Genomic DNA, 72,089 nt, shown 5'->3' on the forward strand with positions numbered 1-72,089 from the left:
GATTTGGGAAGATAATAGATGTATGAACTAGACATCTTTTGGGAGATATTCAAGATAGTTGATCTAAAGTCCTTAATATAACACCCAATATGAAATATTAAGGCTAGGACCCAACACAATACTTTTATAACTTGGAAGAGGGATGCTGTAATCCAAGATATAAAATATTTGAAGGTAGGTGAATGATGATTCATCAATTTCCACCATGAAAACGAAATAATTTAATTAGGTTTTACTTGGATTTGAAACTCCTAGATCTTTTAAGATTCATTGAACTATTCAATGACATGTTTTAATCTCGAGTGTGCCCTTCAGGTTTTGTAACTAGGATGCCGAGGATCACAAAATAAGGTGTGAAGTAACCATGCAAATTACTTGGTACTATTGAGTGTTTACCCCTCAATCGATGTGCCGGTTGACCACACACGCTCCATCGATACTATGATAAACATTAGTTACCCTTTGCCTACCTTGTTAAATATGAGTTAGTGTGTCGGTTAACCACACACGCTCCACTAACCGACTTAAACAAAGTGCAAAGAGTAATTTCATGGATTAGCACCTTATTCACATTTTTTCCTAAAGTAATTAAGATTGAGTATTATAAAAAAAAATAAGTTACTTTATATTTATCATTAATACTTTTAATGAATGGAGAATTATAATCCTTGTCCTACCTGTTCGGATAACAACCTTGCACCAGTCAAGGAAACGGTGGGTGAGAGTGGACACCCATTAAACTGCCATTTTATAGGCAGTGACCTTATACCCTCCTTATAGACCGGCTTCGTGAATGAGGCCTACTAATGGTAAGATGAGTTGCTCTTATATATATATATATATATATATATATATATATATATATATATATATATATATATATATATATATATATATATATATTATTAACTTATAATATTATAAAGTATAAGGGTTGAATTTTAACTTTTAAAATTCTAGGGGCTTAAATGTAACAACCCGGAATTTCAGGTATTGCTTTAAAATTATTTTTGGGGCATTTTTGGAAGGGACTCGGCGAGTTGGAGCCAGAATCGCCGAGTAGGACCACAGACTTGGTCGCGGGTTCGCGACTGGACTCGGCGAGTCGACGCTGTTCAGCAGAAACCCTAGCCATTTGGTTTTGGATCGTATATAACGCATTTTAGGCCGTCATTGTCCGTCTTTTGGCCGATTGAGAAGAACCTAAGCGTCTGTGGACATCTAGAGCAGGAGTGAAGGCTATTGGAACCTTGAAGAATTTGTTAGGCAAGAAGAGGAAGGGTTTTGGCCAAAGGAAGATCAAGGGGATCGAGTTCTGAGGTTTGGGGACACAGAGAGTACGTTTTTCAGGTAATACTTCGGATCATTCCTGTTATTTTGATGTGTACACGGATTTAGGGTTTATGAAACCCATTTGGTGATTAGATGGATTATTATGTTGTTACCCAAACGTTTATACCCCAGTAATAGGATGTTTAGAGGTCCAGAAAGTCCCATGATTGTGTATTTCGGGACCATACGTATTTCAGGAAGCAGTTGATCGACTGCATGGCATGGACTCGCCGAGTCCAATGAACAGACTCGGCGAGTAGCTTGAAGATTCACTGGGACTCGCCGAGTTGTTCTTCAGACTTGGCGAGTGGAGTCGAGGTGGCCCCGCGATTCTTCCACGTGGATCTTGTCGAGTCAAGGGGGATACTCGACGAGTAGAAAGGGAACATCAGGGAAAGTTGGAGAGGACGTCTCGACTCGTCGAGTCACCTTTGCACTCGACGAGTCCGGTCCAGTTGACCGTTGACCTGCATATAATTTCTTAGGGTCAGTTGTCTTGAATGATAAGAGTATTAATAAGGGTATATGGTATTATAGGGAGTCTGCAGATCGGCGGATCGAGTGCGAGTGATTTCAAGAGTTGATAGTTTCATCACCACGAGGTGAGTCTTCTCACTATACTATACCCGGAAGGGTTTGACTGTGTGACTGGAAGGTCGGATATGATTTGTGTTATACGTGCTATAAATGGTAAGGTATTTGCTATGCGTGCTTTGTATGTTTATACGGGTCGGAAGGCAATATGTTATGTGACTGAAAGGTCGGATATGATATATGATATATGTGCTATATGTGTTAAGATTAATGTATAAATTGCTGTGTATGTTTATGGGCCGGAAGGCAATATGTTATGGGCCGGAAGGCAATATGTTATGGGCTAGAAGGCGTTATGTTATGGGCCGGAAGGCAATATGTTATGGGCCGGAAGGCGATTATCTCAAGGCCTGGAAAGGTGTATATGCGTAAGTAGTATACTGGGGAACTCACTAAGCATTTATGCTTACAAGTTGTTATGTATGTGTTTCAGGTACTAGCGAGGACCGTGGGAAGGCGCCGGCATGATGCATACACACTGCTGCTATTTGAGATCTTGGGGATTTTATATATGTATTTGATATGAAACATGGAATAAATACTATCGGTTGAATGAAATCACTTTATTTTAAATGAAAAATTTATTTGAAAATTTGCGTTGTTACAATTGGTATCAGAGCCTTGGTTTGAGGGATTCGGGTGTACCTTCGGGTGTAACTGAACTCAAACCGAGGATTTGAGGAAAAATCTTTTAAAAATAATAAAGACATAAATTTTTATAAATGGTAAAGTGGTAAACAAGAACGGAGCAGTGTGTACGATCAGCCAGCGCCCGAACGGTAAAGATCCCCAGAATACCTTACAACGTTATGTTATGCACTGAATTATGTATTATTATGCATGCTAGAAGACTAGGTATTCATGATAGGACTAGAATGGCCTGTTTTGTGATGCCTTAGTCTAGGGAGTTTGCTTATATGAGATATTCGATAGCGTGCAGGTAGATAGTGCATACTAGAGGTAGAGTACTCACTATTCGGGGTTTGGGGAGGAAGATTTGGGACGAATACTGACACGGTGTGGTCGGTAGTATTGGGCCCGTACTACCGAAGACACCGGGTCAGTGGAAGACCCAAGTAAGAATCCCTGGATATCGGAGACTGAGTAGGGTTGTGTTATCGAGTACAATTGTACTTGATGGAGTCTCTGATAATTTTATGTTGTATTTCAGAGACATCATGGTTACCACACGTCATGGGGCGAGTTCGAGCAGTGTGAGCGACGAGGATATTCGTCAGATGATTCAGGAGGAGGTAGCTGCAGCGATCCGGGCTGAGATCCCGGAGATGTTTGGGTCTATTAAGACCACACTGATGGAGACGTTTGAGGAGCGGTACGCCGCACTGACTGAGGCTGCAGCCGCTGCCGCTACCGCAGCTGTGGCCGCTGCCAGGCCGCAAGGGGGCGATTCGTTGCTGTTCCGGGAATTCAGCAACACGAAACCCCCTGAGTTCGATGGGCCGCAGGATCCGATTGCTGCGATGAGGTGGATCGTCGACATTGAGGGGTGCTTCTACACTTGCTCATGCCCGGAGCACCTGAGGGTACGGTTCGCCTTGAACCAGCTCCGTCTGGGAGCGAAGGATTGGTGGAAGTTCATGACGGCGAACTTCACTCTGGCGGAGATTACAGCGGTGACATGGGAGAGGTTTACTGAGATGTTCAGGGACGAGTACGTTCCCCCAGTGGAGAGGGAACGATTGATTCAGGAGTTCTTGACCCTTAAGCAGGGTACTGATTCCGTTGCGGTGGTCACACGGAAGTTTCACGAGAGGGCGATGTTCTGCCCCGAGCTGGTGTCTACAGAGCAGTCACGGATGAGCCGGTATTTAGGCGTTTTGAGGAGGGATATCCGGGAGTTTGTGTCAAACTCCACCTATCGTACTTTCACTGAGCTTCAGGCGAATGCCAGGAAGCGCGAGATCGAGTTGGAGACCCAGGCCAGGGAGGAGGCCGAGTCTCGGCAGGTGGACCGGCGGCCGGCTCAGTCTCAGTCGGCAGCCAAGCGGATCAAGTCCGCTGATTCGAGGATGGGAGGTTAGAAGGGCCGCACTTGCGGGAAGTGCGACAAAAGTCATGAGGGGGCGTGCCGAGCTGGTGGTTGCTACAAGTGTGGCAAGGAAGGACACATTGCCAGGGATTGTCCTAAGGGGTTCATGGTTTGCTTTCACTGCAACCAGACAGGCCATCGGAAGGCCGAGTGCCCGCAGCTTCGTCAGGGATCTACACCTACTACCAGGACTACTGAAACCCGACCGGCGAAGGTCGAGGCCCAGAGGGCTCGCGGGAGAGCCTTTCAGCTGACTGCGGAGGAGGTCCGCGCTGCGCCTGATGTTGTGGCAGGTATGCTATAATTCACGTATTTACTTTAAAGTCGAAATGTTATGCTTATGTTAATGTATGTGTAGGTACTTTTCTTGTGAACTCTATGCCTGCTCTAGTGTTATTTGATTCGGGTGCGAGTAGATCCTTTGTATCTTTAGCTTTTAGTCAGCATATCAGCATTAGTCGTGAGCCGTTAAGTCGGCCTCTGAGCGTTTCTATAGCGGCCGAGAGGGTGGTTTGTGCCACGGAGGTTCTTCGGGGATGCGTACTAGAGATTTTTGGGGTTGCGTTTCCGATTGACCTGATTCCTATTGCGATGGGGGATGTCTGTGTCATCGTGGGCATGGACTGGTTGAGCCGATTCAGCGCTGTCATCGACTGTGAGCGCCAGCTGGTGACTATACGAGACCCTAGTGGGGGAGTTCTTACGGTATACGGCGAGGGTACCCGTTCGGGATCAGCTTTTTGTTCGGCCGCTAGGGCGAGGCAATGCCTACAGCAGGGATGTAGAGGTTTTGTGGCGTATGTGATGGATACGCGGGAGGCTTCCGAGAGACCGAGGACAGTGGAGGAGGTTCCAGTGGTGCGCGAGTTTCCAGATGTTTTTCCTGAGGAGTTGCCGGGAGTACCTCCTGCGAGGCAAGTAGAGTTTGGTATCGATCTGATTCCGGGGGCTGCGCCTATTGCGAAGGTGCCTTATCGTCTTGCACCTCCAGAGATGCAAGAGTTGTCCTCGCAACTCCAGGAGTTGCTGGGGAAGGGATTTATTCGGCCGAGTAGCTCGCCGTGGGGAGCACCGATTCTGTTCGTCAAGAAGAAGGATGGTTCACACCGGATGTGCATTGACTACCGGGAGTTAAACAAGGTGACGGTCAAGAACCGCTATCAGTTACCGAGGATCGATGATTTATTCGATCAGTTGCAAGGGGCATCTTGGTTTTCCAAGATCGATATGAGATCAGGGTACCATCAGGTAAGAGTGCGGGATGAGGACGTCCAGAAGACAACATTTAGGACGCGATATGGGCATTATGAGTTCGTGGTGATGCCTTTCGGGCTCACCAATGCCCCGGCAGTGTTCATTGACCTCATGAACAGGGTATGCAGGCCGATGCTGGATCGGTCTGTGATTGTATTTATCGACGACATCCTGGTGTATTCGCGATCTAGAGAGCAGCATGAGGGACATTTGAGGGAGGTCCTTGGGGTACTGAGGTCGGAGAAGCTATATGCAAAATTCTCCAAATGTGACTTCTGGTTGCGGGAGGTCCAATTTCTTGGACATGTTGTTAATCAGGCAGGGATATTGGTCGATCCGGCCTAGGTCGCGGCAGTGATGAGTTGGGAGGTACCGAAGTCACCTTCCGAGATCAGGAGTTTCCTTGGGTTGGCGGGGTACTATCGGAGGTTTATTAGAGACTTCTCCAAGATCGCAGTACCGCTCACCAGACTGACCCGGAAGGGTGTTGCATTCTCATGGGGACCCGAGCAACAGACTTCTTTCGAGACACTTCGCCAGAGATTGTGCGAAGCCCCGGTATTAGCTCTCCCGGAAGGGATGGAAGATTTTGTCGTATATTGCGACGCATCGATTTCAGGACTGGGTGCAGTGTTGATGCAGAGAGGTCATGTGATAGCTTATGCATCGAGGCAGCTAAAGCCTCACGAGGCGAGATATCCCACGCATGACTTAGAGTTGGGGGTAGTAGTGTTCGCTCTCAAGATTTGGCGTCACTACCTGTACGGGGTTCGTTGTACTATATACACGGACCATAAGAGTTTGAAGTATTTGATGGATCAACCCAACCTAAATATGCGTCAGAGGAGATGGTTGGACGTGGTTAAGGATTATGACTGTGAGATCTTATACCACCCAGGCAAGGCTAACGTGGTAGCCGATGCATTGAGTCGTAGGGCGGAGAGCACTCCATTGCGAGACGTATGTCTGAGACTGACGGTGATGTCTCCAGTATTAGATGCTATTCGTGGGGCACAGGCCGAGGTTGTGAGATCCGAGATGCAGAAGAAAGAGCGGGTCGTTGGGTTAATTTCAGAGTTCGTTAAGGATGGACGAGGACTTCTGACGTTTCAGGGTTGGATTTGGGTACCATTCGTGGGCAGTACGCGTGCTACTTTGATGGAGGAGGCTCATAGATTGAAATTCTCGATCCATCCCGGTGCTACGAAGATGTATTTGGACTTGAGGAAGGAATATTGGTGGCCTTGTATGAAGAGAGACATCGCATGGTTCGTTGAGAGGTGTTTGACCTGCCGTAGGGTTAAGGCCGAGCACCAGAGACCGCATGGTAAGTTGCAGCCCTTGGAGATTCCTGAGTGGAAGTGGGAACAGATTACTATGGATTTCATCACCAAATTGCCGAGAACTGCCAGGGGAGTCGATGAAATTTGGGTGATTGTGGATAGATTGACGAAGAGTGCACACTTCCTTGCCATTAGCGAGAGTTCATCAGCGGAGAAGTTGGCGGAGTTATACGTGAGAGAGGTAGTATCTCGGCATGGAGTGCCGATCTCGATTGTTTCAGACCTTGATGTACGCTTCACTTCCAGGTTCTGGAAGAAATTCCATGAGGAGCTGGGTACTAAACTGCATTTTAGTACCGCATACCATCCCCAGACAGACGGTCAGAGCGAGCGGACGATTCAGACATTGGAAGACATGCTTAGAGCGTGTGTGTTAGACTTCGGGGGTAGCTGGGATGCGCATTTGCCTTTGGCTGAGTTTTCCTACAACAACAGCCATCATTCGAGCATTGGTATGCCACCTTTTGAGTTGTTGTATGGTAGGAGGTGTCGGACCCCCATTTGCTGGGGAGAGGTGGGACAGAGAGTGATGGGCAGTACAGAGATCGTACTCCAGACGACAGAACAGATTCAGCAGGTTAGATAGAGGTTATTGACCGCCCAGAGCCGACAGAAGAGTTATGCGGACAGACGACGGTCCGAGCTTGAATTTCAGGTTGGCGACTTCGTCCTCTTGAAGGTTTCTCCTTGGAAAGGAGTGATCCGGTTCAGGAAGAGGGGCAAGTTGGGGCCCCGGTTCATAGGTCCATTTCGTGTGATTGCAAGGGTAGGTCGGGTAGCTTATCGGTTGGAGTTGCCAGCAGAGTTGGGACAGATCCACAATACCTTTCACGTATCGCAGTTGAGGAAGTGTATAGCCGATGAATCGGCGGTGGTTCCACTAGAGGATATTCAGGTGGATGTGAGCCTGAATTACGCCGAGAGACCAGTAGCTATCAGGGATCGGAAGATCAAGGTTCTGAGGAACAAGGAGGTACCTCTGGTGTTGGTTCAGTGGCAACACCGGAAAGGATCGGAGATGACTTGGGAGCCGGAGCGTGAGATGCGGGAGCAACATCCGGAGTTATTTGCAGAGTGAGACTTCGAGGGCGAAGTTTAGTCCTAGTGGGGGAGAGTTGTAACAGCCCGGAATTTCAGGTATTGCTTTAAAACTATTTTTGGGGCATTTTTGGAAGGGACTCGGCGAGTTGGAGCCAGACTCGCCGAGTAGGACCACAGACTTGGTCGCGGGTTCGCGACTGGACTCGACGAGTCCAGATATGGACTCGGCGAGTCGACGCTGTTCAGCAGAAACCCTAGCCGTTTGGTTTTGGATCATATATAACGCATTTTAGGCCGTCATTGTCCGTCTTTTGGCCGATTGAGAAGAACCTAAGCGTCTGTGGACATCTAGAGCAGGAGTGAAGGCTATTGGAACCTTGAAGAATTTGTTAGGCAAGAAGAGGAAGGGTTTTGGCCAAAGGAAGATCAAGGGGATCGAGTTCTGAGGTTTGGGGACACAGAGAGTACGTTTTTCAGGTAATACTTCGGATCATTCCTGTTATTTTGATGTGTACACGGATTTAGGGTTTATGAAACCCATTTTGTGATTAGATGGATTATTATGTTGTTACCCAAACGTTTATACCCCAGTAATAGGATGTTTAGAGGTCCAGAAAGTCCCATGATTGTGTATTTCGGGACCATACGTATTTCAGGAAGCAGTTGATCGACTGCATGGCATGGACTCGCCGAGTCCAATGAACAGACTCGGCGAGTAGCTTGAAGATTCACTGGGACTCGCCGAGTTGTTCTTCAGACTCGGCGAGTGGATTCGGGGTGGCCCCGCGATTCTTCCACGTGGATCTCATCGAGTCATGGGAAAACTTTACAAATTCCAAAACTTGAGGGAAACTTTTGAAACTATTCAAAACTTTTCATTTCATAACTTATGAGTTTAATGGTTCATTAAAATGAAGACTCTTCATTTTTTATGTAACCCCTTATTCTTTAATAACACTTTTAAAGAAGTGACTCTTAAACATCCATAACTTGAGGACAAGTTATGAAGTCATATTACTATTTAATGAAAAAGACTCTTCATTTTTATGTAACATATGACACTTTTATGAGTTTTAAGATTCATAAAGGTGACCTTTTATGTAACTTGAGGATAAGTTACAAAAACACATTTTATGAAGTACCTCTAGATTAATTAGGATTGAAAACAACTAAAACACAATTTTTTTCCCATTAATCTAAACTAACTCATAAGTCAAGGAAACATAAAACTTTTGGTAATCCATAACTTGAGGAAAAATTATGGACTCCATTAAAATACATTTAGATCAAGAATTAACTAACAAACACTTTTGTAAATAATTCCTATGATCTAACAAAACTCATAAGCATGAACAATCCATATCAATAATTTCAAGAATTACATCAACATAAATAAAAGTTGAAATTTTGTTTTTAACCTTCAAATTTGTTTACTATAACCATTACCACTTTAAAAACATGTTTTATAAGCCTAAAACAGCTTAAGGTAATGACTCTAGACCAATTCCAGCTTTAAAACTCGAAGATAAGCTGTCTGGGAGTCCAACTCGTCGAGTGAATGAACCAACTGGGCGAGTTGTATGATTTTTGTCTTGGAATCGTCGAGTCCCTTAATGGACTCATCGAGTCCCCAGTCTAGACAGCACAAATCTTCGATTTTCAGTCAATTTTGCAAGTATAACAAGAAAACAAGCCTTGACATTAATACCACTGTTGGCTTATGAGTATTTTAACACTCCTATGGTGTACATGTAACCCTGAATACCTTGGATCTATGTTTTCTCTATTATACATGCAAATATGAATATTCCAAGGTATTACCCTATCTAGCATACACTCTTTTGATACTTGAGTAATATAACAAGTTAGAACACATATCTCTTGATGTAGCTTGACTCCATGATGCTCGAGAGCCTAGTTCCCCAAGTGTGACACCTCAAATGGTTCACACAACATCATCAACACTTGGAATAACCATGAGACGAAGACACTTCATGCTCAAATCGGCTATCCCTCATATATGTATCACTACTTCCAATTTCTTGAGCTAAAGGGGTCCTTATATAGTGTGTACATTAGGGTTATATCATGTAACCTATGAGTTTACCCATTCCTTATACTCCATGGGTTTTAACCTCCATGGAGTATCCATGGGTTAAACCCAACATAAGGAATCTTGGAACATAAGCCTACATATATAAGAATGAATGATTTACACAATTAATCCCCATATATTTAATTAGTCTCTTTTGATCACTAAATTAAGTCCAAATTAATTCTTGATCAATACTAATTAAATAACATGATTTCATATTAATATATTAGAACTTATAATATATTAATATGTCACAAATGTCCTCTTCTCACAAACGGTCTATCCAGATGTTACGAGGCCATGCAACCCAAATGGACCATGCCGAGTCAGGTCAAGTACATACCAAATATAGTTATGGATGTAAACAAATTTTCCAACAAAACCAAGGCTATGATACCAACTTGTAACACCGTAAATTTTCAAAACAAAATTTTCATTTATAAATCGCATAATTCTCATAACACATTTCTCAAAATACCCATTTATTTAATATAAAAAACACATATCTTTAATTATTTAATTAATAATCTAGGATCCTCGAACATAACTCATTCTATGGTGTGTACAATCAAGCCGGTGCCTTCCCGCGATCCCGGTAAAAACCTGAAACACATAACTCATAACACGGTAAGCACGAAGCTTAGTGATTTCCCCAAAATACCACACATAACACATTATCCACTCGAGGATATAAATCAATAAGACCCTACGGTCAATGTGTCTCAGTGGGACCCTCCGGTCCCACAACTCAGATGGACCCTCTGATCCTAACTCTGTGGACCCTCTGGTCCTAACTCTATAAACTCTGAATAATATACAACATAAATCACAAAGAAATAATGCAGGATATCACGATACCCATATAAGCACATAAGACATCTCTATCACACAAAATATCACTCATGGTAAAGTATCGTGAGAAGACTCACCTCGGATGATGAACAACCTCTATAAATGCTGATGCTACACACCGGCCTCTAACTCTATGCCAAGCCCACAATTATCCCAATTAGGAACTAAGCCCAAACTCTCACTCATTAGGTCTAAAGGTAGCCCACTAACCAGCCCATCAGTGACCTAAACCCATTGGGCCCACCAAGGCCCAATAATAAATAGGCTCTCTAGAGGCCCAACTCTCACATCTAATGGAAAGCCCAACACAAGGGACCAAAGCATATATATATATATATATATATATATATATATATATATATATATATATATATGTATAATCCTCTGGTCCAAGACTCTATTGCAACAAGCCCAAACTCTAGGCCCAAAATGATACTTTATCCAAAGGCCCACAGTGAGGTTACGCGGGGCGTACCTCTCTTGGTATACTCGGCGTACTCGCGCATGCATGAACTGATCGGGGACACCAACCCAGTACACGGGGCGTACTGGATCTTAAGCTGGGCGTACACTCAGTTTTGATTAAGTCCACTCCCTTGTTCTTAACCCGTTAAGACCTTAGCTCATTTCTCATATCTGGACTCCCTAATATCTCTTACTCTATAAAGTCAATGACTTTAAGCCTTTGAATGGCTGATTTGGTCACAACACATAAAACTCTTACTCTCTTAACTCAAAATGGTCATATCTAATGCATGGGTTGATTCTCACATTCAAGACCTCATCTTTATGGATTCTCTCCACTAGAAACACTTAAAAGGACAAATATTAAACTCTATAGTGCAACAACTCATAAACCCTCAAGCTTTGGGGATCAAAAACCCTAAAATGGACCATATCATGCACAAAACAAAAAGGATGGGAAAAGCTTTGAGCTTTATACCTTCAAATGAAGCTTCCAACTCAGACATGCTCGGATCCAAGCCAAGGCTCCTTCTTTACTCTAAGATCACACAAAATCACTTAAGGCTCTCAAATGCACTCACAAGCTTCATGAACGAAGGGTTAGGGTTTTAGAGGGTTTATTGACTGAGGATGGTGGCCAGGAATGAGGCCATCTCATTCTTTATATATGTACACATCCAAAGTTAGGGTTTCCACTCTATGCCTACTACACCCACCGTACTAGGTGGCTCCGCTTAAAAATCACGCTCATGTGTACGCTAAGAGTGCACATATGTATGCCCAACGTACTCAGCTGCCACCTTTCTCAAATAAGGGACTTATCCTACCACAACTTCAAACTTCCAACGCTTCCTCGATGTAACCTCGATTCCCATGAACCTCATACCTACGGAAAGGTGACGAGATACCCTACGCTTCTAGCAACTCGTCACAACCCCGAGGCCTCCTCATGCCCGATCTGCAGCCCCCAAAGCCTAATCACGGACAATCCAAAACAGGATGTTACAAACGTACCACTTACTAAAAGGTTTTTTTGTTTTCTTTTACAATATCATCGGCCCAAGGGATGAGTGTTGTTGTTGCTTCCGCTTAAAAAACAGACAAAATGAAGAAGTTAAGATCAATAACATTTAATAAAACAATAATACTAAAAATTAACTTAATACTTGCAAAGTTACGTCTTTAAAACCACCACTGTTGCATTGTTGCACGGAAAAAATCGATCAACATAAGTATCGACACCGTACGTGCGTGTCTAGATAATGCATTTATAGACTCCGCACTATTGGACGACATAAGATTGTATCGGTTCCCTTTAAAATGTGCCCTAGACCAAGTTTCTAGATTTATACTTTTTAATTACTCCCACACTGGTTCTTTTTTCTTTTTTATAAGTTCCATGGCAACGCAAAAGCATCAACTGTGAACGCCCTAAAAGCCTCCCAAAAAATTCCTTTAACTGTGTTACTCTTCCTGAATCTAGATACTATGTTGAAATACAAATGGAAACCACATATTCCGTGATGAGCATGAGGAAAAATGTTGGCAACGGATGTCACTATAGATGGAGACCTATCATACATAATTGTAAGCTCCTGCATATTGCCTATGCAATCACGTAGTTTTTGAAAAAACCATGTCCAAGTATCTGTACACTCATTTTTTCATATACCATATGCAACCGGTAATATTTGGTTTTGTTCGTCCTTATTAACTACAAGTAACATTGTACCTTTAAACTCGCTCTTTAGGTGGGCTCCATTTACTACAAGGGCCGGTTTACAAAAATTGACAAAATTGCGTACCTACAATACATTGTATATCTATTCAAATACACCAAAATAAAAATAAAAAAAATTAAAAAATATTAAAATACTAACCGAACAACCAAGTGCGACGTACAAAAACTCAAAACGATCATCACCATCTGTTTTAATGTGTCATCATACCCGGATTATGTTTGACCAAATTGTGGAAATAAGTCGGAAGTTTGGTAAAAGAATCCTCTTTCGTACCCGTTAACAACAACAATGCATATTGTTTCGCACGCCATGCCTGATGGTATGAAATATTGATATTTAATTGATCATTCATATCATTAATAATATCTTTTCCCCAATAAACTCTACTATAATCTTCAGCCAAAATATCAACAAGATATTCACCTAAAACATATTTGTTTGCTTGTCGATGATTAGGTTGCAAAATTGTTGAAGAACATGTGTGTACATCAACATATTTATTCACATGGAAAAGTCCATCAGAATTTTTAATTGCTTTTGCTCTTAATAACCAAGAACAATTTTTCGAAACACACACAACCTCATACCTTGATTTGGTGGATCTACTTGTCCTCGTCTGAAAACCTTCTCGAAGACATTTTTTTTACCAATAGCCCACTTTAAAAGTTATTTGTTCTTAAACACTACTAGAAAACAACCCTTTAATGATGCGCAAACAATGACACTCGCTAATAGAGAACGTGCATTGGTGTGTGCCCTAAAAGATAATGTCAATTTTGCAAAATTTGAAGGATAGTGGACACGCATTTGTGTGTGCCCTAAAATTAGTGTCTGAAAAGAAAAAAAAGAAATGCGGAGGGCGCCTTTCGTAAAATGTGCGTCCTCTAAATGTGTCGCTTTATATTTTTTTCTTAAACGCGCGTTTTTGAAGGGGGGAAACAAAATCGTTGAAATTCTAAAATTTTGAAGAACCCCGCTTCTACCCTCTCTACTCAGTATCTCCCTTCATTCACTCCTTCTCTCTGTAAACCCTAAGCCATCGCCACTGCCACCGCCATTGAACCTTAAAAACTCAATCGACACTTCATGCTTTTGTGATTCTCTCTTCTTCGGCTCTCTAATAATAGAACGTGCATTCCATCCTAGGGGGAAAATGAAATCCCCAAAAATTAAAACCCCCGCCTTGTACTGAAAACCCTCGTCTCCTTTACATGGCTGAAAACCCCCTTCTCATCAGATTTCCAAGCTATCTCTCCGTTTTGTCTGAGATTGTTGTAAACTGCAACATTCTTAAACTTGGGGATTCAACTAAATACCATAACCCAAACCTATTCTGGTAATTGGGAGCCAATTAGGGAAAATGCAACCCTCATACAACATTTGCTCTCAAGAAACCTCAGGTACGTATGCTTTTTCTCCCATCTCTCGGTCTCTCCGATCTTCTCTTTGTTTATGATCCTACCTACCCTGCATGGTTAGGGCATCCACGACTGCTGCAAGCCCTAAAAGATCTTAATCACTGCCGCTCATGTTACCTTCCACGAATTCAACGTTGACCTCAATCAATAGGTTAGGATTTCTTTTTCTGTTTTCATTTTGATTTATTTAGCTTTTTTGAAATGATTCGTATGTGAAACGACACTAGAACGATGGTAACGGTAGCTATGAACATTAGTCAAAATTGAGTTTGACTTTAAGAACGATTCGATCCCGATTCTGTTTCCAATACTCGAACACATCAATCAAAATAAGATTCGACTCCATAAGTATTTAAGTCCAAACCGATCCATCGAAATCGGTTTTGACTCCATGAATCCATCAAAGTCGATATCGTATTTTGATATCGCATTTTCCAAAATCGATACATCAACACTCGATTCTAAATCAAATCTTTTATGTTCGACCGCAAACTTCAAAATACTATCGATACTGTAAAGCTTTATCTATCGAAATTCAATCTTAATCGTCGAAAATCATTACTTGACCATAACTTTCGATCCTCAAATGCACATTCAACTGGCGACTTCATAATCAAATTAAAACTCCAAACTTACAACTCTGCCTTTGACCCAATCGATACGAAGTGTCTCCATTCAAACTACATCAACCGTTATCAACATGAACAAAATTTGAGTCAAAATTTACTGAATTGACAAATAAAACTTCGATTTTGACTTTTTGTTTGACTTTCGATTTCAAGCAATCACCGTCGATTCCAACTCTTTTTTCAAGACTCTTGATTCATACACAAAAATACGATACCTAGATTTATATCGCGATATACTCCTATGGGATCTAATGAAATTGATGGTTCGGTTGACTTTTCTCTTATTGGACAATGATTTTACGACTTTTCCACTATTATATATTGTAAATCTCGAATCTCAATTGGAAGCCATGAAATTCTAAAACATGTCCTTCTTTTATGGTTGACCCAGGCTTTAGGAATCAAGGGTAAGATGTTTGCTAAGAAACGATATGTAGAAAAGGCTCAAATGAAGAAGACGTTAGTATCTATGCTCTACTTTTATCATTCATTATAATCTTATGGCATCAATTTCTTTTTATTTGCTCCTTCTAAGCTGTAAGTGTGTTAACATAATAGATTGGCCATGCATGAAGAATCATCAAGTACACGCAAGGTGGATGATGATGTTCAGGAAGGTGTTCTTCCTGCCTATCTTCTTGATCGTGAAACCACAACACGTGCAAAGGTTTGTTTCCTTTAAATTAATAAACAAAAACACTTCTTCTCTTCTCCTATATAATATAATTAACAAACATTCAGATTCTTAGCAACCCAGTAAAACAAAAAAGAAAGGAGAAAGCAGGAAAGTGGGACGTGCCTTTACCCAAGGTAAGACCTGTGGCTGAAGATGAGATGTTCAAAGTGATCAGAACTGGGAAAAGAAAAAGTGAGTATTTTGAATATATTACCCTTCTTCTTCTTCTTCATCTGTTTTGTTTGTAAGCAAATAAGTTACGTTGATTGATTGAAGCGAAACAATGGAAGAGGATGATCACAAAAGTGACATTTGTTGGACAAGGTTTCACAAGAAAACCTCCAAAATATGAGAGATTTATTCATCCAACTGGTTTAAGGAGAAAGATAAAATATTTAAAATATCACTTGTTGATGGATAAAAAAATCCTTATATTGGCAGGTTTATGCTCTCATAAGGGAAAGAGATACCCTACGTAGAGAGCAAAATAAAAAGAGTGATGATGATGCTCTTCTCAAGGAAAAGGATGAAATCATCACTAAAGTTATGGAAGAAGGTAATGACTAGCAATTTTAGTACATAATCAATATGATAAAACATTTATCTTTGTTCATTTAAGCGAAGAACTCTCAACGAAACAAGCAGCTCAAGAATCCCAAAACTGTTATTTCACAAAAGTTTCTACATATTGTTATTTTAAAGGTTTTATTATTATTTTTTTATGATCACTACTAGATCAGAGAGTTTGAAGAAGAGAAAAAGGGATTGACAAAAGGCTAATTTAATTTATTATTTAAAAAACAAACATCAATTTATTTGCTTTGCTCTTATTATCCCTGATTGAGCAACATATAAAATTTGATTCATTGTCCCTTCTTCCTTTGATCATTCTAGATTAATCTGCAAATACAGTTGGACACTAGACAGATCTTGCAACGGCTTGCAAAGGAAAATCTAAAACAGCTTGGAAGAATGGTGGCAAAATTATCTCATGCGAATCCCACGACTGTTCTTAAAACAATTGTGCACCAGGTACCTATTGCTTTCATGAGGTTTGCTTGTAAGGCATTAAGTATCTAAAACAGCTTGGAAGAATGGTGGCAAAATTAGTAACGATTCCTGGCAATTTGTGATATGTATATCAGGATGCTTTCCTAGTTGATCAGTAGATTGAAGTGTGTGAATGCATTATGTATTTTGCTGACTGGTATTTGGTATCAAAATCTTCATGTTGAAGCATCATGTTCTTGTGGAGGTAATTGTTTGATTTTACAGTAGCATAATACATATGATATTTGTGCATGCCACCAGATTCCATGTGGTGGTGGTGGTGATTTTGTTCTATTGATGCCTCTGATGGATGTTTAAGATTCTCTTATTGCGTGTGATATTTGAAAAGGAATTGAATTGTGGTCTGGTGGTTTTCTCTACAGCTTGAGTATGATATTTTGGAATATGTTGTGATTGAGCGGCTTGTACAAGGGGGTTGTGAGAAGCTAAAAGATGGAGGCCTAAACTTATCAGACTGGCTTCAGTATTTGGCATCATTTTGGGGTCATTTGTAATTAATCTTTTCTCCTTTCTACTTCATCTTGCTACCTCTTTTTTTTAATCTATGCTCCTAGACCTTTATGTGTTGTTGCTAATCATGCATGACCTTGTGCTTTCTGGACATATATCAGAGAAGGTCTAGCCCATGTCCACATGAGTTAATTTGTTTTAGGTCTATTAATGGCAACCTTACTTCATAGGAAGGAAGTAGAGAAGCCAAAAGCAGTATGTAAATGTATATAAATGAATGTATGTGAAATTTACAATTCCAAGCCTGTGTCTTCTCCTCCAGCTTCCGATCCAGCACATGTTGTGAATACCACCTCAGCATTTCTCTCATAACCTAATTATAAAATACAATAAGTCCTTGTTATTTATTAATGAGTGATAATGTTTATTTTTTTTATTTAGGACCGGGGATGTATACGATCAAGTAATTTGGAAGGTACAATTCTAACATCTTCTTGATATGGGAGGAGGAAACTGGGATAGGGATACAGTTGTTCGTGCTCTTTGTGTTGCTTTCAATAATCCAGAAAAAGTTGTTAAATATCTCTATTGTGTAAGCCTAAACTCCTTCAATTTCTTTCTATTAATAATTAAATATAAAACATTTTAAATTTATAATTTTACCGGAGCCAACAGAACTCCCGCCAACTGCCGGAGTTTCACCACTGCCAGGTCTGCAGGCTGCCTAGCCCCCGCCAGCTACAGTTGTTCCTCCAAGTGGACCAAATTCAAACCCTTTGGATCTCTTCCCTTAGGTATTCAGTATTTTGTTTTGACTTTCAGTTTGTCAATTTTTGTTTTAGACCCTATAGATTGTAAACTTGTCATGTTTGGTCTAAGGACTTCCTGACATGGGCACAAATGCTCCTGTTGGTGCTGCTGGCAACTTGGATTTTCTACGTAACAGTCCACAGGTATTTATTTGTTTATTTATTTATTTATAAACTAGTCAACCATATCTACATACATATTAATTATTAATTCTCTCAATAAATAAAAATATAATTTATATTAGTGTTCCAGTTTCAAGCACTTCGAGCCATGGTGCAGGCTAATCCCCAAATCTTGTAGGTATTTCATAAATACAAATCAAAATACTTCTCAAAGACATAAATGGTAGTTTCTCTTTTATCTTATTTCTTATGATTTACAGGAAAGTTTTGATTCAGAACAATTTCAAGACCATCATTCAGTTGAGGTAATAATATCATCAGTTCTTACAAATTTAGGTATTTAGTTTCATGTTTTTTTTTTCTCTTTTATTTCATTTATTATGATTTATAGGAAAGTTGGGATGCTGGATTTAATGATGATTGGAACATTGGGATGCTTGAAGAGTTGAAGGCAAAAGATAGTGAGGGTATTATTGGTTCACAATCACATGTTGAAAAAAGTTTAGATAAGTTGAATGCTAGAAACCAAATTCTTCGTGACCAATTTGGGATTGATATTGAAGCTAAGAGACATGATGAAGCATTTTAGAGCTTCTTCAGACAGCTTAATGACGAGTTACTGAAACAAGAAGGTGCCCCTTTATAGCAATGTAGTATTAGGTTATATTGTTAGGGATACCTCTTAATAACAATGTAAATTTAATTTATATATTGTAAGAAATAGAATTGTATGACATTAAATTTTATGCAATAGATTGTATTTTTTGAATATGGTATTTTATTTCTATTATAAGACATTAAATGCAAATTTAATTTAAAAATTAATAAATATATAAATATATTTTTTTAAACATTTAAATTTACGATACGCAAAAATGCGTGTCATCTTCATTTATGACATGGCATTTCTTGACAGGGCTTTTAATGATACGCATTGTGTGTCATTAACACGCGCGTCGTAAGGTTAGGACACACAAATGCGTGTCGTCTTCTTTTATGACAGGGCCTTCCTTGATACGCATTGCGTGTCGTAAACGTGCATCGTAATTGCGCATCGTAAATGAGCGTCGTATATGCGCGTCGTCTCTCTTTATGACAGGGCCTTCGTTGACGCGCATTTGCGCGTCGTCTGAGCCTTTTACGACACACAATGAGCGTCGTAAAAGGCTGTTTTTCTAGTACTGAAATATACTCTCACATTCAATCTTTTGAAGATTGATGTCTACCATTTGTGTTGGGATATATTCATTAATATCAACTGGACATGCTGGTAGAGAGGGCATACCGTAAAAAAGGTTATCGGGAAACTTAGCTTTAACTTCATCACCCAACTCATCTCCATCTGAATTGCTTTCTAAGTCAGTTATATCTAAAGCTACATCAGCAACGTCAACATAATCCCCGTAAACATGACTTTTTTCATCTTCTTGATGCATATATATTTTTTTCTTTTTTACTTTTATCTGCTACATGCCTATTCATAACTTTAACTTCTTGTTCAGGAACATCAACACAACGACCACCCACGTCATTAAGATATGTACCAATATCATCATCACCAACATACTTGTAATTCTCAGGATCCACATAGTGAATAGGTGAATAAGTAACATTAACATTTTCAGCAACACTGTGAAATTGAGGTACATTAGGAGTATTGAAAGTACCTATCGGATCGTTTCTCCCTTTATAGCTGCATAAATTACCAACCGGCTGATTTCCACTCTGAACAGCCTCATTAACCTTATCTCCTTCATCAACAATTATAAACACTTTCACAACCCATCCTCCACTACATTTGATTACATTTATCAACATTCTAACATCCATGTCTTCAACTATGGCTATATAATAATTCAATTCAGGATGACGGAAACTATTGGGGTGCAAAGTTATTCATATTTGACTTTGTAATGTGTTGACTTTTGTAAAACCCACTTGCATGTGGTGCATTAGCCTTTTGACCCATGAGTTAGTGAGAGTGAGAGAGAGACATGTAAACACCTCTATATAAGGTGAGTTTAGTCCACTTGTAGAGGTGTGCTTGAGAGGTGTAAAAGTGAGTGTGTAAGTGTGTGTTATTTAGTTAGATGTAGATCTATGTCCCTTTTTGTAACACCGTACATATTCAATACATCTCTTGAACACCCAAATTACCATGTTCGTTATGTAATCTTTAATTCCGCATGCCAAACCATGTTCTTTATGTCACTACAATTGGTATAAGAGCGGGTCTTCAAGATCAACATGATTTTTGAAGAACGATTCTCAGTTTGGCAGCATTTATCACAATTGGAGCAATTTTGGCGAGTCACTCTCTATGATCTCTCTCAATTTCATTGAATTCGTGCGTTGCGTTTTTGATTTGTGATCATTTGACTCGTTGGATCAAATTTTTCTTGAAAAACCCATTTGTTGTGATCCAATAATTTTTCATTGATCAAAGCCTGATACAATCTTATATTCGTTTGCTCGTTTTGATTTTCAATTTGAAATTGTTTGTTTGAATCAAGATTTAGCCCAAAATTCATATTGTATTAAATTTGATATCAAGCTAATGGTTACTGTTCATCCTCCATTATTGAGCCCATAGTTTGTATTCGATCCATTTTGAATCCTTTACTGTTCATATTTCATTGAGTCCAAAACTTCTTTCGATCCAATATCTTTAAGCAAATTATGCCCAAAAGTAAAATTCAGTTACTGTTCATGTTTTAATCAAAGTTAAAGCCCAATCTGCAATCTAAAGAGTTTGTATTCGGATCATCACAAGCCCATTCACATATGTATGGATTCGTAAGCCAATTGATACACACAAGCTTTACATGGTTGTACATTCTGGTCTAAACATCTAAGTTTGTTTTCCATCAATTGATCGTTTATTCATCGATTGATCTGTGATATCCGATTTTATCTCATCGTTCTTAATAATCAATTGTTATTGACTGTTAATCTGAACTTAGAAATTGATTTTCAGATGATTTGTATATGATGAAATCGGGTTTGTTCATATCTAGACTATGAAATCGAAAATTAATCTTGAGCTTTTATAAATCTTGGACAAAAACATGATGCACAAGTGATGAAGATCTGTTGGTATAGCATGTATGATCTGAACTTGAACTTTAAAGTTTTCAATTTGTGAGTTGGTTGACAAATTCGAAAAAGTCAAAGATGAGATGAATTTTCAAAATCAATGTTCATTGTGCAACTGTTTTGACTTGGAATCAAGAATAAAATGTCAACTGGTTTTTCTTGATGTTGATTCGAAAGTGTGTTGGTATTGATTTTGGATTCAATAAGTTGAAAGCTTGAAATTGGATGGTATGAGACTGGAAGTCGATAATGGATGAAGATCGGATAGTCAAAGCTAAAAGTAAAAATCAGAAGGAGTAGGAGTTTGAATCAAAGTGTATGGAATCGATGATTTTCTTTGTTATCTGTGTTCATGAATGAAATAACGAAGGCTGGAATTGTGTCTTTGATTTCGAAGTGAATGGTGGTTGAGTTTTGATAACGAAGAACTGTGATCGATTGTTCATATCATTGATTGATAATTTGGTTTGGGGACAAACGAACCTTGGATTGTGAACGAATGATCGAATGGTTAGACTGGAAATAACGAAGATTTTTTTTAAGGACGAAGGCTTTGATGATCTAGGACTAACGAATAGTTTGGAGTCGATGCGAAGGCTCGGGTTAATGACGACTTAGGAATTGATTGATTAATTTGAAGCAAAAGTCAATGATTTAGAGTAAAGGATACACTGTTGATCTTGGTTTGGGTTAATGTTCGAAAAACGAAGGTTTGGTGTAAATGGATATACTTGATGTGTTAACGGAAACATGAAATCATGATGACGAAGGGTCCCTGTGATGGTCAATGTTTCATTCATAAATGGCTATTGATTTTGGTCCTTGTTCTTTTAACGAAGGGGTAATGGATTGAATCTAACGAAGGGGAGAGAAAGATTTTGTGCAAAGGGTAACTGGATACGACATGTAGATGAATAAGAAAACATAAAGTTTTGTATATGACCCTTGACACTTCACATGTTTGTCACTTTTCACCCGTTTCGAATTAAGGAGGAAATTTCGTAAATTTGAGCAAGTTTCGTATGCTTTGAATTGTGGTGCCGAATTTTCGAAATTAGACCCTATATCTTCGAAAGTGTGACACATTGTATCCATCTTCGCATGTTGGGACAACTCTTCGTATGATTGGGACATCATTTCAAGAAGTTTCGAAATTAGTCTCTAAGGTTTCAAAAATTTGGCGGTGCGTAACCAAATTCGAAAAAGGACTGATTTTGCTGAAAAATTAAAAAAAAATACATTTCAAGTCCTTGCAGTTTATGCTTATTGACGCTTTCTACCCAGTTTCGGAAAAGGGGGAGAGGTTTGCATTTTTTACTGTTTTGGGCGCACCGAGTCTCTGCAGAATTTTGAAATTGACAATTTATACCCATTTTTGAGAAATTTTGTCAAAGGTGATCCGTGAACGATGATAAAAATTGAAGATTTTTTGGATTTTCCGGATTAAAGCACAAAGTTTATGCCACATGTTAAGGGGGAGTTTTGACACGAAATATTCCTAATAGAGCACGTTCTCTTTCCTTGAAGGTTTTATAATCAAATTTCGATTATAAAATGGGGGAGAAATTTATATGGAAATTCCAACTTGAATTTTTCATATTACGCGGATTTGAATACCGAAGTGACCTTGAATTTTTTAAGCTTACGAAATGATGCAATTGGAAGTTCGGAAATGATTTATTTTCGAAATGGGTTTGGTTTTATTGAAGATTTCCAGGGTGTGTTTTTATGCTCAACTTTTGGTGATCAATTTGGAGTTTGAGAAGCTCATGATCATTCATTGATGCTCGATGTGTATGATCTCACATCCTAGAGCTCAAATTGAAGAATCATGGAAGAATTGAAGATTGAAGTTTGCTTCGATATGTGTGACCCTTGAGGTTCGGATCGCGTAGTTGCTCAATTTTGGAAGATTTGAAGTTGGTCATCCATTCCTAACTTTGAGGGGGAGAATGTTGGGGTGCAAAGTTATTCGCGTTTGACTTTGTAATGTGTTGACTTTTGTAAAACCCACTTGCATGTGGTGCATTAGCCTTTTGACCCATGAGTTAGTGAGAGTGAGAGAGATATATGTAAACACCTCTATATAAGGTGGGTTTAGTCCACTTGTAGAGGTGTGCTTGAGAAGTGTAAAAGTGAGTGTGTAAGTGTGTGTTATTTATGTAGATGTAGATCTATGTCCCTTCTTGTAACACCATACATATTCAATACATCTCTTGAACACCCAAATCACCATGTTCATTGTGCAATTTTTAATTCCGCATGCCAAACCATGTTATGTCACTATAGAAACAAAGACTAATTGTATATTTGTCTAACAAACCAATTTTGTTTATCACCAAAGATAGAAAATCACTATAACTAATATACTCAGAAAATATTAAAGCGAATTCAGAAATACCTCCCTGTGGACATACGTATTCTAGATTTGTTTTAATAACTTGCCATCTCCCACTAGTTACAAGACAAACCAAATATTCAATCATTTTTTAGAGAGATTTTAAAGAAATTTCCTAAAGAAATAACAAGTAAACTAATAATTTTCTACAAAAGTTTATATATATTAAAGCTATTTCATAATCAAACCCATTGATTTCATAGTAAAAAAAAATTAAAAAAAAAAAAACATAAAACCGCAGATCAAAGAGAGAGCAAATTGCATATACAATTTTAGCCTGATAAACCCTATATATACAAAAAAAAATTAAAAAAAATATCCCACCTGCGAATGTACAAGTGTCTGTGTTTTAGCCACTTGTACATTTATAGATGAGATGTGAAAATCCCAGATGGACCATTCCTATCTGCGATTTCGGTGGCCAAATTTGCAATTCAGGTTTTTTAGCTATTTTCCACAAAGTAGTTAGTATATTTGGCTAAATTTGTTATTTTCTCTTTAATTTATTAATGTCTTGAATTATATAAATAAAGGGCTATTGGATGGACTTTGATAAGTTGTAAATTATACAATATCAACGTCTTTTTTTAATTTAAAAAATCTATCAACTTCTATGAATGAATAAATCAATAAACCTTATCATCCAATTCACCGTACTAATGTATGAATAACAAGAATTATACAAGTTGAGTTTAATACTTTAATGGATCCAACATAATTTCTCCATTTTTGAAGTGAACTGCTCAAAATAATAGAACTTAAAAACATGATGTGAATGTCATACTAAAGATGCCATGTATACACAAAGATATATCGAGACATATTGATTGAATAAGAATATAAAAGGAGATTATTAATTTCTTGAATTATCTAAATAAAGGGCTATTGGATGGATTTTGATAAGTTGTAAAATATACAATATCAATGTCTTTTTTTAATTTAAAAAATCTATCAACTTCTATGAATGAATAAATCAATAAACCTTATCATCCAATTCACCGTACTAATGTATGAATAACAAGAATTATACAAGTTGAGTTTAATACTTTAATGGATCCAACATAATTTCTCCATTTTTGAAGAGAACTACTCAAAAAAATGGAAGTTAAAAACATGATGTGAATGTCATACTAAAGATGTCGATGTATACACAAAGATATATCGAGACATATTGATTGAATAAGAATATAAAAGAAGATTAGAGAGATGTGAAAACTTTGTTGAACATATGACTCAAATTAATAAAGACTTATATCATATTATTTCGTTCTAAATCATTGGACTATGTTTTGGGTATTTATGGTAAATGCAAGCTTTTTAATTTAATAATATATACTGAATCTGAAATTATAATTAAAAGAAAAGCAATGGTAAATAGTGCGTTCTCACTTGTATATGATTCACGTTTTATGGAATAAAACATTAAATAACTAATGCAATGTATAACAAAACATTAATATCTCAATACCTTTATTACAAGTAATACCAAATGAAAAAAATAGAAAATACAGATAGCATTGGTTTTGATGGGTAATGAATTTTGGGGGGTGGAGGACACCACACCCACTACGAGTTTATGGGAGGAGATGTTTTATGACATTGGTTTTGATGGGTAATGAAGTTTATGGAGAGGATGAACCACCACATTTAATAGATTTTTTCTTTCTTTATCTCTCTACCTCTCTACATATTAATTATTTTTTTTTAATTTTAATAATGAAAAAATAAAAAGGATATAACGGTAAGTATCAAAACATTTTAGTGGTTGAATGTGATGATAAGTTGATATCTACCATTATACTGGCTAGTGATGTGTATAATTGATGATCTAATATTATATGGTTTGAACTTTCTAACCTATTTTGGAAAATCAAATGTTTTAATAACTTTGCATATATATATATATATATATATATATATATATATATATATATATATATATATATATATATATTCTTTTTCAATTTTCTTTTCAATCCATCTGGTACCCTATAAAAACAAATTATTTTAACATTTTCTAGAAGTGTGATTATTTTTATCTAGGATAAACAATTAAAGATAACCATTTAATGTAAACAAACATTAAATTTATTTAAATAAAACTAAGAGTAAATTACACGAATGGTCCCTATAGTTTAGGGTAATTTGCACGTTTGGTTTCTAACTTATTTTTTTAACTCGAAAGGTTCCTACAGTTTGTTTTTGTTACACGTTTGGTCCTTTTCTTACCTAAAAAGACTATTTTTTCATTGATTTTTTAATTTATTTAAATAAACACATCCCGAACTCTATTCCCTCCATCTTACTTACTTATCCCACTATTTTTCCCTATTTAAATAATAGTATTTTTAGGTAAGATAGGGACCAAGTGCGTAACAAAAACAAACAGTAGGGACCAAACGCGTAACAAAAACAAACAGTATGAACTTTCCGAATTAAAAAAATTAGTTAGGGACCTAATGCATAAATTACCCCAAACCAAGCACCATGTAATTTACTCTCTAAAACTAACAATAAGAAGGGATGGATTTTCAATTGAAGATTAGTCGTTGGTATAACTGCAGAGCTCCCGCCCATCTGCTGCAAGCCAAAGAGGGGGGAATGGCGTCGGAAACCACCGCCGGTTCAGACGAATCGTTGAAGCTTGCCATAGCCATAGCTCTTCTTCGTTCCAAATTCCCGAAGAATCATTCTGAAACTCCTCATCCTCCATCCGCTACCTCGAGTTCTGATGCTATCAAGTGGAAACGCAAGGTACATTTCCTCATATCCCATTCATCAACTGATTCGAAGTCAACTTCGAATTAATTTATAATTCTAACCAAACTTATTAATACAACGTGTTTATGAGGTCAAAATTTAGCAATTCTCTTTGTAAATCTCTTCAGGCGAAAGAGCGCAAACAAGAGATTTTCAGACTAAAAAAAAATCTCGAAGAAGTTGAAGGTTTCTCTCTCTTCTCTATATGCGTATAATGTAAGTGTTCTATCTAAAAATTTCATCTGTCTCTTATGCAGATGGATTACATCATGAATTATTCACGGGGAGTGCATCCTGCAAATGCTATTTCTTTGAAAATTTAGGGAAATTGAATCCTAATCCGCCATCAGGAGAGGGATTTGATGGGAGATTCAATGATGTCTTACGCCGTAGATTTCTTAGACAAGGTTTTATACATATGTGATTAGTTCTTTGTGTTTATGTGTGTGTGTACTTGTATCTTTTGTAAAACAATTTTGGAATTATTGTTGCAGTGAGACTGAAGGAAAGAAGAAAAAGAAGAAGTGAGGGTTCCAGTTCCACACAAGGATCATTTTGGTCTGGTAATAGATTCTTACCATTATCATCCAAATTATGTTCTTAATTTAGGGCTTTCGTATGTTATTTAACTTTCCATTATCTTATTACTCCGGGAAAATGCAACTTGATTGTGTATACCGTTTGCATTTACAGAGCATAATGATGAAGAGATTGAACAGCTTAGGGCTTCAGTTGATTTTCTTGTGGAGTTATGTGATACTATATCTTCTGTAAGAGTGTTTTGCTAATTAATTGAATTCTTCCCATTTTTCATTCTTCTTATTCTACCGACTATGTGAAGCAAGTCTTATCTTCAACCTTTTACTTTCTGCATGTGCTATTGTTGCAGCCAGATGATGCTAATTTTGCAAATTGGTCCCACCAAGCTGTAGACTTCATTTTGGGTATCTCCTTTTGTTTCATTTTGAAGTCAACCCCTACATATTTCCATTTAAAACCTATGCTCTATTCTTATGATCTTCTCTTTGTCCTTTCCCTGAAGATGCAATCAAGAATATTTTGTCCAAGGGAACAAGCATCGAACATGTTGAAGGGATTGTTGGCACCTTGTCACTACGTTTAGTCAAAAAAATGTGCACCACATCACAAGGAAATGGTAAACATTTTTCTCTTCTGTAAATCTAAACATGTGTTCATATCAGATTATCAGAGACATCTATGGATACATCTATTATTTCATATCTTTGTTAAATCATCTTCTGATTGACTCACTAATTCTGTTTCAGAAGCTCATAATCAGTTTGAAACTAATGCCCAGTTCCATGTTCAGCATTTGCTTCGTAAGCTTGGAAGTGAATCATGTGTTGGACAACAAGTGATTCTTGCAGTTTCTCAAAGAATCTCTTTACTCTCAGAAAATTTGCTGTTTCTTGATCCATTTGATTCAGCTTTTTTTGAAATGCATACCAGTCTCTACATTTTGTAAGTTATTATTATTATTATTATTATTTATGTGAATGCATCATGAAATGCTTCTTGTTTCTCATGTTGTATAACTTAGCAAGAATATTATACTTTGTGGTTAACAGGATCCAGCTTATTGAATGTTTGGTATCAGATAACCTTATAAGTTGGTCAAAGACAGATGGATTTGCTTCAGGTATGCATGTATTTTCATCATGCTAATTACATTACATGTGGTTAATTGTAAGTATTATAATATCATATACTATAATATAGAGTTGTTAGAAGAGTGGGTGACTTCAATCCTCCATGCTCGGAAAGGGCTTCAGCTGTTGGAAAGCAGATGTGGGCTTTACATTTTATATATGGATCGAGTAATTGGGCTAATTGCCAAATTAGTGGCCCAGATTACATCTCTTCACAACCTCAACACCAACATTCTACAAACCTTGCTTTGCTGAATCTCTACATAACATATTAGTTTAATGGTAAATATATATATTTTTATAATAAATATTGACATATTAAGGAGTCATGGATCATGTTGAATGCTTGTGTGTATGTCTTCAAATTCATTATTGTTATGATATTAATAAAAATAAGATTTTGATAGCTTAAAAAATATTATATTGAAGTTATTGATAGTTAAATAATTTTAGTTTTGGGTTAATGTTAATCACAAAAATGATCGAACTAGGAAGGCCCATATAATAATTTGGCCACTTTTTTGACAAATAACAAAAATGAGGTCCTGTTTTGCAAAGAGGCCCTTTACAAAATGCTTAGTATTATTATGATTTATGAAACAACTTTTATGGATTCTTTTAGGTTTGGAAAAATTCAAAAGTTTTGGGAAATGTCTAAGAGTTCCACAACGTGGAATCATATATTTAAGATCGACATAGATGAATCGACGATAATAAAGCATGATATTCATAATTCCAGAAAAGAGAAAAAGTTAGAGCGAGAGAGAGAGTTATTTTGTTATTTAGTTTTTTAGTATCGAGTGTAACATTTTGACATAAAATACTATGTATTTAAAGTATATATAATGGATTCGTAAATAAACTGTGCCTTGCATGTACGGTTGTCAATGGCAAGACTATATGGTTTCTAATCTTGCTCCCACTGGGTTAGATAAAACTCAATTGCTTAATTGGATAATTTTAATTGGATTATTTAATTCAGACATTCGGATGTTTGGATTCGTTTTCACTGAAACCGAGTTATTATTTTGGATTTCAGATTGGTTTTGGGTTATAAAATAAGAACTGAATAGTAAAAAAGAAAAGAAAACGAGTAATAATTTATTATTTATTTATTTTTATATATCTATAGTTATATATTAAATTTCTAATTTATTTTTTTAGAAAAGTTCAAAACATTTCACCTAATAAATAAAATTAATATGCATTTTCTCTTAAAAGTTTTTTATCTATTAAATGTTAAATTATAATATATCTTCTTAGTTGTTGGTTATAAATTTTAATAACAACTAAATAATGCGTTTCTGCTTCTTCTATAAAAATTAGATAATATTATAATTATATATCGTTTTAAAATGTTTTAGTTTTTGAAAACTGAATTATAAAAACCGATCAAACTGAATTGTAATTGGATTGGATCAGATCGGAGTTGAATTTAGTTTGGATAATTTGAATCCATGTTTTGAAAACCGAAATCAATTTGAATTTCCTTAACTAGATCAGATCGAACCGATCTATCCAAACCAACATCTCTAGCCCCCATACTTTAATTTGAAGTTGTATAATCATACAAACCAATGTTTTAAAAACCAGTTTTTTAGTTGAACCGGTATGATGATTGGTTCCCGCTTCAACCGGTTCGACCGCCGGATGAACCAGTTTCTATATTTTTCATGTTTTTTTCTATTTTCTTACACATACATACATATATAAATTATGAATTTGATTTTACAAGTTCAAACATTAAAAATATATATGAAAATAAGTTGTAGATAAATTTAAATACATTAAAATAACACATAACCATAAGTTTTAGTGTTTTATATCAATCCATATACGTCAAAAAAAAAATAAAGTATTATATTGAAACAAAATATAGTTTTAAATGAATACAAACATATCAAATTTTTTTATTAAATTTACCATATGTTTTTATTTAGAAAAAATTAAACAGATTTAAAAAAAATTACCAAAGTGTGTTATGTAAATTGTTATTTTTCATGTGGTTTTATTAGGTTTTATTAGATTTGAAACAAAATATAGTTTTATTTAACCGGTTTATTTTTACCGGTTCAACAGGTTTTTTCTAAAAACCGGCGGTTTAATCCGGTTCAGAAATCAATGTAAAACCAGTGATAGTTGAACCGCTCCCTCTCCTGGTTCCCGGTCCAACCGGTTCGACCGGCCAGTTCAAACCTGTTTTTAAAACATTGATACAAACACAAACATTACAATATGTTAGAGGAGCGAAGGTACCGATAATATTAGTGATTAGGCCTAACCTAAACCCTAATCACTACCAGATAAGTCTCACGAAAAGTGAGCCTCAGGCTTGAGACTTGGGGATATATGTCACAAATCGAGCCCAATAGTCTATCAACTCTAATATGGGGATATATGTCACAAATCCTCGAGTAATCAATGTGCATTCATGATATTAATAACGATATTTGCATACACAATCAAGGAGAATAATCAATATTTGTTGTTATAATAAATTTATTAAACTCAATATGAAAGCAAGATTCTCGGCGTTCTTTTCCTCGGCGGGTTCAGACGCCTGAATATCCTTAATTCCGATCAAATTATTTACGATCTCAGTGATTTTTGATGACACAAGGATTATGAGTGGAAAGCTGGAAATAAGTCTATATAGGGGAAAGGAAATAATCACAACAGTGTCGAGAAGTTATCTGTGACATTCTTGGTGTGACCAATTTCCCCAAGGATTTTGATGAGAAGAGATTATGGAAGACATTCGAAGTATATGGGAAAGCATAGGATGTGTATATTGCCAAGAAATTATCAAAGAGGGAAGAGGTTTCCTTTTGTGAGGTATTTGAATACGATGGACATCAAGGGAGGTGCAAACACGCATGCAACAATTCCTATGCATGGGGATTCTTATGCTAGGGTTTTTCAAGGAAAAATGGTGGAAGCAAGATAGCAGCAGGGGGAATCTATGAGAAAAGTCTCGCTGGGGGTAGGTGATTTCAAAGCAGTGGAAGACAGTTTTAGGGTTGTTCTATGAAATGTAAGAGATGCAAGAACTATCATATTTGTAGTGTTGAAGGCTTTCAAGAAGTTGAGATCATGTATGTAGGAGGGACTTGGGCTGAAAAAAGAGGTGATTTTATGGGTAATGGTGTTGGAAGTGACTCACGTACGAAATCAATACCACTCGGTTTTGGAGGTCAAAGATTTCATTCCCCTTTGAACTTTATATCTGAACCCAAAGCAACACATTCTTCCTATTCGTCGGCTGCTTCTAGTAGGTGTAAAGGTAAGGTTAAAAAAACTAAAAAAATATGGAAATTAATCAAGGTTTGTTAATTGAGGTGATGGAAAGATACGTGGAATATGGAAATATACTTGATATGATTTCTCTCGTTGGAGGGTTTAATGGGAAAAGAAAACCTATGTAGCAGTTGAATGAATATAGAAAACATTGTGGAATAAGTTGATTGAATGAGAGATTTAATCCCATTCAACCGTGGTATGGTTTTTCTTATCTTTTTTTTTCTCAATTTATCATATAAACTTATTATTATATTTTTTTCTCATTTTATTGTAAAAACTTTTTTTTTGTTTTTCTTTCTCAATAGAAAGTAATATTTAATATTTTTTTTGAAATAAACAATATATATATATATATATATATATATATATATATATATATATATATATATATATATAATACTTTATTTTATTTTATATTCAATAATTTAATTTATTAAGTTACTTCATATTTTTTATTCTAAACAATAAAAAATATATATAAATCTTAAAAACATTTTAAAAAGATAACATCTTATTTATTATAATACAACATAGTGATATTACATATTAATAAAACGTTCCCAAATATGCTCCATTAAATCATGTCGAAGAGCATGATGTACGACATTATCGCGTAGTTCAGAGTTTCTTTGAATTTGATATTGAACCTCTTCGACAAGTCCTCGATTCACACGTATAAGAGGATCAACATCATCTGACCAATTACTAATTGCATTTCCTTCATTTTCTACGATCATATTATGTAATATAATGGATGTATACATTATATCCTTTATGTTTTTAAGTTGCCACGATCTTGCTGGACCTCGTACAATTGCCCAACGAGATTGAAGAACAACAAATGCTCTCTCCACATCCTTTCTTGCAGCCTCTTGCATTTCTTTAAACTTGATCCTTTTTGGGTCGGCCGGATGTAGAAAACTTTTAACCATTATAGTCCATTCAGGATATATACCATCTGCAAGATAATATCCTTTTGTGTATGTTCTTCCATTAACAGTAAAATTGCATTCAGGAGCATAACCTTGTAATACATCATTGAATAACGGTGACTGGTTAAGTACATTAATATCATTGTTAGACCCGGCAACCCCGAAATATGCATGCCATATCCAAAGGTCTTGTGATGCAACTGCTTCCAACATAATTGTTAGACAACCTTCTGTAAATCTAAACATGTGTAAATCTAAACATGTGTTCATATCAGATTATCAGAGACATCTATGGATACATCTATTATTTCATATCTTTGTTAAATCATCTTCTGATTGACTCACTAATTCTGTTTCAGAAGCTCATAATCAGTTTGAAACTAATGCCCAGTTCCATGTTCAGCATTTGCTTCGTAAGCTTGGAAGTGAATCATGTGTTGGACAACAAGTGATTCTTGCAGTTTCTCAAAGAATCTCTTTACTCTCAGAAAATTTGCTGTTTCTTGATCCATTTGATTCAGCTTTTTTTGAAATGCATACCAGTCTCTACATTTTGTAAGTTATTATTATTATTATTATTATTTATGTGAATGCATCATGAAATGCTTCTTGTTTCTCATGTTGTATAACTTAGCAAGAATATTATACTTTGTGGTTAACAGGATCCAGCTTATTGAATGTTTGGTATCAGATAACCTTATAAGTTGGTCAAAGACAGATGGATTTGCTTCAGGTATGCATGTATTTTCATCATGCTAATTACATTACATGTGGTTAATTGTAAGTATTATAATATCATATACTATAATATAGAGTTGTTAGAAGAGTGGGTGACTTCAATCCTCCATGCTCGGAAAGGGCTTCAGCTGTTGGAAAGCAGATGTGGGCTTTACATTTTATATATGGATCGAGTAATTGGGCTAATTGCCAAATTAGTGGCCCAGATTACATCTCTTCACAACCTCAACACCAACATTCTACAAACCTTGCTTTGCTGAATCTCTACATAACATATTAGTTTAATGGTAAATATATATATTTTTATAATAAATATTGACATATTAAGGAGTCATGGATCATGTTGAATGCTTGTGTGTATGTCTTCAAATTCATTATTGTTATGATATTAATAAAAATAAGATTTTGATAGCTTAAAAAATATTATATTGAAGTTATTGATAGTTAAATAATTTTAGTTTTGGGTTAATGTTAATCACAAAAATGATCGAACTAGGAAGGCCCATATAATAATTTGGCCACTTTTTTGACAAATAACAAAAATGAGGTCCTGTTTTGCAAAGAGGCCCTTTACAAAATGCTTAGTATTATTATGATTTATGAAACAACTTTTATGGATTCTTTTAGGTTTGGAAAAATTCAAAAGTTTTGGGAAATGTCTAAGAGTTCCACAACGTGGAATCATATATTTAAGATCGACATAGATGAATCGACGATAATAAAGCATGATATTCATAATTCCAGAAAAGAAAAAAAGTTAGAGCGAGAGAGAGAGTTATTTTGTTATTTAGTTTTTTAGTATCGAGTGTAACATTTTGACATAAAATACTATGTATTTAAAGTATATATAATGGATTCGTAAATAAACTGTGCCTTGCATGTACGGTTGTCAATGGCAAGACTATATGGTTTCTAATCTTGCTCCCACTGGGTTAGATAAAACTCAATTGCTTAATTGGATAATTTTAATTGGATTATTTAATTCAGACATTCGGATGTTTGGATTCGTTTTCACTGAAACCGAGTTATTATTTTGGATTTCAGATTGGTTTTGGGTTATAAAATAAGAACTGAATAGTAAAAAAGAAAAGAAAACGAGTAATAATTTATTATTTATTTATTTTTATATATCTATAGTTATATATTAAATTTCTAATTTATTTTTTTAGAAAAGTTCAAAACATTTCACCTAATAAATAAAATTAATATGCATTTTCTCTTAAAAGTTTTTTATCTATTAAATGTTAAATTATAATATATCTTCTTAGTTGTTGGTTATAAATTTTAATAACAACTAAATAATGCGTTTCTGCTTCTTCTATAAAAATTAGATAATATTATAATTATATATCGTTTTAAAATGTTTTAGTTTTTGAAAACTGAATTATAAAAACCGATCAAACTGAATTGTAATTGGATTGGATCAGATCGGAGTTGAATTTAGTTTGGATAATTTGAATCCATGTTTTGAAAACCGAAATCAATTTGAATTTCCTTAACTGGATCAGATCGAACCGATCCATCCAAACCAACATCTCTAGCCCCCCATACTTTAATTTGAAGTTGTATAATCATACAAACCAATGTTTTAAAAACCATTTTTTTAGTTGAACCGGTATGATGATTGGTTCCCGCTTCAACCGGTTCGACCGCCGGATGAACCAGTTTCTATATTTTTCATGTTTTTTTTCTATTTTCTTACACATACATACATATATAAATTATGAATTTGATTTTACAAGTTCAAACATTAAAAATATATATGAAAATAAGTTGTAGATAAATTTAAATACATTAAAATAACACATAACCATAAGTTTTAGTGTTTTATATCAATCCATATACGTCAAAAAAATAAATAAAGTATTATATTGAAACAAAATATAGTTTTAAATGAATACAAACATATCAAATTTTTTTATTAAATTTACCATATGTTTTTATTTAGAAAAAATTAAACAGATTTAAAAAAAATTACCAAAGTGTGTTATGTAAATTGTTATTTTTCATGTGGTTTTATTAGGTTTTATTAGATTTGAAACAAAAAAATAAAAAAACCTACTGGAGCAAAGAAGAAGAAATGTTGTTGGCAAAAGCTTGGCTACAAATTTCAGAAGATAGCATTACTGGAAGTCAACAACGTGATAAAGAGTTCTAGAGACGAATTACTACATACTATGAAAAAAGCAACACGTCGAACGTTGCAAGAACTCAAGCCAACCTCAAAACGCATTGGCATTACATGAACCCATTTGTAGTTGCATTTAATCAAATGTATATAGTGTTGAAAAGTCAACACCTCAGTGGATGGTCTGAGGATGATCTCAAACGTGCAACTTTTGAGCATTATGATGCTAGATATGGTGCCGATTTTAAGCACGAACATATTTGGAATATCGTTAAAAATGAACAGAAATGGAAAGGTTCAAGCACTGCATCTGGGGCATCTATGTCTTTATCAAATACATAATCTTTCATTAACCTGGATAATAATGAAGTTACAACTCGTCCAATTGGTAGGAATGCAACAAAAAAAGCAGCAAAAGGGAAAGCTACCAATTCCACTTTGTCATCTGGTAATAGGCTTGATGAAATACTTGAAAAACATATAGAAGAAAATAAAAAGACTTTTGAACGCTATCAAAACTCTTTGGATATGAAGAATGCATTGAAAGAAAGAAAGATGAAGATTAAAGAAGAAAAGTTAAAGAATGATGAAATTTCAATCATTTTCATGGATCCCACTACCATGTCGGAAGATGGACGTGAAATTTGGAGAAATCGTTGTGATGAGATTAAGATAAAATACAATATGAAGTAAAATTTGTATTTTAGATATCGTACTTTTTATTTAGTATATTATTTGTAACTTTTAATTTCTAAATTGTAATCTTTAATTAATATTTAGTAATTGTAACTTTGAATTTCTAATTAATGTAATATTCTAGTTTTATTTATTATTATTATTTATAAAAAAATTAAAATGATGATGTGGAAATCCATTGAACTCTTAAGAGTTTAATGGAGTGTAGAGTTTAATAGGTTAAATGGTATAGTTAGTGGAATGCTGATGTGACAATCCATTGAACTCTTAAGAGTTCAATGCATTGGAGATGGCCTAAGGAAGATATTTTCAAGATGATTGAAAGAAAAGGTGATTTAAATAATGTTAAATGAATTTAATGTCCATTAATTTGTGTGAAATTAAAAGTCAGGAAGAGAAGGTGGGTTTGTGTACATGATGATGTAAGTGTTTTGGGGATTCAGGAAACTAAGATGACACAACTTGATTAATTTTTTTGTTGGATCTTTGGTGGGGTAATTATCAATTCAACATAGCGAGTTGAAGTGCTCCGGCGAAAGATCGGGGAGGGGGGGGGGTGTTATTGACTGGGGAAGATCAGGGGGTTATTGATTGTTTGGGATCTGACGTTTTTTTTTCAAAATCTTGACTTATGTCCCGAGATAATCTACTTGTTATGGAGAGAGACTTGGTTACATATGAGCAAATGAACCGACCCGATTGGAACCGACCCGAACTGGACCCGACCCGAGAACCGAAGTCGGCCGAAATTAAGAACCGAACCGGACCGCCGATTCTACTGGTTCCTACCGGTTCTTGCAGTGTCTTCAATGTTAGAACCGGTCATCGAGAAATAGCAACACACGATTCTAGTTTTTGCCGGTTTTATCGGGTCAGGTTCTACCGATTCCAGTTCTTACCGGTTCCTGGTTCCAAAAATCTACAAGAATATCTTCCCGATCCCGACCCGAACGGTTCCATCGGGTTCTGGTTCCGACTAGTTTTCCGGTCCAAAAGTTCATCCCTAGACTTGGTGGTTAATCGAGTGAGTATCTTTTTGATAAATGTTTGATAGATAAAAATTTTTTTTCTCAAAAAGATAGACAAAAAAAGAAAGATTTGCGGATGTTTTTTGTTAAATTTATACGTCAACATAACGATGAGTTTATCAATTTTGGTGATTTTAATATGGGTCGGGAGCGGAGGAAAGAATTGGTTCGGTTTTTGTCCTTTATCCGCAAATGATTTTAATAACTTTAATATTGATATAGATCTTATCGACATGCAATCTGGAACGCTCCCGAGCCTTCGACATGATTGGACTGCCTCGTAGGGCTTACAGCCTATCCGGACCGCTTGTTGGGCATTCGGCATGACTGGACCGCCTCGTATGCCTTAAGTCTATCCGGATAGCCCTGGGTCTGTTGGCCTACAACACAAAGCAGGATTGTCTCAACCCAACCACATACACACATGTCGACATATACATAACTCATAACTACATAATCAATTAACAGGAAAGCATAAATCATATAGATCAATAAGCATAACATCATCCTATCTACCAGGATACAGATCCAACAGATCATGACAACATATCAATAATCTATCTATTAGGATAACTATCCAAGAAGGGCTTGTATTGGTGCCTTTGACCCATAGGTATAATGAGGAAAACTCACCTCACACTGACTTATCAAATAGAACCTCCGACTGCTAGCTCACGAAAACCTCGAACTATCATAATAAATAAACCTCCAATTAATAATCGGATTATCACCTCAAATATCTTAACTCATAATTGTCCATTAACTCTTCCTTATCTGGGCCAAAGCCTAAGTCCAACCTTGATCCAAAAAGGACCAAATATACAAGGCCTATAATTGGCCTAATTTTCTAAATTGGGCCCAACTCCCTAATAGACATCATCCTAAGGTCCAATTCTCCTAACTGGCCCAGAATACACCTACTCAGAAATTCCGTTAAAAGCCTAAGACAAACTGGCCCATAGATGGCCCAAATTCGAAGCGCAACTCGAAAAGCCCAACAGAAGGCGTACGCCGGGCGTACCCCAAAGTTACGATGGGCGTACACGAGCCTCACATTGACTGGAAACGGGGGCATTGACCGCATATGTGGGGCGTACTCCCTTCTAAGAGGGGCGTACCCTCGTAGAGTTCAAATTTCAATAAGAGCTTAATGCCTTAAGCACTTAAGCCCAAACTTCATATCCATGGTTTAAATGTACCTTAGAGTCATAAAGTTTCCAACTTTATGACTTTAGACGTCCAAAAGTTCTTACAAGATCTTATCCAATTAAGGCCTTTCTACCAAATGAATGGGACACTTCTAGCCATTGAGACCTCATTTTTATTATTAAGGACCCCTCTAAGGGTCTGAAAGGACAACTCAAATCATCCATAACATGCCATGTTCAAAATGGAGCATTTGGGACCAGGAACGAAGCAATAAAGAACCCAATAAGAGATCTAGCAAAACAACCATAAAGGTTTGAGCTTTATACCTTTGGATGATGAAGAAGGAAGCCAAAACTCCAAATCCAAGCCTTACTTCACGTTCCCAAGCTTCGTGATGCACTTCCTTTGACTCTAACAGACCAAAGACACACTTTAAGGCTCCCGTTCACACTCAAGGGGGCTAGGGTTTTGCAAGAACAACTGAGGGACTTGCATGCTGAAAGGATAAGGGCACCTGGTGCATAATGATGGTTAAATACTCCTCAAACCCTAAAATTTAGGGTTTCACTCGGACACTAATACACTCAGCGTACATATGTTTACACCCAGTGTACTAGGGCGTGCCCTAGTATGCTTAGCGTACCCACATGTATGCGCAACGTACATCTCCTACCCTATAAATTACCAAAATGCCACTAGGGTTCCTTAGGTCTAACTCCAATCAACTCCAAGGGCCAAAATGTCACAAATGAAATATCAAGGAAAGGATTCGAAAATACCTGCAAATCTGAGATGTTACAACTCTCCCCCAGTCGAACTAGACTTCGTCCTCAAAGTCTGCTGCAACAAACAAATCCGGATAATGCTCTCGCATCTTAGCCTCTGGCTCCCAGGTCCACTCGGATCCCCTTCAATGCTGGCACTATACCTTTACTAAAGGTACCTCCTTGCTATGCAAAACCTTCACCTTCATTTCTAGAATAGTTACCGGCCTCTCGAGATAGTTCCGATGCTCATCAACCTGAATATCATCCAATGATACCAAGACACCTCATCCAAAATGCATTTCCGCAACTGCGATACGTGGAAAGTGCTATGAATCTGACTGAGCTCCTCTGGAAGATCCAATGTATATGTAACCTTGCCAACCTTGGAAATAATCCGGAATGGTCTGATATATCGAGGGACCAACTTCCTATTCTTACTGAAGCGGATTACACCCTTCCAGGGTGAGACCTTCAGCAACACCATGTCACCGACCTGAAACTCCAACTCAGATCGGTGCCGGTCGGCATAACTCTTCTGCCGACTCTAAGTAGTTTGCAAATGCTGCCTGATCTACTGAATCATCTCTGTAGTCTGCAGAACCACCTCGGTCCGACCCATGACCCTGTGGCTAAACAGACTGGGGTACGCCATCTCCGCCCATACAGAAGCTCAAAAGGTGGCACCAATACTGGAGTGGAAACTGCTCTTGTAGGAGAACTCTACAAGAGGTAGGTAGGAGTCCCAACTCTCACTAAAATCAATAACACATGCACGCAACATATCCTCGAGAGTATGAATGGTCCACTTACTCTGGCCTTCGATTTGCGGATGATAAGCTGTATTGAAATGCAGCCTCGTGCCCAGTTCCTTATGAAACTTCTGCCAGAAACTGGAGGTGAACCGAACATCACGCTCTAAAACAATAGAGACCGGAATCCCATGGCGAGCAACGATCTCTTGGATATACACATCGGTCAACTTCTCGGCCGACGAACTCTGCCGAATTGCAAAAAATGGGGACTCTCGGTCAATAGATCCATGGTGACCCAAATCTCATCAAACCCCTTTGTCGTCTTCGGCATCTTGGTGATAAAATCCATCGAAATCTGCTCCTATTTCCACATAGGAACCTCCAGAGGCTATAGCTTTCCATGTGGCCTCTGATGCTCGGCCTTGACCATCCTACAGGTCAAGCACCTCTCAACATTCCAAGCGATCTCTCTCTTCATGCACGTCTACCAATAACTCAATCTCAGATCCCGATACATCTTGGTGGCCCCCGAATAGATAGAGAAGTGAGACTTATGAGCTTCCTCTAACACAATCTGTCTGACCCCATTAGACACATGAACCCACACCCGACCACAACGGGTCAACAATCCATGACTATGCGTCACAAATCTGGTGATCTCACCCCTGATCCTCTCAATCTTCCAATTCTTGTCTCAAACACCCTCAGTCTGAGACTCCCTAATCAAACCCATAAGTGGAGAATCCATGGATATCCTCATACATGCCACGTCAACAGAAGGTCCAACCGACTTACGGCTCAGGGCATCTACCACCACGTTCGCTTTACTTGGATGGTAAAGGATCTCGCACTCATACTTCTTGACTATGTACAGCCACCTGTGTTATCTCATGTTCAGGTTCGACTGATCCATAATATGCCTCAAACTCTTGTGATCCATGTAGATAGTATAACGGACCCCATAAAGGTAATGCCTTAAAATCTTGAGAGCGAAAACCACCGCTCCCAACTCAAGATCATGCGTGGGATATCTCGTCTCATGCAGATTCAGCTGCCGCGAATCATAAGCTAACACTCATCCCCTCTGCATGAGGACTACTCCCAAATTGGTGATGGATGCATCACATAAAACCGCAAAATCCTCAATTCCATCCAGGAGGGTCAAGACTGGGGCATCACAAAGTCTCTACCGAATGGTCTTAAATGCTGACTGCTGCTCAGGGCCCCACCGGAAATCCACCCCCTTCCTTGTCAGACGCGTGAGGGGTATTGCAATCTTGGAGAAATCCTGAATAAATCTCCGGTAGTACCCTGAAAAACACAGAAAACTCCTGATATCACAGGGAGACTTCGGGACCTCCCACTGCATCACTGCCTCGATTTGGGCCAGATCGACCAAAATCTCATCTTGGATAATGAGGTGTCTAAGGAACTGAACCTCTCGCAACCAAAACTGTCACTTCGAGAACTTAGCATAAAGTTGTTCTTGCCTCAAAACCCCAGAAGCTCGCGAAGATGCTCCTTATGCTGCTTTCTGGTATTGGAATACACCAAGATATCATCAATAAACACAATAACCGAGCAATCGAGCATCGACCTACATACCCGATTCATCAAATCCATAAATACTGCCAACACATTGGTGAGCCCAAATGGCATCACCACGAACTCCTAATTTCCATAACGAGTCTGGAATGTGGTCTTCTTCACGTCCTCTTCCCTCACCCTGACCTGATAGTATCCATACCTCAGATCTATCTTGGAGAACCAAACCATGTACCCAACCTGGTGCCCTATCTATAGATAACCAGTTCTCCCCCACTCAAGGTTTGAACTACCACATACGAGCCCTCGTAGTTGATCATGGCACCAAAAACGGCTCAACCAATGCATACCCACGAGCAAACAAACACCCCCCATAGGAGCCAGAATCAAATCGATCAGAAAGGACACCCCGAAAATCTCTAGAACACATACCTGATAAACCGAAGAAGTAGAAACCCCATGTTTGTTGGCGATAGAAACTCGCAACGGACACTCCAAATTTCCCATGGGCGAAACAAACTCCCTACTAAAGGACCTAGAAATAAAAGACCGACTCACACCCGAGTCAAACAACATTAAAGTAGGCATTAAGTTCACAAGGAAAGTACCTATAGAGGTACAAACATGTGAGCATAAAACAAACATAATCAATAAGATAAGGGATAGAAACATACCAGTCACAACATCTGGTGCTGTCATGGTCTCCTTGGTCGTGAGCTGGAAAGCGTGACCTCGAACCCTCGGGGGCTCCACGCTGCCCTGACTCCCATCAGTGATCCTCAATGTAGCTGGTATGGGAGCCTGTGTCGGCTTGGTAGCGAGCAACGAACAGTTGACCTTCACATGGCCAACTTGATCACAATGATAGCAGATCGTTATACTCGAAACCGGGGTAGACAAGCGGCTGTCCCTCACATAATGCCCCACATTTCTAAATTTGTGATACCCACTATTAGATTGACATGCTTCAACATGAATCTTCCCGCACTTTCCACAAGTGCGGCCACGCTGACCTCCAAACCTAGAATTGGCAGCCTTGAACTGTTTCGGCATCGGCTGCGATTGTGACGGGCCTGCCTCTTCTCTCTCAACTGGAACTCTATCTCAAGCTCACGCCGCCTGGCGGCCTCCCTTAACACCAGCAAGGTATCACACCACTGAGTAGAAACAAACTGCCTGATGTCCGTCTTAAGCATGCTCATATAATGGGTCATCTGAGCCTACTCTGAAGCAAACTCAGGGAAAAATTCCTAAGCCAACCTCTCTCGCTTGACCCGAGGAATGTAGCGAGTAAGAAACATCTCTCTGAACTGATCCCAAGATACCACAACCCTCTGCTCATTAGAGTATGATCCCGTAACAAGTCTCCACCAATCCTTCGCTTCAGACCTCAGAAGGTTCAGAGCGCACCTGACCTTCTAGTCAACAAGGCATGAACAAGTGAAGAAGCATCCTTCCACATAAAATAGCCACAATCAGGTCTTGAACTCCATCGAAAGTCGGGGGCTTCGTATTATCGAAGTCCTGATGCTGAAAGCCTCGCCCTGTCCCAACACGTGTAGCCTCCACGTCCGCGGAGGCTGCAACAGCAATCGTCTCAGCAATGGCTGCATAACGATCATCAAAGAACTCCATCATCGTGGTCTTGATAGACCCGAACATCTCTGCAATCTAGCTCCAGCCAATAGCAACCACCTCCTCATGGAGGATCCTTTTGATCCTGGCCTCCAACTCATCCGATCCCATCAAGCTGTTAGTCCCTGATCCCGACCCAGATCCAATCTCAAGTCGCCTTGTAGTCACCATACTGAAAATACACTAGGAAGATATCAGATAATCCACATAAATAATGGTGAACCAACTTCCGATGAAACCGTAGGGGTTGTAACTTCCTTACTATGCATACGGGTCCTGTGCTTTCAACAATACATGCCCACACTACCTTTTACACCTACCCGTGTTTTTCTGAAGGATCATCACAACACCCTAACAATTCTTATAAGCACAAACGAACGTGCAATCCTCACTCCTAAAGGAAAAGCTAAACATCTCACTACTGGCCGACTGACCCTTCACGATACATCCATGAAACTTCCACCAACCCAGCAAGACTCGTGTATGCTAGCCATACATAAAACTGGACCCTATAGACATTCGAATATATGATCCTACTCTAAGCCCTTCATCAAACAAGAACATGAAATAAGGCCAAACCAAACATTCTCAAACTATAAGATCTTAGTTATATATAACCATGATGCGTACACTAAGCAACTGTAGTAATGATGCCAATTTCATAAAAGAAAAGGCCCTAGGCTATTAGGCATCATATAATCAGGGAATTGTATCATGTAATTCATGAAGATCCCTAGCTTATCACTAGTATGCTATTATATTATATCACAATATCAAATAATAACATGGCATTTTGGGGTCAACTTACTAGCTCCGGCTGATCGTACACTTTGCATCCTCCTTTAGTATTTTGAAACCCGTTTGAAAACCATTTTGAAAATCTTTTCCTTAGTTTGAGACTTGATTCACACGAGTGTTCCTCCAATTTACTCAAACCAAGGCTCTGATACCAAATTGTAACACTCATAAAAATTTTCGAAATTTTAAACTTTTTAAATAATACAAACCCATCCTTCATTACAATTTATTTTCAAAATATGTTTCACATCATAGTTTTCCCAGAAATCATAACAAAAAACATAAGGAGGTGCACGATAAAGTTTCGCCTTTCCGCGATCATCTGAAGTACCTGAAATATAAACAAAGCTGTAAGCCCAAAGCTTAGTGAGTATTCCCCAAAATACCACCACATAAACATAACCAACAGCAACATGCATGTATGAGCCTTCAACATGAGCGGACCGCCTCGCAGGGCCTTCAACCTATCTGGAACGCTCCCGAGTCTTCGGAATGATTGGACCACCTCGTAGGGCTTACAACCTATCCAGACCTCTCATCGAGCCTTAGGCCTAACTGGACCACCTCACAGGCCTTCAGTCTATCCAGACCGCCCTGGGTCTGTTGTCCTATAGCACAAAGTAGGACCGCCTCAACCCAACCACATGCACACATGTCGACATATACATAACTCATAACTACATAGTCAATTAATTGGCAAGCACAGATCCTACAGATCAATAAGCATAACGTCATCCTATCTACCAGAATACAAATCCAACATATCATAACAACATAACAACATTCTATCTACCAGGATAAGCATCTAAGAAGCGCCGGAATTAGTGCCTTCGACCCATAGTTACAGTGAGGAAAACTCACTTCACACTGACTTATCAAACAGAACCACCGACTGCTAGCTCACGAAAACCTTGAACTATCATAATAAATAAACCTCCAATTAATAATCGAATTATCACCTCAAATCTCTTAACTAATAATTGTCCATTAACTCTTCCTTAACCGGGAAAAGCCCAACTCCAACCTTGATCCAAAAAGGTCCAAATATACAAGGCTCATAATTTGCCCAATTTTCCAAATTGGCCCTAATTCCCTAATAGACCTCATCCTAAGGTCCAATTCCCCTAATTGGCCTGAAATACACCTACTCAGAAAGTCCTTTAAGGGCTTAAGCCAAACTGGCCCATAGATGACCCAAATCCAAAGACCAACTCGCAAAAGCCCAACAGAAGGTGTACACTGGGCGTACCCCAAAGTTACGCAGGGGGTACATGACCCTCGCATTGACTGGAAATGGGGGCATTAGCCGCGTAGATGGGGCGTACTCCCTTCTACGCGAGACATACCCTTGTAGAGTTCAAACATCAATAAGTGCTTAATGTCTTAAGCACTTAAGCCCAAACTTCAGATCCATGGTCCAAATGCACCTTATAGTAATAAAGTTTCCAACTTTATGACTTTAGATGTCAAAAAGTTCTTAATACAAGATCTTAGTCCATTAAGACCTTTCTACCAAATACATGGGACACTTCTAGCCATGGGACCTCATTTTTATGATTAAGGACCCCTCTAAGGGTCTGAAAGGACAACTCAAATCATCCAGAACATGCCATGTTCAAAATGGCGCATTTGGGACCAAGAAAGAAGCAATAAAGAACCCAACACGAGATCTAGAAAAACAACCATAAAGGTTTGAACTTTATACCTTTAGATGATGAAGAAGGAAGCCAAAACTCTAGATCCAAGCCTTCCTTCACGTTCCCAAACTTCTTGATGCTCTTCCTTTGACTCTAACACATCACAGACACACTTTAAGGCTCTCACTCTCACTCAAGGGGCTACGGTTTTTCAAGAACAACTGAGGGACTTGGAGGCTGAAAGGTTAAGGGCAATTGGTCCATAATGATTGTTAAATACTCCTTAAAACCTAAAATTTAGGGTTTCACTCGGACACTAGTACGCTCGGCGTACATATGTGTATGCTCGACGTACTAGGGCGCACCTTAGTACGCTTAGTGTACCTACATGTATGCGCAACGTACATCTCCTGCCCTCTAAATTACCAAAATTCCACTAGGGCTCCTTAGGGTAATTCCAAACAACTCCAGGGACCAAAATGTCACAAATGAAATATCAAGGAAAGGATTTGAAAATACCTGCAGATCCGAGATGTTGCATATATACCAATAGAACATATAAAATATAATAGAATCGAAGCAAAATATCTCAAAATTTGATTGAGTATTATTGTGATGCATGATTCAAAGTCGAAATATAAAAGAAAATCATGAATTGCTATTAAAATTTAACAGTTGAATGCCTCAAAGAACAAGAATCACAATAATTGGCCAGTTTTGAAAACAAATAAGATAGAATAAATTTGATATTTGTTTGGTCGATTGATGAGGTACGAAAATGAAATTGAGATACATATATTTTGATTTTGAACCAAAAATCAAAGTGATGAACAATAAGAGATTGTAATTTTGGCTAAATATGAGAAGTAATGGTGAAAATTAGATTGGGCTCGAATAAAAAGAAATGAATCTAAAATGAATCTAGGCTAAGTGTTTATGGATCAATTAATTCCAATAATATAAATTGGACTAAATAAAAAGATAATTGGATCAACAAATTTGTAGATCCAATGGAGAGACTCACTAAAGTATTCAGATCTTTTGGTCGATTCCACACAAAAGTTGCCATCTAGGATCGTTGATCTTGAAAAAGTTGTTAAACCTTCAAGATTAAGCTTTGATACCATATGTAGGATCCCATGGAAGATTAAAATACGGATTAAGAATCAATGCATAATCGATAAGACCCGATCAAAAGTTTAAGCACAAGTTTGTATAGATATGGGAGATGTACAAAAATGTAAAAGCATGTGCTTGCTTACTACACCACACACACACATACACACACACACACACACACTCTAGAACTACACTTGAAATCTGTACAATAGGAGCTCTCTCAAACCTATACAATGGGCATGTTCAGCAAAAATAGTTGGTTACATGTAGCTTGTAGAGAGAGTGAATATGAAGAAAGTGGCACTTATCAGATCTGGTCATCCGGGTCTGATGATGAGGAGATGAGGCATCCGACTCATGGTGCCATGTTTGCAAGCTTTGAGGAGGAAGAAGAGGAGGAGATATCTGGACGTTGATTTGTTACGAAGTCAAGTGACAAATCTCCTATGAAAACCAAGGTACGTTATATACTCGAATCTTTTAATATTCCTTTACATGCATATGATTCTAAAATAATTGCTTTTGATGATACTGTTGCTTACTTTGATGCTATTGTTGTGTCTGCTAGTAACGAGGCAAAGAAACTTAATAATCAATTGCTTGAGACACGAAAGTTGCTAGACACGAAACGTAACAGGGTAGAGTATCTAGAGTTACAGTTACAAAATGTCAATAATGATAGAGAGAATCTAGACAAAGATGTAAGATGTTGTTGGCACAACGTAACATATATTGTAACTCTACCAAACGTTTGTATGCTAAATTTATTGCTTTACATCATTGTTCTGACATTAGCAAAGAACAACATTGTAAATTGTTACCTTTTCTTGCATTCGAAGGAGAAAAAGTTGATGTAATGTCATATGATTGTGAAAACACAATAACTAATTTTAAAAAAGTACCAGATGATAGGTTTGCATATGGCTTTGTTAAGATAGATGAGTTTTTAAATGCTGATGAATTGTTTAATATTGTTAATGAAAGTTTGACAAAAGATGAACAAGTGAAAATTTTGAAACGAACTGAACATTCAAAACTTGATTCACAACTTAATTTTGCTGATGTTGATGAGAATTTGGATATTCTTAGCAAAACCAGTGAAATTGAAGAAGAAGAAAGTATGGATTGTTCTCAATTATCTATCGATCATATCACATCTAAGGTCAAAGGTAAAGAAATTGTTAATGATTCGATGGTTGAGGATGACATTGGAAAACCCTCTACTTCAATTTTTTTGACTTTGATGATGTGGAAGTCCGAGACAGACTGACAGATAGTAGTGATGATGAGGAGGATGAAGATAAAGTTTCGAATATTTGTAAGGCAGAAAAGAAAGTTTTAACTGAAACTTTAATTCCAAGAGTTGTTGTTGAACAAGTGTATGGTGACACTGAAATGTTTGACAAAGTGATGATTGACAAAGGAGCACATTTTCTGGAAACTAACACAGTTGTGTTTCCAAATTTTACATGTACTGATAATGTTGTGTTTCCAAATCAAGTCTTCGTCACCTCTATAAATACAGAGAATATAAAGCCATAATTCAACAAATTGGTCGAAGAGGACAATAAGCGTTCAACAGATGAATGATTTTTTGCGAATCAAAACATAGTTGAAAACAACCTCACTAAAAATTCGTATGTTTTTCAACAACAAAAACCAAAACAAAAATGGGTTGTTAAATCCGAAAAGGAAAAAGAAGTTGTTACAAAAGAAGTTGCTAATTCAACTACAATTGTGAAACTTAATTCAAATGAATTCAAAGTGCTTGTTGATAAGTTTTCAAAAGATCATAAAGTTTCAAAAAGAAAGGCACGAAAGGTAATTTTTTGGCAAGTAGTGTCTAAGGAAAATCTTTCTTTAACTAAATCCAAAGTTTTATCTGAGAAAAACAGTGTTTCAAAATCCAACTTAACATATATTTCAAAATCAAAGAGTTTTCAAAAGCCATTGGTCACAGATAAACCACGAAACACATCTTTTCATCAACCAATGAATGTAACAGACACCTTTCAAATTAATAAAAAGGTTTCACATGTTCGAAAATTTTATCACATTCGAAAGTATGAGACATCACAAAAGCATGTGAATGATCGAACACTTATCAATGTTCGAAAATCAACGAATAGTCAACCAATTTCACATGAGACCTTCAAATCATTAGTAAAATTTACACCACAAAAGCCAAATTTTCCAAATCTTCCAATCACAAAACCAACAAAGGTTTCATGTACATAAGGAAAATCAGAAGTTCATTCCGTTTATCATTGGCTTGAGGGACAAGGAAAACGTTTCAGTCTGGAAAGTAGTCTCAAGGTCAGATTAAAACAGCCTACGAAAAGTATTTGAATGAGTCAACAACAGGAAGTTTATCTTCTCAAGATTCGAATACTCCAATTCAGAGATGGAAACCAATCAACAAATTAACAAAAATTGAGAAGCCTGAGGTGCAATCTAGTGAAAATCCAAAACTATCGAAAAGTTACATTTCAATATCTTTAGATAATGATGTAGATTTAATTGATAGAATCAAGACACAAGTTCGAACTTGGGCTTTCGGTTCTAAAATTCATTCTTTGTTTCAAGCTAATAACCAAGGACCCAAAAAGCCTTGGGTACCTAAATTTTTTCAATAATTGTAGGTACTATGTGATGAACAATACAATAATAAATGGTACATTGATAGTGGTTTCTCTCGTCACATGAGTGGGAAGAAGGAGAACTTAAGAGATTTTTGAAGCTTGAAGAATGTTGGAGTAGTTAAATTTGGAAACAATCAAAAGTGTCAACTCAAAGGATATGGGAAAATAACGAATGGTCAATTCACAGTGAATCGGGTTGCTTATGTCGAAGGTCTTCAACACAAATTGATAAGTGTATCACAACTTGTGGTAGGCACTGGAAATCAAGTACTTTTTAATGAAGAAGGTAGCATTATTTCGAATGTCAACACAACAGAAGTTTTGCTCAAATCTAAAAGGAAAGGTGACATGTTTACATTGGACATCAATCCAATTGTGGGTAAACCTGCTGTATGTCTACTTTTGAAAGCGACATTAGACCTTAGTTGGCTTTGGCATCGAAGACTTTCACATCTCAACTTTCGAAATATCAACAAACTTGTTGTGCAAGATTTGGTACGAGGATTACCTGTACTTAAATTTGATAATGATTCTTTATGTGTAGCTTGTAAAGTTGGAAAACAACATAAACAAGGTCATCCAATCACGATTGATTCGAAGATTGTCGAGCCACTGGAGCTTTTACACATTGATTTGTGTGGACCATCGACATTATCAACACTCAACAAGAAACGATACATTTTAGTAATTGTTGATAATTTTTCAAGATTCACATGGGTTAATTTTCTTAGGCTTAAATCTGAAGTTGCACAAATCATGATTGACTTTATTAAGAAGATGGAAACGACATTGAAGAAGATGGTTCGAAAGATAAAGAGTGATCATGGAACTGAATTTAAGAACAATGTTCTTGATTTGTTTTTGGTGGATAAAGGAATTTCACATAATTTTTCATCTCCATATACACCACAACAAAATGGTGTTGTTGAACGAAGAAATAGATCTCTATGTGAAGCAGCAACAACTATGCTGGCATATCTGAATCTTCCACAATACCTTTGGGCTGAAGTTGTCTCCACTGCATGTTTTACTCAAAACAAATCTTTCATCCATCGTCGTTTTAATATGACTCCATATGAAATAATCAATAATCGAAAACCTAATGTGAAATTTTTCCATGTTTTCAGATGCAGATGCTTTATTATGAATCTTAAGGACAACCTATCGAAGTTTCAACCAAAAGCTGATGAAGGAATTTTCCTTGGATATTCGCATAATTCAGTCGCCTATCGTGTGTTGAACAAGAGAACACGAAAAGTGGAAGAAACATTTAGTCTTACATTTGATGATTATTATATCAAACAAACTGAAAAGCATTTTGAAAATCATACTATTTTACAAGAAATTTCTGAAGAATCTGAAACTTCACAACCATTGGATATTGATTATGGTTTGATTTTTGGAATTTCAGATCATGTTGTTAATGCTGAAGTTAATGCCAATGACAATCATATCTCTGAATCAACGAAGTTTAATGATAATTCAACATCACATCCTCAAGCAATGGACGAAAGTATGCATATTAGTCTAGTGGAAGGGGAGCACTTGGATTCGAACACTCTTGATGTAGGGGGAGCATTCTTTCGAGGGGGAGAATGAGAGAGTGGATGCTAATGTTGAGGGGGAGCATTTTGAACAAAATGAAGATTTTCATGATTTTAATGATGCATGTTAAATTGCAGGTTCAGAACATGATGATTTATATGAAGATGCACCTTTGGAATTTGATCCAGCATATCCACCAATGGAAAAATGGACAAAAGATCATCCGAAGGAGCAAATAATTGGTAATCCCAAGAGGGAGTCTTAACAAGAGCTCAAATTCGTGCAAAGAATGAGGTATTAAATACTCATCAAGAATTTTGCATGCTCAATGTTTTTATCTCTAAAATTGAACCAAAGACAGTTAAGATTGCAATGGAGCACTCAGATTGGGTTGTTGCAATGCAATTTAAATTATATAAATTTAAACAAAACAAGGTTTGGAGATTAATTCCTAAGCCGAATGATGTTTCGATTGTTGGGTTAAAATGGATTTTCAAAAATAAAACCAATAAAGATGGAAACATTGTTCGAAACAAAGCCATGCTTGTTGTTAAAGGTTATTCTCAACAAGAAGGAATAGATTACGAAGAAACTTTTGCCCCTGTCGCAAGACTTGAGGCTATTCGTATATTTCTGGCTTATGCAGCTCACAAAGACTTTGATATTTTCCAAATGGATGTGAAGTGTGAATTTCTAAACGGAGAGGTTGAAGAAACTTTTTATGTAGAACAACCCCCAGGTTTTGTTAACGAAGAACATCCTGATAATGTTTATATCTTAGATAAGGCAGTTTATGGTTTAAAACAAGCACCATGAGCATGGTATGCAACACTTACTTCATTTTTAAAACAATCTAAATTTAAACAAGGATCAGTTGATCCCACATTATTTCGAAAGAAAGTTGGGAATCATCTAATGCTTGTTCAAATTTATGTTGATGATATAATGTTTGGCTCAACTGACCCTGCCTTGTCTAGTGAATTCGAAAATTTGAGGAAAAGTAAGTTTGAAATAAGCATGATGGGAAAAATCAATAATTTTCTTAGGTTGAATATTCATCAAAACAGAGAAGGTATTTTTATCCATCAAGAAAAATATACGAAGAATTTGCTAGAGAAGTTCGGATTGACGAATAGCATGAAATTACAAGTTCCTATGGCAACTAGCATAAAGCTAACACATTCGTTAGATAAACCTGCAGTTGACCTAACTCTTTACAGAAGCATGATAGGTTCATTACTTTATCGTACTGCTAGTCGACCTGATATCATATTTTCTGTGTGTAATTGTGCTAGGTATCAGTCAAATCCACGAGATCCACATCTCACTACTGTGAAGATATATTTCATTATCTTAAGGGAACAATTTCGTTAGGATTATGGTATCCTTCAAAAACTAGGTTGTTTACTCAAGCGTATTCGGATGCAGACTTGGGAGGTTCTAGTCTTGATAGAAAAAGCACAAGTGGTGGTTTTCAATTGCTTTATGGTAAATTGGTGAACTGGCAATCGAAAAAGCAAACATGTATAGCAATTTGAACTGTTGAAGCAGAATATCTGGCTGCTGCTACCTGTACATCACAAATAATTTGGATTCAAAGTCAATTGCGGGATTATGCAATTAATATGAAAAAGATTCCATTATATTGTGATTCTCAAAGTACCATAAGAATTTGTCATAATCTTGTGCATCATTCAAAGACTAAACATATAGCTCTGCGTTATCATTTCATCAAGGATCATGTGGAAGTTGGAAATATTGAAGTGCATTTTGTGAAAACAACAAATCAGTTAGCTGATATTTTCACAAAACCGTTAGATGAAAAGTCTTTTGTAATAATTTTGGAAGGATTTGGAATGATTAATGGAAATTCAGTTCCATGAGAAAAAGGACAATGATGGTTAAAAAGGAATGGTTCAGAGACACGTCATCAAAGAAAAAGGAATGACATTTAGTATTCAAAGGTTACTGTTCATAGTCAACTCTTCGAATCCTTCGAATTCGTACATTTGTTAATTTTTTTTCAAGGTTTGTCTAAATTTCGTATGTTTGCAACAACTACATTTTTGTTTCTCATTTTATTTTCGAAAAATTAAGAAAAAAAAAATTCCAAAAAGATTTTTTTTTGTTTTTCAAAAATCTAAAAACAACAAAAATATTTTGGTTCTCTTTTCTTTTTCGTATTTTGTTGCAGATTTTCATGCTGAATTACCTAATGTAATGCTTGCAGTTCTAGGGTCAGATATTTTTTCAAACACTTTGAACTACTTAAGATGTCCCTAGAAGTATGTTGCAGCATGTTGACCAAAGCCTTTATTGACTCAATGTGTATGTTCGAAAGCCTTAATGAAAATTTTCATACGAAGATATCTTCCCAATCAGGCTTGTATTCACATTAGTCTTCTGAGTTACCTGACTCTTCTCACATGAGTTAAGAGTTTACTGTTTGGTCCAAAAATAACAGAGGTACATTTTGTGTCTTGTACCAATCTTTTTCATCTCAAAATTTTTACACAATCACACACGAAAACATATGTCCAAGAGGTATTTGACCAAACCAATCGAAACCTAGACATATCACAACTCTGTGTTTATGATCAGACATCATGAGACCGTGATGAAAGTGAAAACCAAATCTCTCAACATTTCAGGAATTGAAGGGGAACTTTGTTCCAGGTTTTAACAAAACATTTGTTTCTGTACCTACATTCGAAACTCCAAATCATATTCATTTCTTATGAGTGGTCTTGATCAAACATTCGAAACCCACGATGTTTGTTACCCAACAGGATCCGGTACACAATTTTTTCTTGAATATGATTTCAGTGTGAGTTTTATTCAAAATTCAATGTCATTTAAAAGTTTTCCAAAGAAAACTTGTCACTGATTACACTGGTAAAACAAGTAATTTCTGTTACACTTACTGACCTTATGTTTAGGTTGATATGTAACGAAATTCATTAAGCCACCTCAAAAGCCTTTTAAAAGAAGCCCGTCGATACTTCTTTACAAGTATTCGATTGTAATACATGGGAACATACACAAGCTATTGATCATCTCTCTTGATGATTAACGAAGCAATCTTTGCCCAGGGTTTTAATTGCCTTCGTGTCAAAATTGAATTTTTGACATCACTGAATTTCAATTTTTTTTCTTCTCATCTATATTCTTTGAAATGCTACACACACGAAATCCTTGAGGTTCTAAGTAGTACCAACTCAGGCTGATGATTTCAAACATCTGGAAAATGACTTTACTTTGACACACAAAAGTAAAAGAGCCTTACATCCATACGAAGGGTTCTGACGGTTACTATTCCATTGGGGCAAACAAACCAGCCTGTTTGAGGGGATGTTTTGTATTTTATCCGGGTTTTGAGGCGACATGATAGTTTCTTTATCATGCATGGTTACGTTATCATCATCATGACGTGGTTTTCTCGGTGCCACGTCATATTTCATTAAATGCACATCCCGCTTTTATTTCAAAATCAAGGGTTACATATAAAAGGGGATTCAACAGATCATTATCAGTTTACGTTTTCAAACCCAATAATTCCCAAATAGTATCTAATAAACATCAATCTTTCAAACCCTCACAATGGCGACTGCTGCTAATCCTGATGCAACTCTTTCTCACACCACTGATGATGTTACTTCTTTACCAATTATGAAGATTCAGGGTACGAATTATCAAGTGGAGGCTAATGTTTCTCAATACCCTGAAGAATTCAAGATGCTAATTGTTGCTTTGAAGAGTTCTGTTCTGTCAAAAGCTATGTTCAATTCTTTTTCTGTTCCACTTTCATGGCTTTCTCAAGCTGGATCAACTGCTAAATATTCAAAAGCTTTTGATGCAGTTAATTTCAATCTGGTGAATGATAAAAAGGTCAGACTATCCAAGAAACTTTTCTATCAGATTTTGGAAATCCCTAATTCCCAACCGTATGTCAATTTTACCTTTCCATAAATTGTACATATGTTTAATGAAATGGGCCATCGACCTCAATTATCAAAGATTAGTGATTTCAAGAAGTCTGGTCTTCCCAGTGTTTGGAATTTCTTATTTGGTATTTTCTTGAGGTGTTTGACTAGAAGAACAGTTGGTCTGGATAAGGGTCAAATGGAGGTTTATGCCATGGTTGTAGGGCTTTATTATGATCTTTAAGCGGATTACTCTACTCAACTGTGGAACGAATTTCTAAAGAGTATCGAAAACATGAATGGTCTTCATGGCATTTTGTGTGCAAGATATTGGAGCTTGATTTTGCAGTATTTTTACAAGAAGGAGGGGGTTATGGTACCAAATGATGAAGAAAAAGCTGTTTTTCACGTGTACAGTTGTCCGAAGGATGCACCTGATGAAGCTGAGGAGTTTCCTATTGTAGCTCGTATTCCTGATGCAATGCTCAAACGTGTTGATGTAACGAATACAGTCTTAGTGACTTATTTGCAAACAATCGATACAACTATTGAGACTGGGATTCTATTGCCAAGAGAGGAGACGAAGTCAAAACGTACGAAGAAGACTGAAACTGGTTCTTCTGATAAACCAGTCAAGGAGTCTAAATCTACGAAGATTCCAAAGAAGCTACCACTTACTGATGCAAAGCCAATAATACACAAAGTTTCGGTTGCTAATACTAAACCTGTTGGTTCAGAAATTCAAAAAGAAATTATTCCTTCAAAGACAGGTGTTTTTCGAAGAATCAAAATGAAGTCAAAGCACAAGAGCAGATCTCCACTCATAAATGTCGTACAAAATCCACAAGTTACTCATCAAGGCACTACAAGAAAACAACCCTTTAATGATGCGCAGACAATAACACTCGCTGATAGAGGACGCACATTTTTCCGTGCCCTAAAAAATAATGTCAGTTTTGTAAAATCTGAAGGATAGAGGGCACGCATTTGTGCGTGCACTAAAATTAGTGTCAGAAAAGAAAAAAAAAGAAATGCAGAGGCCACCTTTAATAAAATGTGCATCATGTAAATGTGTCGCTTTATAATTTATAAGTGAAACACACATTTTAGGCAGGAAATGAAATCGACGTAAATTACCACCGCCTATTGGATCCCAAAAATTAATCCCCCTTCCTCTTCTACTTAGAAAGAAAAATCCCTAGGGCCTTCATCTTCATTTTCAGCGGTGGGAACACCTAGGTCGATTCTTCAGGGTTCAACAACAGATTTGTAAACAACAAACGTATACGATTCTGGATCTCGGCATGATTATGGCGCTTTGGAGCCGGCGACGTGAACATCATTCATGAGAAAAGTTCATAAAAATCTCAAGAATTTCTATGGTTTTGATTATTGAGTGAAATAAAGGGAGGTGTAATTGTTTTGGACTCTTTACTAATTGAGTTGAAATTGAACACTAAAAAATCAATCCACACTTCGAACATCTTTGATTCTATCTTCTTCTGCTCCCCAATCTCCTTGGTGGCGCTCTTTCCATTTCCATTTCCAACCTCAAACCACCGCTAAATGGAACCCAACAATTCAATCAATCAAAATCGATAATCACATCGACGATGATGGTGATCAAAACACATTCCAAGCCACCGTCATCAGATCATCACCTATTCAAGAAAGAGAGAACACTCTCAATCTCAGGTAATCACAACAATCGATTCAACACAAGTAAACCCTCTTTCCGAATCATCAGTTTTAGGGCTTGTTCTCCTTGCTCATACGTTCTCACACTATATTCAAAACCTCACTGAGTCTCTCCTTCTCGAAATCATCCCAAGATTTCCCCTGAAATCAGTTTTTAGGTTCAAATGTGTTTGCAAACACTAGCTAGACCTTATTCCCAGACTTCATTTTCCTGTTTCTATTGCTCGCGTATGCTCATAGCTAGTGCATCGTCATCATCCTTACCTTTCAGAATTTTGTATAGGTACATTTATGTGTCGAAATTCACAGACGTTCTTGATGGATTCCGTCCCGAGACATACAATTCCTCAAAATTCTCTGTCCTTTTTCTCTTTTAAAAAAATAAGCAGGTATTTTTCTATGTTCTTGCTGTCTCTTTACTTTCTGCTTGTATTGATAATATTGAACATATGTTTTAAGAATAGAATATTAAACCCTAGATTCTGGGAACTCTCAGAAAATGAAAGAGATGAGCTATGCGCTGTAAGTGTTCGAAGAAATGCTTAAAAGAAGAATCTTACCTAATTCATACCTTATAACATTACCTGATGTACACAAGACCAAGTGATATGGTACCTAATCACACCTTGCACTCGAATCCATACAGGGCAAGCCTGTATGGATTCTTTTTCCTAATTTGTTGGACTAAAATGGGTCATGATCACACCAGGTAGGTACTGATTTGTATAGATGATTTGTTGGACTAAAATGGGCCATGGCAACTTAACTTGTTATACCTGGTTAAACAGTTTTCCGTGCCAACATGGCATCCAACTTAATTATAAATTTTGCTTAATTGTTTTGTACTAGTAATTTTAATAGTTTTTTCGATGATGGTTTATAAAGAAGATATAGTAAACTACACTTCTAGCTCTAAGTGCAGCTAGTTTTTTTAGTTTGGTCCTAAAATGTCCTCTTTCACTTGCTAAAGATTTAGGCTTCCAACTACTCTCTGATGATATTGCTATCACAATGCCAGTAACAAATGTTCAACCGGATGATGATAAGCTAGAAGAACTTGTGGTGCACAAGGTATATCAGACATTCTTGGAATGGTAAGACGTAGATGGCATTTGTATTTTCATTTGGTATATCTTTTTGTTTAGCTCCTTTTACCTTTTTACTTTTTTTTTTCTGTCCACTCATTGGTTTTTATTCTTCTTTTACCCAGTTCCAATGATCTATATGATGGATTGTACAGAAAATGACTGTAGTTCACTACTCAAGTCATCAACTAAGGTACTTGATATCCCTTGATTTTGGCTAGTGTATGTATTTGTAAATTCAATTAAAAGTTTTGACATGTGTATATCATGTTCCATGTTAGAGGCATGGGATATCATGTTTACATCTATGAAATGTTGATTACATGTTCATCTCGATGGTTTACTTAGATTTCATGTCTTGTATCTGTATCAGTTCTTAGTAGAACTTTTTTTTAACAATGGAGAAGGATGGATAAGCCAAAAAGGAATCATGGGTGGCTACGATTTTGTTTTCCATCAGATCTATAGTCATTTTGTAAAAATCATACCTTGAGCTATAGAAATAAAACGGACCCCAAACTAGATCCCAAATTTCACAAATTGAGTTGGCTAACTTTCTTAAGCAGGCCAACCTCACTGATAAGGACTTTATCTATGGGAAAGAATGGCATCTTTGCTGTTAGGTCTGATCCGGATCTATTCTGATATGTCATTTTGTTTTCATCATTTCTACGGCTTGGAAAAGGATCCATAGTGATTTCAAGTTTCTATATGTTCCTTATATTATGAATTTAAGATCTGGAGCAGATAGGGTGTTATTTCCAATTATAAATTGGTTAGAATGGATCCACACTCCAGATCAGTGGGCAGTCACTAGCTTTTACTAGTGTTGTGATTGTCCACAATGTGAATTTTATATCCGGAGCTTGGGAAATGGTTTTCATTCAATTTCAACTCCGAGACTTTCATTTGTATGTCCTTTACTTCTCTGAATTTTGGTTTCGACGAATTCTACTCAAAAGTTGGGTTGAATTGGCCAACCTTACTTGACTGTCTTGTTGGAGACAGAAGTGATACACCTTTTTGTAAAATTCATATTTAATTCATCCTTTGGAGTTAGAAGGAGCTCTTTATAGTTCTGGAATTCTGAACAATCATAGCTTCCTATAAAATTTAGTTAAAGCTATGTTTTTGTTTTAGATTTTGGAGTAAATCCGTTTTGAATAGCAGGTCTGTTTTATAGACCTTACTGTGATTACTCTTTTCTTAACTCATAGCTTCATTACTTCTCCTTTCTAACCTTTAGTCATTCTAAGATGGGTTTTAAAAGTTTAAAATTTTTGCAAGTGTGCTGCTGAAAATGAAGAGAAACCCAAGTGTGCTGCTGAAAATGAAGAGCTTGTTCAGGTATCTCAATTTCCAGACATACCCTTTTGGTTTTTTCACTTTCCTGAAATACCCTTTTGATCTTTTACATTTTCCAAAAATACCCTACTTGGTGCTTGGGAGTTACGGTGTTGCAAAAGAAGCTTTGGCTGAGATTGCATCAAGATTTAGGGCAAGATATCTTAGAGATTCAAAACCTGGAACAGAGGTGGTCGTTATGAATCTTTTAAGGTAAAATTTAAAATCAGGAAATGGGAATTTATTAATTTAATAACTAAATATTTATTTATGTTTTTATGAAGTGCGAATATAATCCACATCCGCATCAACATCAACATCAACATCCTGCTCCTAGTTATCTTTCTCCTCCTCATCCTCCAAGAGAGTATGAACCTCATACTTGTCATGCCCTGTAGTGGAATATGCAACCCACGCTTATCCAGTTCCTTCACACGCATCAGGGTATTTTAGTAATTTCTCATATTTCTGTACTTTGTTATACATTAATATTTATATTTTATTTTAAATCAGATATCCAAGTGGTGTTGATATGAATGTAGCAAACAGTGGACAAGCTTCGGTTTCGGGCCCCCTAGAGTTCACAACCCTAGTGAGGTCGGTTACTTAGTTTTTTCTTAATCAGGGGTAATTTAGTAATTTCCCACTTGAACTTATGAATTGTTGTAATATATATATATATATATATATATATATATATATATATATATATATATATATATATATATATATATATATATATATATATATATATAGGTTGCAGGAACAATGGTGAACAGTCAAGATTCGTATGCACAACTAGTTGCAGTTGCAACCACACATGGTGTGGTGGATGTGTACCAAGCATACGATGGGGCTGCAAGCGGACAAACCCTTCCCTTTCAGGTTACTTATGCTGAAAACTATGGTACCCAGCAAGATCCATACTTTTCTACACACACATCATATTACACACATTAAAATCAAAAAGTGTATAACATCAATTCCGATAATATACTATATTCACTATTGTTATTGTGGCCTTTCAGGTTTTGTTCAAGAATCTGAATGTTGATTTGAAGGAAGTAAGCCCATCATCCATTCTTATGGATAAAGTAAGAGAAGTTGAAGGAAACCATGATTTTTCCAACAAGATGTCAGGTCATCTCAACAACCACCAATGGTTGGAGAAGTTAAAAAAACAAAGTGTTATCTTATTGATTAGCGATTAATGGTGTTGAGCTTTAAGCAATTTCAGGCCCTCTATTTATTAATCTTTTATAAGCTAGATTGTTGTTTTCTTTCCTTTTTATAAGTTGAATTGTTGCTAGAAATTATAGTCATTTATTCAAATAAGGCGTTGGAATGTGAGTTCAAATTGATGACCCTTTTACATATAAATTTGATTAACAGATTGTACAATGAAATGCAAAGAATAATTATGGGAAGGAGGTTAAGTATTAATCTCATGAATGTTGCAAACGTATTTGTTTCTCTCACTTCACCTTTGGAAGGACCTGGCACGTGTCTATATTGCAGAACCTGTAAGTTTTTTCCCTTTCTTTTCTGGGTAAACTACAGGAAATAACCTCCTAGTTTATTACTCTGTATAGGATGTATATGTAACAATTCTTTACCCATGATATCAAACAGGAAAATGAGGTAGCTAACTAAACTAACTACTTCAATTTTCATATACTTCAATAAAAAATCAAATATATTATGTTTGTTAATGATTTTGTATTGCAGGTACCTTTTCAACACTTTGCTGATAAAATTGGTGGCTGTCTTTTGAGGATGAATTCCACCTCAATGCGTTCCTTTTATCCCCATCAAATACACCCCAATACGTTGTTAGTATTTCATTTCTTCAAATTTTGTGTTTGTAGGTCATGTTGGTTTTTGTCAATTTTTTCCGAGATTCCTGACAACACATTTCTAGTGAAAGTTATCATCATTAGTTAAAGATCATCATTTGATGACATCATGTGATTTTTTTTTTCAGATCTATGAGTGGAGTTGTAAGTGTTGTAATAGGAGGAGTTAGTAGGTATTTAGACATGCATACCAAAGATAACAAGTATTGGCTTTATCTCATAAACCATGTCTCAAAACCTAAGTTCACCGTCCTATTTCACTTACAGGTATGTGATTATTTATTTTTTTTACTTTTTTTTTTTAATTTCAAAACAAACATTTACAATTTTTTTTTAGTAGGCCCTTTTAGTTGGTTTAGCATCTATGTTGGTGTACCTGTGAACATCTCATAGAATCGAAAACTGTGAACTTCAACATCTCTATGTTTAACAACCTAGGCAAATGACCAAAACTGATAGAACAATATACCACAGGGGCCAGATTTGTAATTCTCATATGTTTGTAAATTAAGGTTTATAACATTTTACACGTGCATAATACTCTTTTTAAATTTATAATATTTTTGGTGTATATTGTAAATTTAATCATTTGTTAATATATTAATATAAATTTACTTACTCTATAATTATTATAAATTTAAGAAAAGAAATCAAACGTACATAAAATGCTATACTTAGAAGATAAGAGAAAATTATATATTTGGTCCCTATGGTATAGTTATACGACACTGAGACCAGAGTCGTTAGGAAACTTCAAAATTAAGGACCATATTTGCAAAAGAAATCTTTTGTGAACAAAATTGCAAAAAATAGCTATACTTAGGGACCAAAAGTGTAATTTACTCATTTATTGTGTTTGTGTAGGTTTATCATAACTTCATCATCACAAAAGCCAAACAAATTGTTATATTTTTACATATCTATTCAGGGCACAAGAATTGGGTTCTCTTTGTTGCATGGTCACCAGATGGCAAACATCTAGTAAGTGTAAGCAAGTATGGAGAAATCCAAATGTAGGACCCATGGATGGGAAAAGCTTCTGGCAATTTGACTCATTTACTGTTAAGCCAAACAATACAGAATCATAACAATAACAAGTAGAAGCAAGTTGATAAGACTACATATTATCTTTTGGATCCCCTTCAAAGGTGTCTCAAGGTAACATAACATATCTATTTATTGTTGGAGTCTTTATATATTAAGTACATGCAATCAGAATATTGAAATCTTTATATGTAGTGTGTATTTAAATAGTGATTTGTATGATCCTGTAGGACCTAGATGCATTCTCTGCAGCTATTGTTGTGAGTATTGCCTTCTCTTTCATTCCTGCTTCGTTAGTTGTTGCTATTATGAAGGTAGCCAATCTCCGATTGTATTTTTCACATAATTGACAAGGAGCTGTTGTATCTATTCAAACTAGGCTTAGAGCAATGGTTCCAAGAGATGAGCTGAGACGAAGAAGAAACAAGGCTAGCTGCAACTATAGTTCAGGTACTATATATGGATGAATTATGTTTGTAAAGTATTAAAGAAAATGATTAGAAAAAGGGTGAATTTGTACAGATAGTTAGCTAGTTGCAGGTTGATCTTGAATAAGCAAAGGGGCAATGGATTGTATTTTTTGTATCTAATTCGTTTGTAAATTTTTGTTACAACTCCTACTGATTTGTTTTATCTTTCCATGGAACGATTATTTGTATGACATTAAATTTATGCATTGGATTCTATTTTTTGTATATTATATTTTAATTTCTATTATGAAACATTAAATACAAATTTAATTTGAAAATAAGTAAACCGATAAATAATATTTTTTAAACATTATAAATTATGATACGCAAAAATGTGTGTCATCTTCATTTATGACATGGCCTTTCTTGACACACGCTTTCTTGATACGCATTGCGCGTCATTAACACGCTTGTCGTAAGGATACGACACGCGAATGCGTGTCGTCTTTTCCTTAATACACATTGCTTGTCATAAACGCGCGTCGTCTATAGACGACGTGCAAGAGCGCACCGTCTCTCTTTATGACTGGGTCTTCCTTGATGCACATTTGCGCGTCGTCTAAGCCTTTTACGACGCGCAATGGGCGTCGTAAAAGGCTGTTTTCTAGTAGTGAGGAGTTCTATTTTTTGAAATTCTAGCGCCTATTTCTCCATCATCAAATAAATGAAGGGCTGCTAATATGGGTAAACATATTTCAAAGAAGAAGTAGAAGAAAAGCAAAATGAACATCTCTTCTGAATCTACAGCCGACGAAGATGAAACAATTCCAGAAACTCCTAAAGCCAATCTTCAAAAAGATACTTCTAATCCTTCACAGACAGCTGTTATACCACCCGAAGATTCGGTTGCCAAGTCATTATCTGAGGAGGCACGAACTTCTGACATTCTTGTAAACTTATCTAATATGGATGCAAATGTTATCATGGGTGAGGATGATTCGAAGAAAGATGACTAAGGTAAACGTTTGATTGTTACCTCAGAAACTTTTGTTTCTTTTCCTCCACAAATTACACCTATCATACCCATTACTTCCACCACAAATTCTCCTACATTCGAAAACATTATCAAACATCCAATTACTTCTCTTTTTCTCTTCTCAATCCACTGATCAATCCACAACCACTTCACCAATTCAAGCATCTATTTTTATGGAGACTGAGAATGAATCTAAAGGTTTTGGAGGAATTTTTAAGAACTTGGAATTTGATGAAGACGAAGCTGATTTCCCAGATCATATGCTTATGAAAATGAAGCAGTTTAAAATCTTGAATACAAAGCTGAATTCAATTCTTCAATCACAAGCAGATCTTGGGGGAGGTAATTTTGTACCGAGTTTAGAAGTTGATGGTTTGTTAAAATTTCTAGAAGGCAGGATCATTTCAAAAGTTTCGGGTATGATCAAAGATTCTGAGTCTCGTATTTTGGAGAAAGTTGATATATGTGATCATAACAATGAGATAAGGGTGAATTCTCAAAAGTCCACATTTGAAGGAGATTTGAAAGAATTGAGACTGGCGACCAAGGAACGTCATCTATTGTTCATTCAAGATGTTAAAAAGGTGCCTGAGGATGTCAAATTTAAACTTCAAGAGCTTCGTTAAGATATGGAAAGAGAGATTGTATGTGTTCGCACAGAATATGGTTCTCTAAATCAGAAGGTTGACATAATTTGTGATGCTGTGATGAAATTTGCTAAGTTGTATGATAGTTTGAGTCCCCAAATATCTCAACTTTCTACCACTGAAAACAAAAATTTTATGGAGGTCCTCACTTTGTTAAAGGAGCTCAAAGCATTATCTACAAAGCCAGTTTCATCTTCTCAACTGTCTTCGGATGTTCTATTCCAAAAATTTTCTAAATTTGAAGAAATACTTCTTCAACAGTTGGCTCCTCTTTCTCGCATATCCAACCTTCTTCCAAAAACAGATGCCCAGCCTGTTTTTATAAGGGTGCAAGGGGGAGAAAGGAAGGATGAAGTTTCGAAGGCTGGTGGTGATGATGCGGAGGTGGTGGGAAAGGTATTTTCTTCAAAGATTCCAACTACAAAACCAATCATAGATACTGCTGGTCCGATTTCTTCAACTGTACTAACAACCGTGCCAATTACAAGATGAATTACAATAGGTATTGTGAGTGGTAAATCTGCTAATGTTGGTGGGAGTGATTCAAAAATGAAAGAAGTAATAGAAGTTTCAGCTTCGAAGGCAACAGGAAAAACAATTTTGATAGAAAAGTCAAAGGAAGAAAAGAAGGCTGAGGTTGAGGCTGAACTAGAGAGGATGAGATTAGTACAGAGTATAATGACACAAAGAGCAAGTTATCCTCCAGGCATGAACAAAGGTGATCCATCAAAGCATTATAACTACAAAATAGTTGAAGCCAAGGTTGCATTCAATCATATGTATTCATTCGAAAAGAAGCCAAAACAGAGCTACATAGTTACGAATACTGATGCAAGTTAATTGGACTTTCCAATCAATGAGATGATGTTCATCATGCCCCAGTTCAAAGCCGAAAGCAAATTCAAAGAGAAGGATGAAGGAAAACATATGAAGATCAGCTTTCATGCAGTCCTTGCTAAAACTGCTGAAGAGGTGTGGTCACTAATAAAGATAAAGAAAGTGATCAACATAAAGAAGGATGTTGTTTTTGAAAACACACATCATATTACACACATCATAATCAAAAAGTTTATAACATCAATTCCGATAATATACTATATTCACTATTATTATTGTGGCCTTTCAGGTTTTGTTCAAGAATCTGAATGTTGATTTGAAGGAAGTAAGCCCATCATCCCTTCTTATGGACAAAGTAAGAGAAGTTGAAGGAAACCATGATTTTTCCAACAAGATGTCAGGTCATCTCAACAACCACCAATGGTTGGAGAAGTTAAAAAAACAAAGTATTATCTTATTGATTAGCGATTAATGGTGTTGAGCTTTAAGCAGTTTCAGGCCCTCTATTTATTAATCTTTTATAAGCTAGATTGTTGTTTTCTTTCCTTTTTATAAGTTGAATTGTTGCTAGAAATTATAGTCATTTATTCAAAGAAGGTGTTGGAATGTGAGTTCAAATTGATGACCCTTTTACATATAAATTTGATTAACAGATTGTACAATGAAATGCAAAGAATAATTATGGGAAGGAGGTTAAGTATTAATCTCATGAATGTTGCAAACGTATTTGTTTCTCTCACTTCACCTTTGGAAGGACCTGGCACGTGTCTATATTGCAGAACCTGTAAGTTTTTTCCCTTTCTTTTCTGGGTAAACTACAGGAAATAACCTCCTAGTTTATTACTCTGTATAGGATGTATATGTAACAATTCTTTACCCATGATATCAAACAGGAAAATGAGGTAGCTAACTAAACTAACTACTTCAATTTTCATATACTTCAATAAAAAATCAAATATATTATGTTTGTTAATGATTTTGTATTGCAGGTACCTTTTCAACACTTTGCTGATAAAATTGGTGGCTGTCTTTTGAGGATGAATTCCACCTCAATGCGTTCCTTTTATCCCCATCAAATACACCCCAATACGTTGTTATTATTTTATTTCTTCAAATTTTGTGTTTGCAGGTCATGTTGGTTTTTGTCAATTTTTTCAGAGATTCCTGACAACACATTTCTAGTTTAAGTTATCATCATTAGTTAAAGATCATCATTTGATGACATCATGTGATTTTTTTTTCAGATCTATGAGTGGAGTTGTAAGTGTTGTAATAGGAGGAGTTATTAGGTGTTTAGACGTGCATACCAAAGATAACAAGTATTGGCTTTATCTCATAAACCATGTCTCAAAACCTAAGTTCACCGTCCTATTTCACTTACAGGTATGTGATTATTTATTTGTTTTACTTTTTTTTAATTTCAAAACAAACATTTACAATTTTTTTTACTAGGCCCTTTTAGTTGGTTTAGCATCTATGTTGGTGTACCTGTGAACATCTCATAGAACCGAAAACTGTGAACTTCAACATCTCTATGTTTAACAACCTAAGCAAATGACCAAAACTGATAGAACAATATACCACAGGGGCCAGATTTGTAATTCTCATATGTTTGTAAATTAAGGTTTATAACATTTAACACGTGCATAATACTCTTTTTAAATTTATAATATTTTTGGTGTATATTGTAAATTTAATCGTTTGTTAATATATTAATATAAATTTACTTACTCTATAATTATTATAAATTTAAGAAAAGAAATCAAACGTACATAAAATGCTATACTCAGAAGATAAGAGAAAATTATATATTTGGTCCCTATGGTATAGTTATACAACACTGAGACCAGAGTCGTTAGGAAACTTCAAAATTAAGGACCATATTTGCAAAAGAAATCTTTTGTGACCAAAATTGCAAAAAATAGATATACTTAGGGACCGAAAGTGTAATTTACTCATTTATTGTGTTTGTGTAGGTTTATCATAACTTCATCATCACAAAAGCCAAAAAAATTGTTATATTTTTACATATCTATTCAGGGCACAAGAATTGGGTTCCCTTTGTTGCATGGTCACCAGATGGCAAACATCTAGTAAGTGTAAGCAAGTATGGAGAAATCCAAATCTAGGACCCATGGATGGGAAAAGCTTCTGGCAATTTGACTCATTTACTGTTAAGCCAAACAATACAGAAGCATAACAATAACAAGTAGAAACAAGTTGATAGGACTACATATTATCTTTTGGATCCCCTTCAAAGGTGTCTCAAGGTAACATAACATATCTATTTATTGTTGGAGTCTTTATATATTAATTACATGCAATCAGAATATTGAAATCTTTATATGTAGTGTGTATTTAAATAGTGATTTGTATGATCCTGTAGGACCTAGATGCATTCTCTGCAGCTATTGTTGTGAGTATTGCCTTCCCTTTCATTCCTGCTTCGTTAGTTGTTGCTATTATGAAGGTAGGCCAATCTCCGATTGTATTTTTCACATAATTGACAAGGAGCTGTTGTATCTATTCAAACTAGGCTTAGAGCAATGGTTCCAAGAGATGAGCTGAGACGAAGAAGAAACAAGGCTAGCTGCAACTATAATTCAGGTACTATATATGGATGAATTATGTTTGTAAAGTATTAAAGAAAATGATTAGAAAAAGGGTGAATTTGTACAGATAGTTAGCTAGTTGCAGGTTGATCTTGAATAAGCAAAGGGGCAATGGATTGTATTTTTTGTATCTAATTCGTTTGTAAATTTTTGTTACAACTCCTACTGATTTGTTTTATCGTTCCATGGAACGATTATTTGTATGACATTAAATTTATGCATTGGATTCTATTTTTTGTATATTATATTTTAATTTCTATTATGAAGCATTAAATACAAATTTAATTTGAAAATAAGTAAACTGATAAATAATATTTTTTTAAACATTAAAAATTATGATACGCAAAAATGTGTGTCATCTTCATTTATGACATGGCCTTTCTTGACACAGGCTTTCTTGATACGCATTGCGTGTCATTAACACGCGCGTCGTAAGGATACGACACGCGAATGCGTGTTGTCTTTTCCTTAATACACATTGCTTGTCATAAACGCGCGTCGTCTATAGACGACGTGCAAGAGCGCACCATCTCTCTTTATGACTGGGCCTTCCTTGATGCACATTTGCGCGTCGTCTAAGCCTTTTACGACGCGCAATGGGCGTCGTAAAAGGCTGTTTTCTAGTAGTGAGGAGTTCTATTTTTTGAAATTCCAGCGCCTATTTCTCTATCATCAAATAAATGAAGGCCTGCTAATATGGCTAAACATATTTCAAAGAAGAAGAAGAAGAAAAGCAAAATGAACATCTCTTCTGAATCTACAGCCGACGAAGATGAAACAATTCCAGAAACTCCTAAAGCCATTCTTCAAAAAGATACTTCTAATCCTTCACAGACAGCTGTTATACCACCCGAAGATTCGGTTGCCAAGTCATTATCTGAGGAGGCACAAACTTCTAACATTCTTGTGAACTTATATAATACGGATGCAAATGTTATCATGGGTGAGGATGATTCGAAGAAAGATGACAAAGGTAAACCTTTGATTGTTACCTCAGAAACTTTTGTTTCTTTTCCTCCACAAATTACACCTGTCATACCCATTACTTCCACCATAGATTCTCCTACATTCGAAAACATTATCAAACATCCAATTACTTCTCTTTTTCTCTTCTCAATCCACTGATCAATCCACAACCACTTCACCAATTCAAGAATCTATTTTTATGGTGACTGAGAATGAATCTAAAGGTTTTGGAGGAATTTTTATGAACTTGGAATTTGATGAAGACGAAGCTGATTTCCCAGATCATATGCTTATGAAAATGAAGCAGTTTAAAATCTTGAATACAAAGCTGAATTCAATTCTTCAATCACAAGCAGATCTTGGGGGAGGTAATTTTGTACCGAGTTTAGAAGTTGATGGTTTGTTAAAATTTCTAGAAGGCAGGATCATTTCAAAAGTTTCGGGTATGATCAAAGATTCTGAGTCTCGTATTTTGGAGAAAGTTGATATATGTGATCATAACAATGAGATAAGGGTGAATTCTCAGAAGTCCACATTTGTAGGAGATTTGAAAGAATTGAGACTGGCGACCAAGGAATGTCATGTATTGTTCATTCAAGACGTTAAAAAGGTGCGTGAGTATGTCAAATTTAAACTTCAAGAGCTTCGTCAAGATATGGAAAGAGAGATTGTATGTGTTAGCACAGAATATGGTTCTCTAAATCAAAAGGTTGACATAATTTGTGATGCTGTGACGAAATTTGTTAAGTTGTATGATAGTTTGAGTCCTCAAATATCTCAACTTTCTACCACTGAAAACAAAAGTTTTATGGAGGTCCTCACTTTGTTAAAGGAGCTCAAAGCATTATCTACAAAGCCAGTTTCATCTTCTCAACTGTCTTCGGATGTTCTATTCCAAAAATTTTCTAAATTCAAAGAAATACTTCTTCAACAGTTGGCTCCTCTTTCTTGCATATCCAACCTTCTTCCAACAACAGATGCCCCGCCTGTTTTTATAGGGGTACAAGGGGGAGAAAGGAAGGGTGAAGTTTCGAAGGCTGGTGGTGATGATGCGAAGGTGGTGGGAAAGGTATTTTCTTCGAAGATTCCAACTACAAAACCAATCATAGATACTGATGGTCCGATTTCTTCGACTGTACTGACAACCGTGCCAATTACAAGATGAATTACAATAGGTATTGTGAGTGGTAAATATGCTAATGTTGGTGGGAGTGATTCAAAAATGAAAGAAGTAATAGAAGTTTCAGCTTCGAAGGCAACAGGAAAAACAATTTTGATAGAAAAGTCAAAGGAAGAAAAGAAGGCTAAGGTTGAGGCTGAACTAGAGAGGATGAGATTAGTACAGAGTATAATGACACAAAGAGCAAGTTATCCTCCAGGCATGAACAAAGGTGATCCATCAAAGCATTATAACTACGAAATAGTTGAAGCCAAGGTTGCATTCAATCATATGTATTCATTCGAAAAGAAGCCAAAACAGAGCTACATAGTTACGAATACTGATGCAAGTTAATTGGACTTTCCAATCAATGAGATGATGTTCATCATGCCCCAGTTCAAAGCCGAAAGCAAATTCAAAGAGAAGGATGAAGGAAAACATATGAAGATCAGCTTTCATGCAGTCCTTGCTAAAACTGCTGAAGAGGTGTGGTCACTAATAAAGATAAAGAAAGTGATCAACATAAAGAAGGATGTTGTTTTTGAAAACACACATCATACTACACACATCATAATCAAAAAGTTTATAACATCAATTCCGATAATATACTATATTCACTATTGTTATTGTGGCCTTTCAGGTTTTGTTCAAGAATCTAAATGTTGATTTGAAGGAAGTAAGCCCATCATCCCTTCTTATGGACAAAGTAAGAGAAGTTGAAGGAAACCATGATTTTTCCAACAAGATGTCAGGTCATCTCAACAACCACCAATGGTTGGAGAAGTTAAAAAAACAAAGTATTATCTTATTGATTAGCGATTAATGGTGTTGAGCTTTAAGCAGTTTCAGGCCCTCTATTTATTAATCTTTTATAAGCTAGATTGTTGTTTTCTTTCCTTTTTATAAGTTGAATTGTTGCTAGAAATTATAGTCATTTATTCAAAGAAGGTGTTGGAATGTGAGTTCAAATTGATGACCCTTTTACATATAAATTTGATTAACAGATTGTACAATGAAATGAAAAGAATAATTATGGGAAGGAGGTTAAGTATTAATCTCATGAATGTTGCAAACGTATTTGTTTCTCTCACTTCACCTTTGGAAGGACCTGGCACATGTCTATATTGCAGAACCTGTAAGTTTTTTCCCTTTCTTTTCTGGGTAAACTACAGGAAATAACCTCCTAGTTTATTACTCTGTATAGGATGTATATGTAACAATTCTTTACCCATGATATCAAACAGGAAAATGAGGTAGCTAACTAAACTAACTACTTCAATTTTCATATACTTCAATAAAAAATCAAATATATTATGTTTGTTAATGATTTTGTATTGCAGGTACCTTTTCAACACTTTGCTGATAAAATTGGTGGCTGTCTTTTGAGGATGAATTCCACCTCAATGCGTTCCTTTTATCCCCATCAAATACACCCCAATACGTTGTTATTATTTTATTTCTTCAAATTTTGTGTTTGCAGGTCATGTTGGTTTTTGTCAATTTTTTCAGAGATTCCTGACAACACATTTCTAGTTTAAGTTATCATCATTAGTTAAAGATCATCATTTGATGACATCATGTGATTTTTTTTTCAGATCTATGAGTGGAGTTGTAAGTGTTGTAATAGGAGGAGTTATTAGGTGTTTAGACGTGCATACCAAAGATAACAAGTATTGGCTTTATCTCATAAACCATGTCTCAAAACCTAAGTTCACCGTCCTATTTCACTTACAGGTATGTGATTATTTATTTGTTTTACTTTTTTTTAATTTCAAAACAAACATTTACAATTTTTTTTACTAGGCCCTTTTAGTTGGTTTAGCATCTATGTTGGTGTACCTGTGAACATCTCATAGAACCGAAAACTGTGAACTTCAACATCTCTATGTTTAACAACCTAAGCAAATGACCAAAACTGATAGAACAATATACCACAGGGGCCAGATTTGTAATTCTCATATGTTTGTAAATTAAGGTTTATAACATTTAACACGTGCATAATACTCTTTTTAAATTTATAATATTTTTGGTGTATATTGTAAATTTAATCGTTTGTTAATATATTAATATAAATTTACTTACTCTATAATTATTATAAATTTAAGAAAAGAAATCAAACGTACATAAAATGCTATACTCAGAAGATAAGAGAAAATTATATATTTGGTCCCTATGGTATAGTTATACAACACTGAGACCAGAGTCGTTAGGAAACTTCAAAATTAAGGACCATATTTGCAAAAGAAATCTTTTGTGACCAAAATTGCAAAAAATAGCTATACTTAGGGACCGAAAGTGTAATTTACTCATTTATTGTGTTTGTGTAGGTTTATCATAACTTCATCATCACAAAAGCCAAAAAAATTGTTATATTTTTACATATCTATTCAGGGCACAAGAATTGGGTTCCCTTTGTTGCATGGTCACCAGATGGCAAACATCTAGTAAGTGTAAGCAAGTATGGAGAAATCCAAATCTAGGACCCATGGATGGGAAAAGCTTCTGGCAATTTGACTCATTTACTGTTAAGCCAAACAATACAGAAGCATAACAATAACAAGTAGAAACAAGTTGATAGGACTACATATTATCTTTTGGATCCCCTTCAAAGGTGTCTCAAGGTAACATAACATATCTATTTATTGTTGGAGTCTTTATATATTAATTACATGCAATCAGAATATTGAAATCTTTATATGTAGTGTGTATTTAAATAGTGATTTGTATGATCCTGTAGGACCTAGATGCATTCTCTGCAGCTATTGTTGTGAGTATTGCCTTCCCTTTCATTCCTGCTTCGTTAGTTGTTGCTATTATGAAGGTAGGCCAATCTCCGATTGTATTTTTCACATAATTGACAAGGAGCTGTTGTATCTATTCAAACTAGGCTTAGAGCAATGGTTCCAAGAGATGAGCTGAGACGAAGAAGAAACAAGGCTAGCTGCAACTATAATTCAGGTACTATATATGGATGAATTATGTTTGTAAAGTATTAAAGAAAATGATTAGAAAAAGGGTGAATTTGTACAGATAGTTAGCTAGTTGCAGGTTGATCTTGAATAAGCAAAGGGGCAATGGATTGTATTTTTTGTATCTAATTCGTTTGTAAATTTTTGTTACAACTCCTACTGATTTGTTTTATCGTTCCATGGAACGATTATTTGTATGACATTAAATTTATGCATTGGATTCT

The 72,089-nt window shown here is 36.4% G+C and overlaps 4 protein-coding genes and 2 long non-coding RNA genes across 7 annotated transcripts; 5 read left to right on the forward strand and 1 right to left on the reverse strand.

Moving 5' to 3' along the window:
- The first annotated feature begins 15,196 nt into the window (after nt 1–15,196).
- LOC144998542 (uncharacterized) lies at nt 15,197–15,683 on the forward strand. The gene is made up of 3 exons (XR_013660361.1): nt 15,197–15,274; nt 15,374–15,482; nt 15,557–15,683. It is a non-coding gene; the product is annotated as an uncharacterized LOC144998542 (long non-coding RNA).
- Nucleotides 15,684–16,637: 954 nt separating this feature from the next.
- LOC144998656 (uncharacterized) lies at nt 16,638–18,676 on the forward strand. Its single transcript, XR_013660392.1, has 8 exons — nt 16,638–16,746; nt 16,925–17,052; nt 17,454–17,604; nt 17,688–17,806; nt 17,892–17,965; nt 18,075–18,118; nt 18,205–18,249; nt 18,336–18,676. It is a non-coding gene; the product is annotated as an uncharacterized LOC144998656 (long non-coding RNA).
- A 7,316-nt stretch (nt 18,677–25,992) lies between these two features.
- On the forward strand, nt 25,993–28,205 carry LOC144997716 (protein MULTIPOLAR SPINDLE 1-like). Of its 2 annotated transcripts, none has more exons than XM_078957588.1 (10): nt 25,993–26,192; nt 26,327–26,384; nt 26,456–26,605; nt 26,693–26,761; nt 26,892–26,968; nt 27,088–27,142; nt 27,241–27,354; nt 27,485–27,680; nt 27,788–27,858; nt 27,939–28,205. In XM_078957588.1, the coding sequence occupies exons 1-10, from the start codon at nt 26,040–26,042 to the stop codon at nt 28,121–28,123; spliced, it is 1,128 nt and encodes a 375-aa protein (XP_078813714.1). In that variant the 5' UTR covers nt 25,993–26,039; the 3' UTR covers nt 28,124–28,205. The 2 variants fall into 2 exon arrangements, with proteins under 2 accessions (XP_078813714.1, XP_078813715.1); XM_078957589.1 differs by having other exon boundaries at nt 27,488–27,680.
- Nucleotides 28,206–31,707: 3,502 nt separating this feature from the next.
- On the reverse strand, nt 31,708–32,313 carry LOC145046019 (uncharacterized). The gene has a single exon (XM_078994297.1). It carries the CDS (start codon nt 32,311–32,313, stop codon nt 31,708–31,710), a length of 606 nt encoding a protein of 201 aa, XP_078850423.1.
- A 31-nt stretch (nt 32,314–32,344) lies between these two features.
- On the forward strand, nt 32,345–33,180 carry LOC145046020 (protein MULTIPOLAR SPINDLE 1-like). Its single transcript, XM_078994298.1, has 4 exons — nt 32,345–32,348; nt 32,463–32,655; nt 32,763–32,833; nt 32,914–33,180. The coding sequence occupies exons 1-4, from the start codon at nt 32,345–32,347 to the stop codon at nt 33,096–33,098; spliced, it is 453 nt and encodes a 150-aa protein (XP_078850424.1). The 3' UTR covers nt 33,099–33,180.
- A 1,900-nt stretch (nt 33,181–35,080) lies between these two features.
- LOC145046021 (uncharacterized) lies at nt 35,081–35,659 on the forward strand. The gene is made up of 2 exons (XM_078994299.1): nt 35,081–35,261; nt 35,337–35,659. Exons 1-2 carry the CDS (start codon nt 35,081–35,083, stop codon nt 35,657–35,659), a joined length of 504 nt encoding a protein of 167 aa, XP_078850425.1.
- The last annotated feature ends 36,430 nt before the right edge of the window (nt 35,660–72,089 follow it).

This window comes from Lactuca saligna, chromosome 5 (genome assembly GCF_052625555.1).
Source record: "Lactuca saligna cultivar CGN05327 chromosome 5, ASM5262555v1, whole genome shotgun sequence".
Classification (NCBI taxonomy): Eukaryota; Viridiplantae; Streptophyta; class Magnoliopsida; order Asterales; family Asteraceae; genus Lactuca; species Lactuca saligna.

Excerpts from the sequence above, each read along its gene's own strand:
- LOC144997716 (XM_078957588.1), top strand. The coding sequence starts at position 26,040 with ATGGCGTCGGAAACCACCGCCGGTTCAGACGAATCGTTGAAGCTTGCC. Across the intron at positions 27,143-27,240 it reads AGCTGTAGACTTCATTTTGG|ATGCAATCAAGAATATTTTG; the intron begins GTATCTCCTTTT and ends CTTTCCCTGAAG. Across the intron at positions 27,859-27,938 it reads GACAGATGGATTTGCTTCAG|AGTTGTTAGAAGAGTGGGTG; the intron begins GTATGCATGTAT and ends ACTATAATATAG.
- LOC145046019 (XM_078994297.1), bottom strand. The coding sequence starts at position 32,313 with ATGTTGGAAGCAGTTGCATCACAAGACCTTTGGATATGGCATGCATAT.
- LOC145046020 (XM_078994298.1), top strand. Across the intron at positions 32,656-32,762 it reads CATACCAGTCTCTACATTTT|GATCCAGCTTATTGAATGTT; the intron begins GTAAGTTATTAT and ends TGTGGTTAACAG. Across the intron at positions 32,834-32,913 it reads GACAGATGGATTTGCTTCAG|AGTTGTTAGAAGAGTGGGTG; the intron begins GTATGCATGTAT and ends ACTATAATATAG.
- LOC145046021 (XM_078994299.1), top strand. The coding sequence starts at position 35,081 with ATGAACCCATTTGTAGTTGCATTTAATCAAATGTATATAGTGTTGAAA. Across the intron at positions 35,262-35,336 it reads AAATGAACAGAAATGGAAAG|TTACAACTCGTCCAATTGGT; the intron begins GTTCAAGCACTG and ends ATAATAATGAAG.